This window comes from Chiloscyllium punctatum, chromosome 33 (assembly GCF_047496795.1).
Source record: "Chiloscyllium punctatum isolate Juve2018m chromosome 33, sChiPun1.3, whole genome shotgun sequence".
Classification (NCBI taxonomy): Eukaryota; Metazoa; Chordata; class Chondrichthyes; order Orectolobiformes; family Hemiscylliidae; genus Chiloscyllium; species Chiloscyllium punctatum.
Genome location: NC_092771.1, coordinates 35,258,598 through 35,330,686, shown reverse-complemented (window position 1 = coordinate 35,330,686; position 72,089 = coordinate 35,258,598).

Here is a 72,089-nt window from a genome sequence, read left to right as displayed (position 1 = left end):
TACCTGAATCTTCATTGCATTCGTAACAAAGTAGATGAATTAACAGCACAAACTATCACGAATGATTATGAAGTAAATCCAAGGATTTACAACTGCCAATCTGCCAATCCTAATCCTCCTGCTACCGCGTCTCTCTGATTCCTACCACTTCATAATCATTCGTGATAGTTTGTGCTGTTAATTCATCTACTTTGTTACGAATGCGATGAAGATTCAGGTAAATCCAAGGATTTACAACTCATTGAAAAGAGAGTGAGGTGGGTAGAGGCAACGGGGCTGCCTTGTTAGTTAAAAACAAAATCAAATATTTGGCACTGAATGACATATGATGAAATGAAGTGGAGTCTATTTGAGTATAGTTGAGGAAAAACAAAGTAAAAAAAAAACATAATTTGAATTATCTACAGATTTCCCAGCAGTGGTCAGGACCAGGGACACAAGATGTACCAGGAAATAGACAGGGCATGTCAGAAAGACAAAGTCATGGTAATCTTGGGGGACGTCAATATGCAAATTGACTGGGTGAATAACGTTGCCAGTGGATTCAAAGAAAGGGAATGCTTACTGGACTGCTTTTTGGAACAGCTTGTGAAGGAGCCCACAAGCAAGCAGGCTATGCTGGACTTAGTGTGCTATGCAATGAGACTTTATAAAAGATCTTAAAGTTAGAGAACACTGAGGAGACAACGATCATAACATGGTGGAGTTGAGTCTGCAGTTTGAAAGAGAGAAGGCAAAATCAGATGTAATGGTGCTATGGTTAAATAAAGGTAATTATAGGGGAATGAGAGAGGAACTCACGAAAATTGACTCTAATCAGAGCCTAGTGGAGAAGATAGTCAAGCAACAAGAGCAGGAGTTCTGGATGTGCTTGAGGGCAATGTACAAAGGTTCTTCCCAAAGAAAAAAAAGATTATCCCAGGGAGTGGAGAGGGCAATTAGACAGCCATGGCTGAAAAATGGAAGTTAGGAATCGTATCAATGTAAAAGAGACAGCTATAAATTAGACTGTTGCATTGGGAATTCAAAAGATTGTGAAGTCTGCAAAACAAACAGAGGATGGCAAAGAGAGAAGTAAGAAAGGAGATGGACAAATATGAAGCTAAGCGAGCAAGTATTATTAGAAATGATTGTCAAAATTTCTTTCAATACAAAAGAAACAAACGATAGGCAAAAGTTGAAATTGGGCTGCTCCAATGTGAAGCGGGAAGGCTAGTGATAGGAGATAAGGAAATATCTAATTAACATAATGAATTCTTTGTGTCAGTCTTCACAGTGGAAGACAGGAGCAATATACCAATAAGTAACATGTGTCAGCGGGCAAAGTTGAGTATGATAGCCATTAGAAAAGAGAAAGTGCTAGAAAAGCTAAATGGTTTAAAAATTGATACATCTTCTGACAGCGATAGGCTACATTTTGCAGTTCTGAGGGAGGTGGCTGATGAAATAGCACTGGCGTTGTTTGTGATCTTTAAAAAAACCCACCGGAGTCAGGGAAAATCACTTTTTTAAGCACGTTGTTAAGGAAAGGATCAAGTGAAAAGCTAGATGTGTTTAGACCGATGAGCCTAAACTTGGTTGTGGGTAAAATTCGAGAATCCATCGTAAACGATGAGATTTCTACATTCTTGTTAGGGCAGGTGCGAATTAAAACAATCATCGTGAATTTAGTAAGAGCAGGTTCTACCTTGCAAACCTGTTGGAATTCTTTAAAGAAGTAACAAGGAGGTTAGACGAGGGAAACACAGTGGATGTTATCTAGTTTGACTTATAAAAGTCCTTTGATAAGGTGACCTCACGGGAGGCTGTTGAGTAAGATGACAGTCCATGGTGTTTGAGGTGAGCTACTGGAATGGATTGAGGATTGGCTGTCTGACAGAAGGCAGAGAGTGGGGTAAAAGGTTCGTTTTCAGAATGGCACCTAGAGATAAGTGGTGACCCGCAGACTTCAGCTTTGGGGCCGCAGCTGTTCACCTTATATATTAATGATCTAGATGAAGGGACTGGTGGCATCTTGGCGACGTTCGTTGATGATGCGAAGTCGGGAGGACAGGCAGCTGGTTCTGAGGAGTTGGGGAGGCTGCAGAAGCATTGAAAGAGTGTAGGAGAGTGGTCCAGAAAATGTCTGATAAAATTCAACGTGAGCAAATGTGGGATCTTGCACTTCCGAAGAAAAGAATACAGACATGAACTATTTTCTAACCGGTGAGAAAATACATAAAGTCAAAGTACAAGGGGATCCGGGAGTGCTAGACCAGAATTCACTCATGGTTGACTTGCAGGTTGAGTCCGTGGTTACGAAAGCAAATGTAATGTGATTTATCTCAAGAGTGTTGGAATATAAAAGCAGTGATGTGCTACTGAGACTTTTTGAAAATCTCTAGTAATATCGCATTTCGAATACCGTGCCCAATTTTTGTCTCACACCTCAGGAAGGGCATGATCCCTGGAACAATAGGTCTAACACACAATAAACAGCTGAGATTCCTGGGATTTTGTTCATTAGAGTTTACAAGGTTGAGCGGAGTTCTAATATAAGCTTACAAGATTTACATTGCTTAGAAGTGTGGAAGCTGAAAATTTGTTTCCATTTTTCGGGGAGACTAGGACCCATGGGCATAAGCTTCGAATTCGAATGAAATTTCGAACGAAAATGTGAAGATATTTCTTCAGCCAGAGAGTGGTGGGCCTGTTGAATTCATTGCCATGGAGGGCAGTGGAAGGCGGAACTCTAAATATCTTCAAAGCAGAGATTGGTAAATTCTTAATCTCGCAAGGAATTAAGGGCTATGGAGAGAGTGCAGGTAAGTGGAGATGAATTGCTCATCAGCCATGATTTAATGGTGCAATGACTGATGGGCCAAATGGCCTTATATCCACTACTATGTCTAATGGCCTGATGGTCTTATGATGTAATCCCCGAGGTCTCTCAACCTCTCTTCATTTATAGTCTGTCCCTCCACTGCGCTCCATGGCAATGAATTCCACATTTCCGCCCCTCTCTTGCTGAAGAAATGTCTCCACATTTTTGTTCGAAATTGACCCCCTCTAATTCCAAGCTTGTGGTCACGGGTCCTAGTCTCCCCGACAAATCGAAGACCTTCAATCCCGGCAACATCCCGGTAAATCTCCTATGCATCCTCTCCAAAGCATATATATTCTTCCTATTATGAGGCGACCAGAACTGGACACAGTATTTCAAGTGTTGTCTCGCCAGAGTTATATAGAGCTGCAGGGAAAACCTCCAGGGGCTCTTAAGCTCAATCCCGCTATCAAGCAAAGCCAAAACAGAATATGCCATCTCAATAACCCCATCAACTTGGGTGGCAATTTTGAGAGATTTATGTACGTGGACCCCCAGATCCCACTGTTCCTCCACACTGCCAAAAATCCAGTCTTGTACCCTGCATTCAGCATTCAAATTCTATCTTCATAAATGAATCACTTGCATTTATACACCCTTCGACTTCTTCATCCTAGTAATTTATAAAAACTGCAAAAGGCAAACGCCCATGAACAGAACCCTATGGGGCACCACTACTCACGAACCTCCATGCGGAATACTTTCCATCCACTACCACTCACAGTTATCTTCTGGCCAGCCAATCCTGTAGCCAAACAGCAAAACATTCCCTGTATCCCATACTTCCTAACGTTCTGATTGAGGCGACCGGAGGTAACCTTATCAAATACCTTACTGAAATCCATATACACCACATCCACTCTTCACCTTCGTCAACTTGCCTCATCACATCTCAAAGCAGTCAACCTTAGAGAGGTGCTTGAAAAGCATAGCTGGACAGGCAGCTTCTGAGGAGGAGGAAAATGGACATTTCGGGCACGAGGTCTTCATCAGGGTGGCCCAAAACGTCGATTTTCCTCTTCCTCGGATGCTGCTTGACCTGCTGTGCTTTTCTAGCATCACTCTAAACTTTACTCTCCAGCATCTGCAGTCCTCACTTCCACCTACTTTCTCAAAACACACAATAAAGCTGGTGAGGCATGGCCTGCCACTCACAAAGCATGCTGGTTTTCTTTTATCAAACAATGTTTCATCAAATACACAGAAATCCTATATCTCAGAATTTATTCCAGTGTGTGCTTAAAACAAACGTAAGACTGACTTGTCTGTAATTCCCCAGGATTTCCTTATTCCCTTTCGTGAATGCAGGAACGTCATTTGCCACCCTCCAATCAGTTGTTCCTGCTCCCATTAAGATTCAAGACGCAAACGTCATCGCCAGATGTGCAGACATCTCATTTCTGCCTTTCTATGGTATCGTTTGATATATCTGGTCTGTCTCTGGGATTGATGTATCGTGATGCTTCCCAGAATTTTCAACACATAAATTTTCTTCATATCAATCTGTTCAAATCTACTAATCTGGTCCAAGGTATTCTCACAATCAACACGGTCCCTTTATCTCTTGGAGCAAAAAAATCCATTTAGGGTTTCCCCTACCTCTTTAGATTCCAGGCAGAAGTTCTCTCCACTGTCCTTGATCGGCTCTACACTCTCTGTCAGATCATTCCTTTATTCGTTGCCTTTTCCTTGCCCCACTAGCACGTGGCATCCGTAGCAATCCTGAGATTACAAATCTGCTCATCATGCTAATTAGCTTCCAAACCTATCTCCCTGAAATCATTTTTTTGGATCGTCATCGTTTTTGCTGATTTTGTCACTAGCGCCAATGTACGCGAAAACGTCTGGTTGCTCAACCACAAAATCTCCTAGACTCGATCAGAGACATCCAGGACCTTGCCATTTGGGATGCCACGTAACTTCCGTGAGTCCCGCTCGCAACCACAGAATCATCTGTCCGTTCCTCTAACAATTGAAATGGAAAGTTCTTCGTCTTGACAAATCCTAATGTTGAATTTATTTAGGAATACACAATATTGCCCATTACTGTTCCCATTAGAGCTGATGTGTGCTTGTATTGCACTGGAATCCGTTCCTTCTTAAAGTTCCAAAATCAAACATTTTCCCAATATCCTCTTTAAAGTGTGGTTCTGAGGAAATCGATTTTGGTTGAGAATGTATTTTCGAGGCAGCTGCATATCAAATAACAACGTTTCCTGAATAGATTATTGAAAATGACACAGCCTGTTTCCCTTCCTGAACAAGTTTATCCCCTCAAGTTCTGAAATGTTTTAATCCTTACAACAGAATAATTACAGAAAATATTGTGGTCACTCAGTCCAGCTTGGAGTGAGCTGTATTGCAACTGTTATGGTATTGTAATCTACCTGTGTTCCTTTACATTTTGTTATCTGTGACTATTTTTAATTCTGAATATCCGGTCCACATATAAACCATCGTATCAACATGCGCACCCGGCATTTAAGCAGTGTATATATCAACGTATTTCCCTACATTACATTTAAAACTATCCTTTCCTGTTCATTGGCGATCGACATTCCATCTTCCAGGTGTCATCTGTTTCTTTGATCTGCATTATATTTCATTCTGTCTTTCAGAGCGATTGCCACGTACTGGCGACTTGGGAATATCATTGAAATCTCCTCCAGTCTCTGCAGACACTGACCCTATTCCTTTCTGTCTTCTAGCCAATACCAAAGTCATTCTGTGTCTCACTCAATAACCAATCAGTTTTTAAAAACGTGGTCATTGTACATATTACGTTTGGCTTTAAACTGAAATTACTCAATGCTACTGCTTTAAAGCCAAATAATAGCAATTAGATGTTTATGAATTCATGACAAATCAATCACTGAAATGCATTGTGTGTTGAAAATAAAAAAAAACTTATGAGAACAATGAGAGGAATTTCCGGAAAAGAAAATCCATACTTCCTCTGTGTGGTTAGGACAACTCTGCGCAGTGACAGTCTTTTGGTTGGCAGTGTTTGAGTGGAAGAGAGATCAACAGTGTAACTATACCTGCATTGTGTGCGTTCTATTGCGGGGGTGTGGGGGCAGGGTGGTTTTGGATGACAATAAAAGTTGGTTACAGCATTGTCCATGAACAATACAGGAGAATCATCTAGCATGCGAAAAGAAACCATCCAGAATTTTCCCTCACTTCAGACTTGAATGGAGCAATTGGTGATGGCAGACAAAACCAACAGCCAGTGATTTCAACATTCAATCCAGTTCAGTGTTTATTGTGATCTGAGAGTGCTGTATTGAAAATGAATAACTGGATGTGTTATCCCAATATTGCAGCAATTGCATCCTCTTCGCCTCGAACAGGGATCACAACCTGCAGAGACAGAGAGTAGAGAGATCAGGATCAGAACAATAGATTGAAATGTTCCAGTCATGGATCAGAATCTGAGAACATTAGACTGGCATGTTCGAACAATCGATCAGAATCTGAGAACAATAGACAGGAATGTTGCGACAATAGACAGGACTTTATAAGAGGGTCTTTTGTATCTTGCCTCGTTTTGGGAATCGCTTTCATTTCGGATACATTGTGTACTTTTCATTATTCAGGCGGGTTACTATCCCATTCTTGCTATTGTTTGTGTACCTGGTTAGTCTGAATAATTCTATCCATGATTATTGCCATAAAACTTATTAAACTTCATACAATTTTCGTTTTTTTTTACATTTGGCAAAGAATGAAACTAACGTCTTCACTTTCAATCACAAACTCCAGGCCTTGTCCACGAATTTCAGAACCCTTCTTCACATTTTGAACTAAACTGTTCATAACATCGCGGGATTCTATCTTTGCCGTGAACTGATTTAAGTTTCATTACCCTCTCCATTACCACAACCAGTTCAATGAAATCCCCAGCCTCCACCTCTGGGTCAGTGTTGTTGCTGAATGAACCACTGTCTATGCCTTGGCAAAATTCCAAATACTTTTCCAAATCTCCACCGGCCACTGTTTCTGTTAAAGATATTTCAACCACAAACGTTTTCTTAATCCTAAAGTACTTTCACCACAGTAACATTATGTCAATCGAGTGTTGTCTTGGAACAGGTCATTCTGATGTTGTTATTACAGAAAAGTCACTTTTACAAATCATACCACAGCTGATTGCAGAACTTAAATTCAAATAATAAGAATTACAATATATGCAAATTGAATTCATCTCAACCATAAATCCATCAGCATTTAGTCTAAAAACCAATCTGTTTCTTTGACATCTTTTGGTAAAAAATGATCCAACATTACTATGAGGTCTTGATTAAAAGTGCCTTCAGACCCATACAACTGTGTTTGACTCTCTACTGCCTTGTGGATTGACATCGCAGCCAAAGTGATGGTCAACAAATGATGCTCTTTTCAGCGATGCCGACATCCCATGAAATAACAAAATTAAAGGTTGAATCAAACAAAGCAAAATGCTGGAGATCTGAAACTGAAAGAAAAAAAGGAAGTGCTGGGGAAACCAAGATGTTTTGGCAACTTCTGTTGAGAGAGAAATAGCATTTTGTCTCCTTTGAACACAGATCTGGATTGAAAACAGCTGGGAAATGGTGTGAATTTTGCTAGTGACAGGGAGGTCTGTTTGAAGAGAAGGAGTGAGTTGAACAGGTGGGAAAAGAGAATGAGAACGAAGGGGAAGCAAACAAATGGATTGTTAATGATCAGCTGGGACGGAAATGAAATGAAATGATTATATTTTTCACCTTTTCCCTTATTTATTAATATCATACCAATGCATGTATGCATCCAAGACTCTGTTTCAAGTGAATAAGGTACCCTCGGTCTCTCTTCCCAGAGTGCGGACGTCTTTTATTATTCATTAATGACATATACATATCGCTGGCTGGGCCAGCATTTATTTCCATTTCCTAGTAGTTCTTGACAAGGTGTTGGTGAGCTGCCTTCTTGAACCATGCAACTTATGTGATGTAAATCACGACTGCAGAAGTCCATTCAGTTTCTTTGATAGGACTCAGCAACTGATGTAACTGTGTGGCTTGGCCTTTTGAAAGGACAATTGAGAATCACCCAGATTTCTATAGATCTGTAGTCATAGGTTGATCAGACACAGTGGAGAGAGAAGATTTCCTTCCCTGAAGGACATGAGGAAGACAGGTGTGTTTTCTGAAAATTGACAATGGTTTCATCGTTCAATTCGATTTTTTTAAAAAATCCAGATGTTTTATTGAATTCAAATTTCTCTGTCAGATGTGACGGGATTCTAATACAGGGTCCACTACTTGCGTCTCTTGATTCATAGACTCGAATTAGTACCTAGGGCATATTGCCTCCCCAGCATCCCCAATCATCACCACCGGCATTAGTGATATTGCTATTATCGTGATTGTAGGACAGAAAATTATGCAATTACACTGTCAACTAGTTTTGTGGAAAGCGGAACTTTTAATATTGCAAGAAACTCGGACTGTGCAAAGATGTAACCGTTTATCATTCAAGAAAAGCAGCTGAAGGAAGGGAGACATTTTCAACACTGGTTGCGCGTGCCATGTATACATGGTTTTGACTTCATCCTGTAATTAGAAGCCAGTGGAGGTCTTGGTGATGGCTTTCTCGGGGTTGATTTGACAGTTGCTGTATTCATTCAGGGAGACCTAAGGTCCTGGTGACCCCACTCTACACGGAGTATGAGCATTGCATTAACAGTGTATCTGGACCTGCAACGTTGTTAACAAATTGAGCACAGGCTGCATAGAAGAGAAAACCTTTAAGAAGAGAAGAGCAGAACACTGCATTATCTTCTCTGGGATTTCCATCAATATGTTCTAATGTTGTACCTTTTCCAGAGGAAAAGTGTGAAGCCACTTTAATTGAACAATGGAGCTCTCACAGAGCTGTGTCAGCTCCTTCAGCATAATCTGCAGTCTCACAGCAGGGAGAGGATTGTGCTGGCAAGGGCCATGAAGTGAACTGTTTTGATTCTGGATTTTCACGGACAGGAGTGTCCGGCACACCTATCATGTTTCAGGCTGTCCTATCTGATGTATTCAGAAAGAAACAGAGACAATCTCTGGCTGGTGTAGTGTATACGTTGGTTCTGTCTCCACAGAGGAAGGAACAGAAAATCTTCCCTAAATATTAGGGAACACGGTGATCGATAAAAATGTGGAAGTGTAGGTAATTATAATTATTAAACATGAACTATTTGAGAATTTCATTGTATTGAAAGTTGTTAAGTTAATGCACCAGATGAGTGTTGAAATCAGAGGGCGAAGGAAATAGGGTGGTAGAACTGGGCTATCTGTATCGTTCTTTCGGCAATTAGTACGGACATTTTGGTTAGAGGGTCTCCACTTGTACATGGTTCTATAAGCCACATCCCTGAATTTTGATGGTGGGCAATATTCTACAAAGCTGTTTGAATAAAGGAAAGGATCCTACAGACTATGGAGTGGTTATTGTGACCACACATATCAAAAACAGGGCGGAGAGGGAAAGCAGAAAACTAAACTGGATTCAGTTGTCAGGAAACTATTAGTGTTTTTGAAAGGAGCGTCATAACTAGACAATTGGCGAATAATATGGATTTGTAGAGTCGGCCCAGATTCGGGAATGAGAAATTATATTTTATACACGTGCTGGAATTTTTAAAGAATGGTGGTTGTGATTTTTTTATCAAATGGGATCCAGTAGGAGGGATGTATTTAAATTTTCAGAAGACTTTTGACATTGTTGCACACAGCTGCGTGAAGAAAGATAATGTCCTTGTGTAAGGGGTGAATATGCGACATGGATTGGGATTTGGCTAATGGGGAGAAGACAGAGAGAAGTGTCCTTCCCTATACTGAAGCTCGTTGTTCATCGGGTATCACGCGTCAATGCTTGGAGTCCAGCTGTTCTCCAGGCAGAAATTGATTTAGATCAGGCAAACATATGTCATCTTTCTGATTTCATATTTTTTAGATGTTGAGATGGTGGAAAGTGCTGTTGCTAAAGGGACGTGGGTGCCCTTGGTAATGCCACACAGCAATAATTCATACTGGGCAGCAAATAATCAGCACACTTAATGGTATGTTTCGCTTTATTGAAAACGTGTTAAAATATATGAGTAAATATATCATCCTGGAATTTTAGAGTGCTTTTGAGGCAGTATTTGGAGCACTTTGCACAGATTTCCTCTTCTTTATAAAGAATAACTCCATGCCACAGAAACAATGCAAAGGAGAATCACCAGACTAATCCTTGGAATGCTAGTACCATGAGGCGGGTGTGAAGGAAATTATTGCTTCATCTGTGGCACTGTGAGAGTATAAGAGGAGATTGTAATGAAACATGAGGGTTATGGACCAACGTTCATTATATTCAAAAATCATAGCGTGATAAATTGCATATTTTCTCCGTATGAAATGTGATTGCCGATAGTTCACGTACCTTTGAGGGGCTGAATGAACACTGGACTGAGGAGCAGGAGTGTATCATTAGGCACTTCGCCCCTGCTCCACTGGACACTAAGATCATAGCTGATCTGGTTGTAATCTGCGCTGTACTCTCCCATCTGTAGTTCATTATCCTTGACTCACATCGCTGTCAAATATCTAATGAACATATCTTTGAATAAATGCAAAGACGCAACACAACTAAATCCTGCGGAAGAAAGTAGCTACTCAAATGGCCCTTTGAGAATTTTGATCAGCGTTGGAGGAACACTGTGCCTTTCACTAGTCCAACTCATAACAAAGTTTAAATGCAACCAGGAGGCTGATATGGTCAGATTGAAAGGCCTCAGATTGGGTTAGATTCAGTGTTAGGCACAGGTCTGGCAAATATCCTAATTTGCAAAAATAACTAATTTGTTAACAAAGCAAAATTAATGAGGCAATGTGGGAAAGACTGGTGATAAAAAGATTGTTCAATAAAAATATGCGCATCCGTATTTATCTTTCCATAAATGCTGAGACCTATACACAGACATACACTTAACCACACTCCCATGTCTGAACACAAACAGAAAAGAAAAAAATCTCTGTAGGTATATTAAATTGAAGAGCTTTGTCCAAATAATTATTAAAGTTGTGACAAAACAAAAATGAGATTCTGCTGAATGTTATTCTGCCTCTGACGTTATTCTGCCCAGACAAGGATGGCTGGCAATGGGATTTCCTCCTGGTATTTGGCTGAGTTCCCTTTGCTTATGGCACGGAAAAATTACAATGATTCCGAATGACAAATCCTTCAAGATTGTCTATTATGACTGTCCTGCTTTCAGCTCTCTTATGCTGTTGTGTGGAGGATCAACGAAAGAGAGGGAGCAATAGGTTGTTGCTTCTCAGACAGTTTGCATTTTCTCCACCTCTGAGCTGAAATATACAGTAATATATTCTGAGAACAAAACCGGGCTATATGTGGTCTATTTGTCCAGTCTTTGTAATGTATGACTCTCTCCCTGTAGGAGCGTTTTATCATTTTGAGCTACCTTTATATCATTTTTGTACAGTACGTATCTTTATAACATCAGTGTTAAAACGAATACATTATTTTTTGAAAATTGAATCTTCCGTTTTAGTCTCCTATACAAGTGGAAACATCCATCAGGTACACAACGGATATGCTCTAATATTTTATACAGTAGAATACGGCCATCCCTTATTCTCAGACATGAAAAATTATTTCTTTGCAGAGACTCATAGAATCATTACCGGCATGCTTACAGTGAACAACTATTTTCTGAGGCTGGGGGAGTCTGACACTAGTGATAAACTGGAAAGATTTAAAGGGGAGATGATGGGTAACTTTTTTATATACCCAACGTGTGCTGCGTGTATAGAATGAGCAGCCAGAGGATGTGGAGGAGCCTGGTATAATTGCAACAGTTAAGAGGCATCTGGATAGGCATATGAATAGGAAAGGTTCAGGCGGATATGAGCAAAATGCTGATAAATAAGGGCGATATCACGGGTCTAAATGGGATGCCTGTTCAACATGGACGAGTTGGATTGAACAGTACGTTTCCATACTGTGTGATTCTGTGACTATATAATACCTTTATTACAGAAACAAGTGAAGTGAAACATATTTGAAAAGCTTCTGAAACAATTGAATTTTCTTTCAGTTTAGCGAATCATAAATACACCCAATGCATCAGATATGATCGGAGCAATGCCATGTACAGATGCAGTAAAACATCCTGATAAATATCCCTACAACGTTTGCATGAAACAATATCATTGCAATCAGCTTCCAGATCACTTGCTGCATCTGCGGATTAATTGTATGTGATTCGTGTGGCAGAACACACATTACCCTCTGTTACACGCATTTCTGTGATCCCTCTTGATTTATGTAGTTCACTGCAGTTTTATCCTCCCATAATCCACATTATGTCACTTCTACTAAAGGTATGCACACTGACATCCCCGTCTGTCTCACGATGCAGAAATTCTTCATCGAATTCAATAACTATTTTGTGTGAATGAGCTAACTGTGCTCCAACCTAAGCAGTGCCCTTATCCGAATCATTTTTATAGAATTTCAAAGTTGATGGTCTCACAGTGATGCCTGAAGCACTTCACCAATTTATAATATTCCAACCTGAAAATAGACATTTCTCCTTGCTGTCTATTTCCTGTTAGCGAACCCTGATACTGTGTAGCAGCATTGAAATATTGAGTGCCCTCGTCCTGTGCTGTTTATTTACACAAAGAGCTGAAAAGCTCGTTCTATTTCTGCAGAATTCCATAGAGGGACAGATGTTCTCCTCAAATTTCATTGTAACAATTCTGACTGGCTGAATGGGATCTTCCTCTACCTCTGTAAATGTTTCGTGGTTAGCGGGTGGAAAAGAACAGATGTGATAGGAGCAGGAGCAACCTCTCTAGCTTGCTAACCATTCAGAATAAGTATTGTTGATATGATTATGGCTGAACACACTTTTGCTGTCTGTTTCCAATAACCTTGGATTCTCTTGTTCTATGGAACTCGAGCTTGAATGTTTTCTGTGTCCCAGTCTTTCACTACAGTTTAGGAATGGGAACAGCACAGATCGCACGACACGAAAGAGAAAAGAACATGCAATCACAGTCGAAATGGGGAGACCCTTATTCTCTAAAATGTGTTACCCTCAAACAAATCACCACTCTTTTGAGACAAAAGGCCACAACAAATAGGAACACATATGGACCACTCAGCCTCTCAAACGCGTCCTCATTTCCATTAATCTTCGAAAATAAATTACTTATCTAATTCAGCCTCAACTGAACGTAGCGGAAGACAACTCCAGATGGCATACGTTTGCAAGAACCTAAGATATTGGAACAGAATTAGAACATTCAGCCCATCTAATCTGCAGTGCTGTTTGGCCACGGCTGAATTGTTTCTGAACTCTATTCTCCTACCTTCTTCAACTGACCAGTGATCTCCTATTAATGAAAAACATACCTACCTCTGACTTAAATGCACCATTGAGCCTTTCTATATGTGTGGGTATGAGCATATGTTTGTGTTCACGTGTAAGTGTCCATAACTATTTGCATAACTTTGAATGCATGTGTTGCGTGTATCAGTGTACTTATCTATATTAATGTGTATCTCTGTCTGCAACTTTGTGCAATGAGGGCTCTGTTTTTCTTCGCATAAATTCACTGAAATTGAATTTGTCAAATCATTTCTATCTTCCCCTCTTTCTCTCTCTTTTCTGTGAAAAGAGGTATACAATGCCACTCTGTTCTGGCCTCCCCATATTGTTTCATGAAAAGACATCAAATACCGTGACACGTTACATGGCTGTTTGGTTCTTCAAATAATGTCTTTGGAAGCAAAGCACGGTTTCATCTGAAAAGTATCAATATTGTTCCTGAGGTATTACTACCATCATCGTGTCTGTTTTTGGAGATTTCAATTCTTTCTCAAATTTGAAAGAGTGGATTATAAACATTACAATTAAAAGTAGGTGGAAAAATTTCATCGCACCTTCTTGCAAAATGGTTCAGTCGGAATTGCCCAGATACACCTGCACTATACTGTTTAGACTCATACATGGAACAAAGGAAGATGGTTGTTGTTGGTGAGAAGTATCAATCTCGGATACAGGACTCCTCTGCAGTAGTCCCTCAGAGTAGTGTCCTCCGCCCACCAATCTTTCGCTGCTTCATCAATGTCCTTCCTCCTTCATATGCTCAGAAGTGGGGATGTTCACCGATGATTGCACAGTGTTCAGCACCATTGGCGACTCCTCAGATACCGAAGCAGTTCGTGCAAAAATTCAACAATATCTGGACAATATCCAGGCTTGGGATGACAAGTGGCAAGTTATATTCGCGTCACACAAATACCAGACAATGACCATCACCAATGAGAGACACTCCAACCATGGGCCCTTAACATTGAACGGAATTACCATCACTGAATCCCTCACTGTCAAAATCATTAGGGTTGCCATTTACCAGAAATTCAACTGGACTCACCACATAAACACAATGGTTACAAGAGCATGTCAGAGACGAGACATACTGCGGCGAATAACTCTCCTCCTGACACACCAAACTCTATCCACCATCTGCAAGGAACAAGCCAGGAATGTGTGCAATACTCCGTACTTTCCTGAGTGGGTACAGCTCCAGCAACACTTAAGAAGGTTGACACCATCCAGGACAAAACCAACCAGTTGACTATTGCCATATCTCCAAATATTAAAACCCTCCACCACCGGCGCTCAGTATTGTTTCCTATTTACATGGAGCAAAGCAGAAATTCACCAACGATCCTTATACTGCAACTTCCAAACCCATGACCACTTCCATGTAGGCGGATAAGCGAAAAGTCACTTGGGAACACAACGTCTGAAATATTCCCTCCAAGCCACTCACCAACCTGACCGCCATTTCCTCTCAGTTGTTTGGTCAAAATCCTGGAAATCAACCCCACACCTGGATTTTGGATCAACCCCCAGCATGTTGACAGCAGCGATTCAAGATGGCAGCTTAACTCCACCTTCTCAAGAGCAAATATATATGGGCTATCAATACTGGCCAGCCATCAACGCCCGAGTCCCACAAATTAATAAAAAAAAGTTGACGAGCCAGCACTGGTCACTGTGTATCTCCACTGGTGATAGAATGTCAAATAGATTAAGACTGATTTATCCCGAGTGTCTGCTGAATGTTTGATAACCAATTATCTCACCCCACCCCATCCCTGTGTAGCACATTCGAAGGACTGAATAAGATCGAGCAGCATCAATCGGCAATTCAGGCCCTTGACATTGCTCCACCATTTAATCCAATCATGGCTGATGTTATCCCGCCCTCAGTTCCCATTTCGAGGCCACTCTCCATCACCCTTCATTTACTCAATATCCCAGCATCCACTGCATTATGGGGCAGCGAATTACACAGAAGCAAAACACTTTGAGAGAAGTGAGCTCTCTTCACCGCTGCGTTAAATCTAACCCGGCTTACACTAAATTTTTGTTGGATGAAGATTGTTGCATATTGGCTCACATATTTATTCCACACTTATGACGTCAAGCACCTTTAGCGTCTTGCATGCCTCGATGAGATCTCCTGCCTATTTTAACCTCTAGAGATTATCAGCCTGAACTACTCAATCTCTTTTCATAAGACATACTCCTCCTGTTTGGAATAAATCTCGTGAAACTCTTCTGAACTGCCTCCATTGGAACTAAAGCCTTCCTGAAGTCAGAGCATCAAACTATACACAGCACTCCAGTTTCAGTCACACTAATGCCTTGCAAAGTTACAGAAACACTTCACAACTTTTATACTGTATTCTTTTGCAAATAAATGCGGACATTTCCCTTAGCTTTCTCATCAACTGATGCACTTGTTTATATCTTCTACGATATGCACAAGGATACGCTGATCCCTCTGCACATTAGTACTCTGAAGATTATCCACATTTCCATAAGAAGTTGGAATTCTATTTCTCTGACCAAAATGTATGACCCCATACTTATTCATGTGAAATTTTATCTGCCAAATGTTGATTTATTCTCCTAATCTATCCATATCCGTGTCTACATTTCATATAACTTCACTGTAACCTGTTTTTCCTTTCCTTCTGAAAAATTGGTGAATGTATTTTCTCTCCATTCATACAAGCAATGCAACAGATTTTAAGTGTCTGCGGCCTGAACTCCACGGCATTTCAATTTTTGCTAACCAGAATATGACACGTCTATTGCATTTATCTGCATTTTGTTTGTTCAGCAATCACCCATCCATGCTATGAAATTACTCAAAGCACCATGTGCTCTTATTTTCATGGTTATTTTTTTCTGAGTCAAACCTCACTTAATGCCTTGTGAATGTCCTGATATATTAAATGTCCAGGATCTCCATCATCCATCTTGCTCGTCACATCTTAAAGGACTCGAAATATTTCAAACTTAAATCATCCTTCACAAAGCCACGCTGACTCTGATGGTTTGTGGTTTGACTCTGCAAATCACCTGTTACTAATTCCTTGATAATGGATAATAACAATTTGCCTTCAATCCCATCTTAATCCACGAGTGAAACTGATTAGTGTAAGTTCTTCCAATTCTCTTAAGTCTCCGTTCCCTTCTAATTCCTGTGTAACAGGTACAAGACTTTGGCAGACCTAAAACGATTGCTGTGTAAGAGGCATGAATGCCTGAATGGACTCATTCTGTTTCTGGTTTACACACTCGATGGCTTCAACATCTTCCTGTTGTTCCTACACTATACTGTCAATGGCTTCAATTAGCTTTTCCTGTTTCTGTGCAGCAGAATGAGTAAAATCTGTCCTCCTTCTGATGAAGGTAAAATACTTGAAGGCGTATGGAATCGTCGTCTTGCTTTGTAACAGTTTGAAGAGCTGAGGGGCCTTTTCCTGTCCCTCCATGACAGGCCGGACATACTGAACGGTCTCATTCTGCATCCATGAAATGGGATGGATGAGTGATTGGTTTTCTGCAGTTCCTACAAAACAGGTCCATGGATGAATTACCTCCTCCTTCCCAATAGAAAAAAAAACTTTCAGATTGTCTTGTTTCCTTCTGCAATTCCAACGCACCAAGTGCAATGGATTGAATTGTTATACCAGTGTACCAATCGCCAGTCACTCTTTGTCCTAGAATAATTTCGGATTTACAGGCGAGAGGAGGCTGCATGACCTACTCTGGGTCCAGTCCGAAATGGTGGAGAGGCTGACTGAGCTTGTCATGGAGCAGGCAGACAACTCAAAAAAATTCAAACAATTCGACCAGATCCTAACTTTGTTATTTGATCGAAGCATGTATGCAGCGGCTATTCCAGGAGAGAATTACCTGGTCAGAATACTCAATGAAAAACAAAACCAGAATTCATTAACAAGATGACTGAATGAAAAATAATGAACAATAAGCAGAAGACTGAATAACTTCTCCGATCAGAAAACCTGACAGGCTCTGACAAATGAACGATTTTCTTTCACAATGCTTGCAAAAATCCACATAAACACCCCTTGGCCCAAAAGCTAACATTAAACAAAGTCTTCCAGGCTTGAAGTCAGAAGGAGAGAGAATGCAGCCTGAGCTTGTCCCAACAGCCTTTCTTCACATACACCTTTGCTGAACCAACAGCCGAACTCGAGAAAAACTGAGCTGCTGGAGATGGCCACCACCGCTTGATTACACAAGTCTTTTATTTAAACTTGAAAGCTTTTTGTTGAGGCAGTATCTGCTAGTTGTAAACAAACGGACCTCAAAATCAATCCAAGTTCAGCCTGGTTGAAGCCTTGGTTCGTTTACAACCGCTCTGAAACAAACTTAATAATGACACTGCAGGTGACTGAGGTGTAAGTGGGGGAGCACTTTGGGGCCAGGAACCATAATTCTAGAGTTTTACACTAGTGATGGAAAATGATGGACCAGGTCTGAAAGTTGAAGTTCGAATTTAGAGAAATGACAATTTTGATGGTATTCAGCAAGACCTTTCAAAAGCTGATTGGGTGCAGATGTTCGCAGATAAAGGGACAACTGGAAAATGGGAAGCCTACAGAAATGAGATAACGAGAGTCCAGAGAAAGTATCTTGCTGTCAGTGTGAAAGTGAAGTGTAGGGAATGCTGGATTACTAAAGATTTTGAGGGTTTGCTTAATAACAAGAAGGAAGCATATGTTAGGTATTGACTGGATTGATCGAGTGTATCCTTAGAAGAGTATAATGACAGTAGGGGTATACTTCATTAGATTACTTCCTTAGAGTGTGGAAACAGGCCATTCGGCCCAAAATGTCCACACCAACCCGCCGAAGCGCAACCCACCCAGACCATTCCCCGACATATACCCTTTCACCTAACACTTCGGGCAATTTAGCATGGCCAATTCACCTAACCTGCACATTTCTTGGGCTGTGGGATGAAACCGGAACATCCAGAGGAAACCAAGCAGTCACGGGGAGAATGAGCAAACTCTTCACGGTCAGTCATCTGAGGCGGGAATTGAAACCGGGTCTCTGGCACTATGATGAAGCAGGACTAACCACTGTGCCACCGTGCCACCATTAAGAGAGAGATCAGGAGGGCAAAAAGAGGACATAAGATATCTTTGACAAATAGAGATAAGGAGAATCCAAAGGGATTTCAGAAATACACGATGGACAAAAGGGTAACTAGGGAGAAAATAGATCACGTCAATGACCAACAATGCAGCCTTTGTGTGGAGTTGGAGGAGATGGGGCAGATGCTAAACGAGTATTTTGTATCAGCATTTACTGTGGTAAAGGGCATGTAAGATAGATAATGTAGGGAAATAGATGGTGACATCTTGAAAAATGTCCATATTACAGAGGAGGAATTGCTGGATGTCTTGAAACGTATAAAGGTTGAAAAATGCCCAGCTGTACCCTCGTGCTCTGTTCGAAGCTCGGGAACAATTGACCAATGAGTCTGATGTCGCTGGTGGACAAGTTTAGATTAGATTACTTACATTGTGGAAACAGGCCCTTCAGTTCCACACCCACCCTCCAACGACCAACCCACCCAGAGCCATTCCCCTACACCGAACACGATGGGCAACTTAGCATGGCCAATTCATCTCACCTGCACATCTTTGGACTGTGGGAGGAACCGGAGCAAACACGGGCAGAATGCACAAACTCCACACAGACAATTGCCTGAGGCGGGGTTTGTACCCTTGTGTCTGGCGCTGTGAGGCAGCAGTGCTAACCACTGAGCCACTGAGCCACCCAAAGTTTTTGGAGGGAATACTGAGCAACTGGATGTACATGTATTTGTAAAGGATTGGGGGAAATTAACATGTCCTTATTCGTGGGAAATCGTGCCTCACAGACTTGATTGAGGCATTTCATTAAGACGTTCGACAAGGTTATCCATGGGAGACTGATGAGCAAGGTGAGATCTCATGGAATACAGAGAGAATTGCCATTTGGATACAGAACTGGCTCAAAGATAGAACACCGAGAGTGGCGGTGGAGGCTTATTTCTCAGACTGTCGGTCAGTGGAGTACCACAAAGATCGAAGATGGGTCCACGACTTTTCATTATTTATATAGCTGATTTGGATGTGAGCATAAGAGGTATAGATAGTAAGTTTGCAGATGACACCAACATTGGAGGTGGTGTCGACTGCGAAGAAGCTTACCGCAGATTACAACGGGATCTTAATCAGATGGGCCAATGGGCTGAGAAGTGGCAGATGGAGTTTCATTTAGATAAATGTGAGGTTCTGTATTTTGGGACAGCAGATCTTAGCATGACTTAAACACTTAATGAAAAGGTCCTAAGATATGTTGCTGAATAAAGAGACCTTGGAGTGCAGGTTCACATCTGCTTGAAAGTAGAGTGGCAGGAAGATAGGACAGTGAACAAGGCGTTTGGCATGCTTTCTTTATTGGTAGGTGTATTGAGTACAGGAGTTGGGAGGTCATGCTGTGGCTGTACAGGGCATTGGTTCGGCCACGGTTGGAATATGGCGTGCAATTCTGGTCTCCTTCCTATTGGATAGGTGCTGTGAAACTTGGAAGGGTTCAGAAAAGATTTTCAAGGATGTTGCCAGGGTTGGAGAATTTGAGCTAAAAGGACAGGTTGAATAGGCTACGGTTGTTTTCCTCAGAGCATCGGAGGCCGAGGGGGCGATCTTATAGGGGTTTATAAAATAATGAGTGGCATCGGATGGGATCAAAAGACGAAGTCTTTTCCCTGAGGAGGAGGAGTCCAGAAGTAGAAGGCGTAGGTTTCGGGTGAGAAAGGAAAGATATAAAAGAGACGGAAGGGGCAACCTTTTCACTCAGAGAATGTTACGTTTATGGAATGAGCTGCAAGAGAAACTGGTTGATGCTGGTATAATTGCAACATTTAAAAGTATCTCGATGGGCATATGAATAAGAAGAGTTTGGAGGGATATTGGCCAGGTGTTTGCAGGTCGGACTAAATTGGGTCGCGATATTTGGTTGGCATGGATGAGTTGGACCTAAGGTTCTGTTTCTGTGCCATACTTCTCTATGATTGCATAACCTTTGTGGGCGGCACGGTGGCACAGTGGTTAGCACTGCTGCCTCACAGCGCGAGTTCCTGCCTCACTCGACTGATTGTATGGAGTTTGCACATTCTCCCCGTGTCTGCGTGGGTTTCCGCCGGGTGCTCCAGTTTCCTCCCACAGTCCAAAAATGTGCAGGTTAGGTGAATTGGCCACGCTAAATTGCCCGTAGTGTAAGATGTAGGGGAATGTATATGGGTGGGTGCGCTTCGGCGAGTCAGTGTGGATTTGTTGGGCCGAACGGCCAGTTTCCACACTGTAAGTAATCGAAGTAATTTAATCTTGCTCATGATGAGCAGTATCGTTACACCTCCCCCGTTAAAAATGAACCATCAACATTCAAAGATAGCTTCATTTTTGAAACCCTTTAAAATTATTTATTTCTCGAAACACACATAAACATTACACTGACTATAGACATGCAAACATGCACAACTACATTCCGTTGCAGTCTGAGGTCCCCCCACCAACAAATGTCTCTGTTTCTGATTTGAGTCTCGACAATGCGTCAGCAATCATGTTTACTCGTCCTGTCACCTGCACAATTTTTTTCCTATTGAATGCCTGCAACACAAGCTCCATCTAAACACTCAGACATTTTTGTCCTTAACTTTCTCCACAACATTAAATGGATTATGTCTCAAATGCATTATTGGTAACATAAACGCTGAAATGTTGTAATGCTAACAACAATCTCAAAGTCTTCTTCTCAACTGTCAATTATTTCTTTTGATGCACGTTCAACTTCCTGGAGTTATACCTAAACTGTCCGCAACTCCCCTGAATAGTTTCATGTGCAGTTTGACGCTTGTTTTGATTGTCTCTGTGGGTAATCTATATCTCGTGAAATATATGAGTAATTCCTCTTCAATCCTTTTACCTGTGATATTGTGTAATGTGACAGTCTAGTCGATACATCTATAATTGTTAACAAATACTGAAACACACTTTTTGCTCGAGGCAGGTGTCTCACACAATGAATTAAGACTCTTGAAAATGCTTCCTCAAATGCTACAATAGGTAGTAAAGGTGCAGGTTTCATTACCACCTGTGGATTTCCAATTTCCTGAAATGTAATGCAGTTCTGGTACAATTCAACGAGATCCTTGTGCAGTCCATTCCAGGAAATATGCCTTTGTATTTTTGATTGTGTTCTGCTCACTTTTAGATGGCCCCGAAGTGACTGTTTATGCGCGACTCCTCACAATTATTTTCTATACCCCATTGGCAATACGATTTGATGGAATTCGGACCATTTCTCGTCTTCTTGAATTGATTGTATCTATTAACCTCTCAGGCATCAGTTTTAATGCAATGACATTCAGGGATACGTTTGGATTCCTTCTCTGTGTATGCTTTTTGATACAACTGCTTAAATTTACATCTTTCTGCTACAACTCAATTAATTTATCATAGCTAAAATGTCTGCATTGTCACCGATTTGCTTCTGCTTAATCTCAACTATTTGATCAAACATGGTGTCTGTTAATCCCACTTCAACTTTCTTATTGATACGTGTTGATTTGTCGTGTTTCCACGACTTTCTGAGCTCGTTACAATGCAGTCAAGAAAACTCCCAGGATGTGTGTCCTGCAATTGTTTAGTTGCCTGAGTTTCCTCTGGATTTTCCACCACAGTAGTAGCACCACTACTGGTTAATCAGCTGTACCATTAGCAAGGACAAATGCTATTTCTGAAGCGAAGGGTTATTCCAGTACTCCTACCACGAATTCTCCACGCTTTTCTGGACACACTAACCTCTCAGATAGCTTCTTGGTCTTGCACTATGTTTAAGTCTCTTTGAACCTGTCAAAATGTCATTTTGATTCTTTAAAACTCAATGTGCATTTGACCAGGATCCCTAATTCGGTTCCTAAAACGGTGCATGTAGGCTTTTGGCACAAGCTTAGAAGCACTTTACATAGATTCGTTCAACTCCAGATACATCCCCGATACCTCGCCTGATAGCGATGCGAAAACCTGACTTGCTCTCCGTCCATGTTTTTTTTGGATCAACGAAACTCATATGGTTACTGGCCATCACATTTGTTTAACCACTTTTGACAAATGAAATGAAAAATGATTCCAAATCTTTTTCCTCAAATTTAGGCAATCCTTGAATATATTTAAACAGTGCAGATGTAATTTAGTTCGCTAAGATGGAAAGTCATTTTCATTCGTTTCATCACCATGGCAAGGTCACATCATCACTTAGCCTCTGGTGAAGAGCTGATGGTATACCCTGCCTTTGTATTTATAGTTCTTGGTTTCTTAATAGTCCATTCGATGCACTACCCACTATCACTAGTTTCCATGTATATAAGGAAGGACACCTTTTTGATGAGCGCAAAACATATCCCAGGACAAGAGAAACAAAGGCACGCATGACAATTCCGAGAGGCCTGGCATTCTAAACGTGACTCCATCAATGATCACGTGGATTTCTACCCCATCTATCTTCCCCTGAAAAAAGAGCCGAAAATGATATCACGAACTTTAAGAAATTAACATCTGTAAACAGATAGGTGGGACATACCAACAGCGCTTCACTGGAGACTCACTGATGATGTTACTTAGTCATAGTTACGAAACGTCTGAAAAAAACCTTGGAGTTCAGCGAGATAACTTCCATATTATACACTTGAGCAGCAAATCCACTCAAAAAACACTAATATTTAAGCAGTTTCTCAACAGACTTTTGACTATCTGTACCACAGCAGCAACATTTTGATAGCCAGCTGTAAGGTTCCCCCTCCATCTCACCTAGGATAAAGAAGTCTCAGCTGTCTGTGAGAATGCACATAAATACTGAAAGTACATTGTCCTTCTCTACCCTACCCGCATAAAGGGAGATCTGTTGAAATTATCATAATGATGTGGAAGAAGAACAGGTAATATGTCGCGAGATGATCTCAACATCAAGATAAACCGCATTAAACGTCTTGTCTGAATCTGCTACTAATCTCCCGAGAGCAAAAGTTTGCATGGTGGCTCAGTAGATAGCCTTGGTTCCTCACAGTTCCAGTGATCCATGACAGATTCCATGCTCGGGTGACGACCTGTGTGTAAGGAAATCAAAACGGAACATGAATGTAAACAAACAAGAAACATAAAGACTGATAAAAGCTACTGTTAATATTTGAAAGTGAAAATGAAAGGGAATTAAAATGCGGAACAATGAGTACGTGGACAGGTTAATTTATTGTCGATAACAGAAAGACTAAAGAGAAATTATATTGATACTTTATGTCTGTCTTCATGCAAGAAGATTCACAAAATTATCAAGAGATGCCAAGTAACCATGGGACTTGTGTAACTAAAGACTAAAAATATTCACGCCAGTGAAGAGGTAGTATTTGGAAATATATCTGAATTGAGCATTGATAAATCCGACGGATCAGATGCACTTCATACCAGAATATCGGAGGAATCTGCAATAGAAATGCAGATTGCATTGTGACTCACTGTAAATGTTTCTCTTTTTCCTTTGGAAATCTATAAACAGATTAACAAATTTAAAAAGGGAAGAAAAGAGAGAAGTGAAAATGCAAGATGATGCATTTTGGAAGATTCAATTCAAGAGTGAGCTATAAAGAAAATAGAAAATCCTTGAGGGGAAATGATGTAATAGAGATCTGGGCATTCAGATCCACTGTTCCCTGAATGTGGCAACGCAGGTCAATACACTGGTCAAGATGGTTTACAGCAGGCTTTACGTCATCAGGTGGGGTATTGAATGCAAGAGTTGGTAGATCATCTTAAAAATGTTTAGGACTTTCGTTCCGACAACATTTTGAACACTGTGTCCAGTTCTGGTCGTCCAATTGCCAAAAAGACGTGGATGATTTGGAGAGGGCGCAGAGGAGGTTCACCAACGCATTGCATTTTGTGCAGTGCATCAAATATGAAGAGAGTGCAAGTAGATTAAAATTATTTTCTTAAGGAAGATGGAGGTTGAGGGTGACCTGACTGAGGTCAACAAATCATGAGTGGTATAGACAGGGTGGCTAGAAATAAGTTTTTCCTTCTCAGAATGGGCGGCTATGGGTCAGCAATTCAAACTAATATGGGACTAGTTTAAGGGAGATATGCGTGGAACGTTCTTTTTACAGATGGTTGTGGAGGCCTGAAAAGCGTTGCCAGCGGAGGTAGGAGAAATCAGCATGACAGCGTCATTTAAGATACATCAAGACATATACATGTATATGCAAGGAGCAGAGGGGTGCAGATACTTAGAAAACAGGCACAGATTTTGACAGAGAATCTGTATCGGCTCAGGTTAGGAGGGACTAAGATATTGTTCCTGTGTTGTAATTTTCTTTGTTGTTTGTTCGTGAAGAGAGTTTTATAATCGATATTTCACAGTGGGGAAGTTGTTGGAACTGATCACAAATAATTTAATATTGGTCACATCGAAGCTAACACCAAAATTCGAAAGGATAACTCAATAAGGGAAAGGACAGTCATAATTTACGAACTGTTTTACTTGAAGGCATCTCTTGCACGCATTGTCAATGGAGAACGACTGGATGCTGCATGTCGGAAATTCAGGAGGATTTTCGGAAGAACTTACACAGTAAGTGACAACAAATAGGTGAAGCAAAGGCAGCATACACAAATAATAAGATAAATCTTACATATGCCTTGATTTGAAAAGAATCAGACTATGGATGATGAAGTGTCATGCAGACTCGAAATACTCGCTTCCTGTCTCTCCATGGATATTTTTGACTGGTTGTGAAGTCCTGCATTTGCTGTTTTCAGTACAGATTCGAGAATCAGCAATTATGTGCTCCCACTAAAAGTTAATTCATTCTGCACCGCTTGCACAGAGTGCTGGTGAGACAGTACATGTCGGATTATCTACATTTTTTGAAGAATAAACGGAACAATTTTACTTAATGGTCCTCCTCCAGATTAATCCCTTAGGTGGCAATATTTTGTGATGAGGAAACATGGCTTATGTTCTCCTGACTTTCAGGTAATGTGAAATAATCACAATGATATCCAGAAAATGCATTCAGAGTGAACAGAAGAGCACATGACCAAGCAGGCAAGGTGGAGAGAATCACAATATATTCTCCAAGAATATCAAGCACAACTGAATAACAAAGAAACAATTACCGCCATTTCAAATCAAGGTGGAAATCTGTCCATTAAACTGGTGATCATTACATATGGTTGCATGAGTCCTTTGTGTCTGCTTTACTGTCAGACTGAGAATGCACGTACTGAATTCGAGAAGATGGAGTTAATGTGGTTCTACTTGAAAGGAAGGGTGGTGAAGATATATCAGAGAACAATCGACAAGAAAATATCAGATCAGTATTAAGTAAACTATTGGAGAAAATAGGGAAGGAAAAATGGATCTCCGATTAGAGGCGATGTTTGATCAGGGATATTCAGCGTGACGTGGTCAGAGGGAATTCATACCTAATGAATTTTTCGAAATTTTTCGAGGAAGATGTTTATGTGGTCTTTCAGTAAGGTTTTTAACAAAGCTCCACACAGAGTGATAGTATCATGGAGTCCTACAGCACGGAGACAGTCTGTTTGGCCCAAACTGGTCCACGCCGAACAAAATATACATACACACTTCGCCCATTTACCTGCACTTGACCTAGATGCTATTAAACCTTTTCTATTTATGTATTTGTCAACATGCCCGTTAAATGTTGTTAATGTCCCCGCCTTAACCAATTCCACTGGCAGATCATTCTATATGCGTACTGCTCTCTGTGTAAAAATGTTACTCCTCAGGTTCCCTTAAATTATTTCCTCGCTAACACTTAACTAATGTCCTCTCGTCCTTGATTCCCGAACTCTGAGAAAAAGACAGCGTGCATTTAGCCTATCCATAACTCTCATGATCTTGCACAGGTGTTTACTTTTCCCCCTCAGTCTCCTACGTATGAAAGAAAAGAGTCGTCGCTTGACCATACTCTTCCTATAACTCATGAACTTAAGGCTTAGCCACATCCTTGTAAATATCTTCTGCATTCTTTCCAGTTTAATAACATCTGATAGTAGTGCGACAAAAACTGAACACAATGCTGCATGTGCAGCCTCACCAACGCTCTGTACAACTGCAACACAATTTCCCAAGTTCTATACTCAATGCACTGATTGGTGAAAGTCTGTGTGCTAGATTTTTTCTTCTCAACACTGTTTTCCTACGACATAGGAACCTGATAAACAATCGCATATGCGGTGGTTTCGAGTGTAATTTGACATGTACATTCAAAGTTGTTTTAGTGGCAGGAGACAGACGGAGATGAGTGTCAGCTGTGTAGCATAATAATCAGTGCTGTATCCGTTATTGTTTGTGATATTAAAATATGATGCAGATGTGAATCTGGAAGGGGGTGTGGGAAGGCTGTCAAAAGTAAGCCTATGCTTCACACAAAGATTGGCTGTATTGTTGGCACTGAGGAGGAAGGTCCTATGTTCCAGGAAGATATAGTTCGAATAGTCATATGGGCAGATCAATGGCATACATAATGTAAACCTGATAAATAGGAGTGGATGCACATTGGAAGGAGGAACTAGACACAGGAATACTCAATGAATGGGAAATCACTAGGAAGCTTAGAGGGTGATTCTCCACAGGTTCCTCAATATAACTGACAGGGTAATACACAAGTGGAGAAGGCATAGGCGACGTAGACATGGCCTTTGTTCATCGTCCATAGATTAAAAGAGATTTACAGGGCTTTGATTCGGCCAAGATGAATATTGCGTGCAATTATGGGAGCCACATTAGAGGAAGGATGTGTTTACTACATTGGCGCATATCAGCAATGAAGAGAGGTTGGGTAAGCTCAGGTTGTTATCTTTAGAGCAGAGAAGGTTCTGGGGGGCATGATTCAGAAGTATAAGACGACAAAGGACATGTGCAGGTTGGATGGACAGCAGTTGTTTCTTTTCAGTAAAGCATCATAAACAACGGAACAAAAGTGAAAAGTTTGAGTTTTCGAGAGGATTTGAGGATTGTTTTTCTCCCAAAGGGCGTTGGGGTTGGAAAGCACTTTTGACAGGGGAGTTGTCGTTGGTAACCCCTCAAACGGGAAAAATAGTACTTCGAAGTATCATTATTTTCTTGGCTCATGGTCCCATGCCGGAAAGTGAGACTAATGTAGGACGTGCTGTGTTTCATACCGAATGGAGTTTCTGCTTCTACTATTGTACAATTGTTGAAGGCCCGTCTTTGAGCTGGTTAAGGCAGGAATTGTTGTGTTTCTTAGATTGTATTAACAATGCTTAAACGATTGAACTGTAATACTTCCTAAAAATATATTAGTGTGAAAGGTAATGGAAAACAAGTGTAACTTCCTCATTATCTGAAAGCAGAGAATGGAGAATGAAGAACAGGGAAATTGCGAAACTATAACACAACTCCATCAGTTCTATCTTCACAAAAGAAACAAAACCAAAAAAAGCACATTTCTCTGCAATGCCCTTAAACCTAAGTCTGGTGAGGAAAGGGAGTTAAAGTAAAATTAGTAAATGCATTGTTTTTGAGAGATTATTGTGAATGAAAGCAATGGGTATGGAAAACATCAGCACAGACTTATGAAATGACAATCACATTTGAGAAACTAACATGCAGATAGGTTATCGAGAAGCGATGGATGCAATATGTTTAGTTTTTTGATAACATCCCAAGTCGGGTGTGCAGAATTAATTCTTGTTGTTTCTTTCTGTGCATCCTTTAACAGGGGACGGCTGAGAGGAAGTTGTGAGCAGGAAAAGATCCCGTCTATTCTTTTCTACTGGAAGGCTTGGTGAATTATCATAGCAGTCAGTCATTCGGACCGAGCTATTCCCAAAACATCTCAAACATTTGCTTGAGGGAATCAACTGCAATATTTCTAAGTCTGCTGATGGCACTAAATGATGTCAGATTGTGATTGGTTAACTGCATGTAATAATAATTAATGAAACGAATGGACAAATACGAAGCAGATGAGGAGCAATGTGACGATGTGCACGTTGTTGGAAAAATAGAATGGCAGCCTACCATTTGAAAAGGGATTGCTTATAAAATATTGATCTATGCAAGTACTTGCGCTACTTTTTGTTGTTTCCTTCTGCACAGACCTCTGAGGTCCATGCAGGGCAGTGGCATCTGAACTCAGCAGTCAATGCTGGAAATAGCATTGGCACGCTGACTAGTGTACATAGACCAATCAACTGGATAGCTATAACATTGAAAAGTATCTGGTGTTTCTTGAGACCTATCACTGAAAGCAATATTGCAGGAGCAGAAAGCAGTTAGGATGATACATGGTGTGTTGAACTTCGTTTCAAGGGGATTTGAGTGCAGGAATAACGGGTCTTTCTGCAGCTGTACATGGCCTTGGTGAGACCTCATCTCCAACATTGTGCAGTACTGTGTGCAGTTTTGGTCTACTGACTTTTTCAAGGACAAACCTGATATTGAGGGAGTGCAGCGAAGGATGACCGGACTGATCACTGGGATGACAGGCTAGTTGTGAGAACAGAGTTTGGGTCGACTGGGACTGTTTTCCTTGGGGTTTAGAAAATGAGTAGAGATGAGTGAAGAATTCAACACTCTGACAGGGCGAGACTCATTGGAAGCATGGCTGATTATTACCCTGGCTGAGACGACTGAAATAAAGGGCCACATTATTACGTACGGACAAACCTCTCAATTGAGAAAAGAATAAATGTCTGCAATCAGACACTGCTGACCCTGGGGAATTATCTCTCACATAAAGCTGTGGAGGCAAAGGTACTGAATGTGAGCAAGTGTTTTTGGACTCGAAGATTATGGGGACAGCGCATTTACATGCTCTGGACAAAGAGGAGAAGCCATCATTATGTTGAATGGGGGCGCAAAATTCGAAGGACAGAAAGGACTACTGCAATTAATGTTATATATTTTATGTTTTTAATCACATTATGACATGTACGTTGTGTGGGAAATATGCATTGAGGAGATATTCGTTCAGGAAATCGAATAGGGGGCTGTCAAAATGTTGAATTGCCTATTCCTTTCCTGATGTTTCTGTACAGGTTGTTGGAAAATTCTGTAAATCTCGCAAGCTCTCAAATGTTAGGAAAAAGGCATTGGCAGAGTCGACAGTAGTGTGTTTTAAAGTGCCTTTTTTCCGATATCGAGGCTGGTGCGAGTCTTCTGTCTGGTTTGAACCATCAAAACCTCCTAGCAGTTTGGTAAAACTGAGTGTATTGCATGGCCGTTGCAGAATCCATTTACCACATGTCTGTGAGTCTGGAGTCACTTTAAGGCCAGATCAGGTGTCAGAAAATTTTCCAATTACACACAGAGGCCACACCCGGAACGTTTGAGATTGAGAAACCATGATTTCTTTTTCACAATACCGTTTGGAAGAGAAATTGACTTAATTTATAGAAAACTAACACTTTGCACACTGAAGTCCAATATTATACTCACGAATATAAGGAACAGTCAGTTTTATAACGTTCCAGCAATGCACAGTTTCCTTTACAGCAAGAGAAAGCAATTGGTTGGCCGGCAGTATTAATCAGTTCACAATTGTAAATGGAGGTTTAGATAATCTGCACAAACTGGTGCTAATGGCGAGCATCCTGGCTTCGACAGGTCCGGAGGGCAGTATTCATATTTTTCAGGTATCTTGGTGCCACCGAGTCTGCGTCAGGTTTATGGGGATTTTACTACCATACCATAGTGGATGCTGTAGATGCCTGCTTTTCAGAGAAACTAATTTCTGAAATTTGCAATACATTGCTTCAGCGTAAGCGAACAAAGGGGACTTCAAGAATCGGATTATCCAAAGGCAAAAGAAAGCATGATCTGATTCGCAAGATTCCAAAGAATGCAAACACAGCGATAAAGAAGATTTTTATGAAGGATGATTTCTAATAAACAAAATAGAAGAAATAATGAGATTGCAACTCAACAACTTTGAAAAATCAACGAGAAAGAAACTTATTCCAATCTCATTAAGAATGTGTTCAGCCATAAAACAGAAACTTAATTTATCTTGCAGAAATTCGATGTGTTTTGAAAGCATTTACAATAGTAATTGGTTTTGTTAAAGATTTTTATTAACAATCACTAAGACAGATTTCAACTAATTTTGAAAAATTAAAGAGATGCCAAGCATATCTTGTCTAATTAGCTAAACAAAAAAAAGTCCTGAAGAATGGTTGCTACCGAAACATTAACATCTCCACGTCTGCTGCATGACTTGTTGTGTACTTCCAGCCTCCTGCCTGTCACTTTGAATTCCAGCGTCTGCATTTTATTAATATTTTTGTTAATATTATTATTATTATCATGATTATTATTAGGAGTTTCAACAAAAGAATCAATTGTATTTGACGGTCGGAAGGGTTAATGAATTTCGATAAGAGATAGCCAGTAGAAAATAAAATAAAATTCAAGCAGTCTTTTGAGATAAAATTAAGAGGAATGAGCAAAACGACTACAGCCAGTATCACTGGAGTGCGACATAGGAAGATGCCAAGGCCTCGAGATTCCAAAATCGTTCACATCCGAAATAACTGAGAAGCTAGGTTTGTCCGTGGACGTGCCCGTGAAGAATGAAGTGTTTTACGAGATTGTTGTGTAGAAGGAATGGGACGGGTATCGTAACCACTTTTTGTACGATCGTTATGATACAAAATATAGAAAAAAACTGTAAAATTGATCTCTCAATTGTATCATTGACCTCTGTTTTGATCTGAGCTAAAAACTACGAAAACGATCGTATTGTTATGTTAAAGCCAGATTCGAGGAATATCCTTTCGCCCTCTCCCTGTTAGCAAGGTGCAGGAGCTCTTTACCGGGGTGGGAGGGGTCTATCTAAAAACTGGCAGCCTTTCCACGGCGGTGAACAATCTAAATAAAATCTGTGGATGGAAAGTTCGCTTACATGATGGTCTGCGCTGTGCACACCACCTCCTGCAGTTTCTTATTGGGCAGAGCAGTTTCTGTACCAGGTTGTTATGCACTCGCAGAATATGCTTTCTCCGGTGCATCTGAAGAGGCTGGTGATTGTGCGTATGGATGTGCCGAATTTTGTTAGCAACCTGAGGAAGAACAGTGTTTGTTGTGCCTTCTTGGGTGAGGTTGTCGATTACCATACTTTAAAGTTCAGTTACGTTGATGCACTGGGGAGTGTTCTACTTTCCTTCAGTGGTCACTGAACAGTTCTTCACTTTGCTGCCGTTGAGAGAGATTGTTCTCCTTCCACAACATTACCAAACCCTCTATCTTCCTTCTGTGTTTTGACTCATCATTGTTTGATATCCGTCCTAATATGGTGTCATCAACGAACTTGTAGATGACATTCCTTTGTAATTTGACAACATTGCAATGGTTGCACATTGGGAACAATATGGGGTCGAGGACACATTCTTCACGAGCTCAAGTGTTAAATGTTATTGTGGAGAAGGATTGTGTCCATTTTCGCTGATTGCGCTTTTTGGGTCAGAATGCTGAGGAACCATTGCATGAGCTATGACTGTCTTTTTAATGCATTAGGCTCATCCTTTCTTCACACCTTGTTGGCTTTTTGCCTAGACTGCCTAGATCCCAACAACCCTTGAATATTCACTTCTTAGTGATAGTCATTCGACAGCTGTATCTCTGTAATGACAGTTTCATTATATCTGTTTACTGTCATTCCATCTGCCTTATCGTGAATGCAGGGAGTCATTCCTCAGTAGTGAGGGGTTTAACGGATTGGTAGAGGTTACAAGATAGGGAGGCTGACAGGGGCTCGAGGACGTTAGAGTGAAACAGAAGATCATCGGGTCAATAATGTCAGTGGGACAAAGGGGTTTGGGGATTGGAGGAATTTACAGAGATAGAGGGTGCTGGATGAGCTTCTGGAGACAGGGATACGGATGGATGGAGGGAGAGACAGGCGGACTGAGAAGCATAGACAGGGGGTGTTTCTGCAGGACAGTATTGTGTGTACGAACAGAGATATGGAAGGTTGTAGTTACTGAAGACGTTTAAAGATATAAGAAGGCTTCTTTGTTCTGGAGGATACATAGATAGGAAGGCAATGGAGAATGTCAGGTTAGTGGGATGGAGACAGTTACACAAATGGGGACGCCTCCCAAACTGAAAGAAGTTCCTGCAGTCAGGAGAGTTAGGGGGATGAGGGTGAAATTTAAATTGATTAACGTCAAAAATTAGAGAAGGATAAGGAGATTACACATAGATGTGGAGACCGATGAACTGCATGGAAAGTGAGTCTTATAGTCTTATCGGAACAGGTGCAAAGATCGGGAATTCGTGAGGGACTTCAAGGGATTAACTTACAAGGGAAGATTAAAGGGGCTCCAAGATTGAAGTTGGTATCAGGATTGGAAGAGGTAACACAGAATGGGAGGGTTTTAGGAGCTGTGGGTGTTTATGGAGATAGTGGAGGGGTTGCAGCCGGTTACAAAGACATGAAAGTTTTTAGGACATTACTAAGATACACAGGCTTTAGTTAATGCAAGAATGGGAAGCTGAATGGAACTGGAGGACCGAAGAAAGTTACGGACAGTAGTGGTGGCTGCAGATATTAACAGATTATACAGAGACTTGCAGATTAGAGACAGACCAAAGAGCAAAGAAAATTTACAGCCAAGGGACAGTCCCTTCGGCCCTCCAAACCTGAGCCGATCTAAGTCTACTGTCTAAACCTGTGGCCCAATTACTAAACATCTGTTCGTTCTGCTCTCCATCTACTCATGCATCTGTCCAGACGCATCTTAAATTAATCTACGGTGCCTGCCTCTACCACCTCTACTGGCAACGCGTTCCAGACGTCCACCACCCTCTGTTTGATGTGCTTACCGTGTGTATCTCCCTTAAACGTTTCACCTCTCACCTTGAAAGTGTGACTTCTCATTATTGAATCCTTCATCCTGGGAAAAATCTGAGTCCTATCCACCCTTTCGATACCCTTCATGATTTCGTAAACGCAATCATGTCCCCCCTCAATGTCCTTTTTTTTTCTAATCAAAACAAACCTAACCTACTTAATCTCTATTCATAGCTATCACATCCTCGTAAACCTTCTCTGCACCCTCTCCAAAGCATCCACATCCTTTTGTTAATGTGGCGACCAGAACTGTATATAGTATTCTAAATGTGGCAGAACCAATGCCTTATACAATTTTAATATAAATTGTCAGGTCTTACACTCAATACTCAGTCTGCTGAAGGCAAGCATGCTATACGTCTTCTTGACCACTCTGTCCACATGTGATGCAAACTTCAAGGTACAATCGACCTGAACTCCCAGGTCTCTCTGCCCATCAACATATCCCAAGGCTTCAGATTCTGATAGATATTGTAGGAACTGGCATAGCCTTGGCAAATGGGGAGAGTGCAGTTGTAGAAGGTGGTGAAGGGTCTGGAAGCAAGAAAAAGATGTAGGGAGGGTTGTGGATGCAATTGGTGATTGGAGAATAGGAGGGATGCAGGGCTGCAGGGGATCTTACAGACATGGAGATTTCTAAGAGCAGGGGAATGTAACAGAAATAGAAGGATTGCAGTGCTTGAACAGGGTTCAGCAATCAGGAGGTTTGAAGGTTCAGGATAATGTTACAAAGACAGGGACAGTTGTAGGGATGGGAGGACCATACAAAGATAGTGAGGGATTTTGACACTGTTGGATAGTATGCTGCAGAGGTGGGGGGTGTTTCACAACGGAAGGGAGTTAGAGGGATCAGGAGAGTTTCAGGTTATTGTCTCAGCTCTGAAAGGAAGATTTGTCCAGAGATAAGAAGAGTTGTGGAGGCTGGAGCAGGTGACATAGATAGGGAGGGTTTTAAGAATAAGGAAGACTTCTCAGAGAAACGGGGGGATGTAGGGACGGGACATGGTGTGAGTCACAGTGAGAATTACGGCTGCTCATGAATGTAACGGAAATAAATAGTGCAGTCATATGGGGAGGACATTGAAGGCATAAATATTTGTTGTTACTGAAGGGGATAGCATCCATAGGCAGGGTAGTCCGGACCAGCAGAATTTACAGAGATTGAGTGTGTGCTCGAGAGGAAGAATTTATCGTTGTCATCAGGATAACAGAGACTAAATTACATGGTAGGGACTGTAGAACTGGATGGAATCCAGAGACATTGAGGACGTTAAGAGGTGGAGGAGGTTTCTAACGTCAGGAGTTTTTTTGAGAGATTACGCCGACAGATTCTCAGTTTGGAGCCTGACATAGCTACAAAGACAGGGAGGTATTTCAGAGCTGGAAGGGATTACACAGATCGGAACAGCCCAATGGAGTGAAAAATGTTTGACAGACAATGAAGAGTTGTAGGAGGTGGAGAGGTTGACCAGGATAGGGACAAATGGAGATGTGAACGGCAAATACATTGACATGGAGGGTGGCATTGGTAGGAGGAGCTTACAGGGATAGACAGGACTGTCTGGGTTTACTGGGATGAGGCAATATGGTATTGACTGGAGAAGTTTAGGGATTGGGGTGTTAGGGATTAGAGAACCTGCTAGAGACAGAAAGCATTGTGTGGAATAGAGGAAATTCCAAACAGAGGAAGGATTATCGAGACTGGAGAATACTGCAAAGATCACTAATACAGCATGAACCAGGATTGACGCATGGGACCCCCTGTGCTGTCTCAGTGAGGCCCAGGACAGCAGGGGTGAGAACAGACCTTCATAAGATGGCGGAATGAAGCCTATAATGTAGCTGTTCCTTGCCCAGCAGTATTTCTACATCATGTCCTCAGGGTCTGAATTAAAGTCCACTAACTCATCCCTGTGCTGTTCACTGTAAATTACCTTTCCGGCTGCAGGATTTACTGAATACTCCAGATCCCCTTCTCCATCTCGATCTGGCTGACCAACCGTCCTTTGTGTGGTTATGGATGAGACAGGAGTTAGGAATTCGACTGAGTCAGGAACATCCTAATTACCGGCAGGAGACAGAGAAATAAACAGAATGGGAAATTGAACTGATGCAGTGCAGATCACTCATGTGGAGAAGCACTGAGTCCAGCAGAGATCTCCAAAATCCCAGTCATCATTCCTGGCCTGTGTTGTTATGTCCCTCTGGAGAGAAGATTATGTTGGATTTGGAGTAGCTGTAAGAGCGAGAAGCGCTAATAAAGGCAGCAATTAGAACTATACAGTGGAGAGAAACAGAGTGATATCACAGAGTGTTGGAAGATATCAGGATCACACAATGGTGTCAGAAGAATTGGTGCTGATTCAGTGAGCACTGTTACCAGTACACAGGAAGGAGTGAGTTAGTGTAATGGGTGGTAAAGTGCTGGGACCAGTGCCCTGACCAATCATATGACCAGCTTGATGCAGAGTGCTCTAAACTGACACAGAAGAGAAGGGACAATGCTCAGCAGAAAGGAAATTCCCAAGTCCATAGAGAACGATTGAAATATTGAAACATGGGGCTGTGGCTGAGGATAAACAGAAACCAACAAACGTGACTGACTTTAACTGAAATTGTACATCAGCAAGTAGATTTGCGACAGGAATTTATTGTAAAAAAATTAAATTATTGTTTCTTAATTTGAATGCACAAAGGATGTGCAATAAGGGATATGAATGTGTGACTTGTGATTTCTATCTAATCATCATCACGGAGACATGGTAACAGTGTGAAAACGGGTGGGTCATTAATGAGAACAGCTACACTATATTGTGGAAAGTCAGGTAGATTGGGAGGCGGGATAGGGAACTCTCATTATTCGGGATAACATTGGGACTGCCAAGAAAATATGTGACCTCCGGTTATGATGGAGAATGAATCCAAATTCTGGGTAATACGGATCAAAATACAGAACTGAAAGGACAGTGTAAAGCCCCCTTTACAACATCACATTGTTCGACACTGCACTAATGGGGAATTATTGGAATTTGTAACGTGAGTGCTATGATAATTTTGAGGGGACTCAATGTTCCTATCTAATCATGTAATCATTGGCAGGGGGTCACAGACGAGACTCACTCTCGCCCACTCTGCGTGGGAGTCCGTATGTAGCTGTAATGACTGATGTGGCCTTCCACAGACCCTGTTGCACTTGGGGCAGAAGATGGCCGTGGGGAGGGGTGGATGAGGCGTTGGTGTGGCAGCGCGCTCCTTGTGCTGTTTTCTCCTGGATTACTCTTTTCCCCTGCAGCAAGGCTCGAAGTACTCGATACCTTCCCAATGCTCCTCCCCCATTTTGGAAGGTCTGGGTCCACTAATTCCCAGGAGTAACCAGATTTGATTAAACGATGCTTGGAAGAATATAGAAAGCTGAACAATACTTATGAAATAATGAGGTATTTGTTAAAGGTATCACCAGGGGTCTTTTAGCAGGAGGAGTGCAGTCGGAAGAGGAAACATTGTCAGGGTTTAATGAGGTGATAGGAACAAAGAGGGCCGATGGTGCTGGAGGTGGTGAGTGTGTAACAGTGTGTGGCAAGGGCCTGAAGAATGTTACAATGCCAGTAAGAATTGCCGCAGCTGGAGGTGTTTGCAGAGGTAGGGAGTGCCATATGCATTTTTATTTATTTCATTCATGGGATGAGGGTGTCACTGATAGTACAAGCATTCTTTGCTCCACTGCTAATTACCCCAGAGAGTAGCTCAGAATCAGCCATATTGCTGTGGGTCTGGAGTCACATGTGAGCCAAACCGCACAAGTATGTCAGATGTCCTTCCCTAAAGGACATAAGTGAATCAGTTGAGTTTTTCACATAATCAAATATGCATTTTTAGTGGCCTCACTAATGTCCTGTACAGACTGAACATGAAATCCCAACTCCTACTCTCAATGCTCTGCCCAATGAGGGCAAGCATCCCAAACGCCTGCTTCACCAGCCTGTCTACCTGTGACGCCACTTTCAAAGAACTTTGTAACTGCATCCCTGGGTCTCCGATTGGCAACACTACCCAGGGTTCCAACATGAACTGTACATATTCATTCTGATCTACTTTACCAGAATGCAACATCGTGCATTTCTCCAAATGCTATTCCTAAATTCACTGGTCCAGCAGTACTGTTTATCCCATTGTACTCTTAGATAACCCTCCTCACTGTCCACTGTATCACAAATTTCAGTGTCACTCACAAACTTGCTAATCATGACTCCTGTATTATCATTCAAACTGTTTATATTAATGAAGCACAACAGTGACCCAGCACCGAACCCAATGGCACACGGTTGGTCACAGGCCTGCAGTTTGAGCAGCAGCGATGAATACGCTCTGTCTCCTACCGTCAATCCCATTTTGTATCTAGTAGGTGAGTGCTCCCTGGTTATGTGTGATCTAAACTTGTTAAACAGTCTGCCATGCACAAACTTGTCAACGGTTTTGCTTAAGCCCATGGAGATATCATCTACTGCTCTGCCTTGATCTATTATTTGCCTACCTCCATAAACACTCATCCATCATTTTCCACGCACAAAGCCATGCTGATTATCGGTAATCATTTGTTGCCTTTACAAAGGCATGATGATCCTTTTTCTCAGAATCCCCTCCAACAACTTTCCCAGCGCAGCCATCAGACTCACTGGTCTGTAGTGGCTGTCAAAGACACAAATACCTCTGCGAGGGCCCTGTCATTTCATCCCTGAATTCTCACAAGGCGCTGGGATAAGTCTGATCTTTTATCAATCTTTTTACATTTTCATGCATCCAACACCTCCTGTTCTCCAGTGTCAACTCTGTTCAAGACATCACTATGCATTTTCCCAAGTTCCCGAGCTTCCATGTCTTCCTCCATAGTAAATCCTAATGTAAACTTTTTGTTTTTGGATATCCCCGATTAAAAGTGATTCCACATAGAGAGCCTCATTTACCGTTCAGGGGCACTATTCTCTCCCTCGTTATATTTTGCCCCCTGTTGAGACTTGTCAACATGCTTCTGAAATTTCAAATATCCCCCGACCACCAAAAGCCTCCTCCACCCTTATCTATTCTGTACTTTATGCTCACACCAAAATATACAATCCAACAGTTTTAAAAATATTCTACTTCTATAAAACCATGCGTCTCTAATTTTTTCTAAGTGTCCAGCTATCTTTTATTGTCATATCCTTTATAATACACTCCAGCAAGTTCCCGACTTACTGTCAGGCTAACACTGTTTGGTTTCAGACTGACTGCACAAAGAGTTTAGGGAAGCTTTGCGTATCAAACTGAAAATAAGATAGTTTCCAGAGTCAGCAGGTAATAGAGAAGGCAAATCAAATGCTGCCATTTATGACAAAAGAAATTGGTTCTAAATATAGGGAGAACTTTCAGAAACGATGCAACGTATCAGTCAGACCGCACCTAGAATATTATGAACAGAATGAGTGCACGAAAGAAATGTATTCTTGCATTGGAGGCAGGCTAAAGACGGTTCATTGTTCTGGTCCTGGAGATAATGGGATTTTCTAAAGGGAGGAGGTGGAGTGGATTGATTTTGAACCATTGGCATTTCAAAAAATGGGACAGAAATCGAACGAAACATCCAGGTTTCTGAAGTGCTCTGCCAGGGTGCATGCTGGGAAGTTAGGAAATCGAACAGTACAGCAAAGCAATAGGTTCTTCAGCCCACCATGGCTGCCGGTTGTGGATGGAGTGTTTTGGTGAGCTGACGGAGATACAGAGGGTTGGAGTGACTGAGGAAGGTTTCAGAGATAGGGAGGGATCGAGCGACTGAAGGAGGTTACGGTGATATGGAGGGACGGAGTGACTGGGGGGTGTCACAGAGATAGGGCGCGATGGAGTGACTGGGGAAGTTACAGAGATAAGGAGGGATGGAGCGATTGGAGGAGTTGACAGTGATAGTGAGGAATGGATTGAGTGGGGAAGGTGATAGCAATAGGGTATGCTGCATTGATTGAAGGAGGTGACAGTGATAGGACGTTTTGGAATGATTGGTGCAATGATCGGGGATGTTGGAGTGACTTGAGGAAGTGACAACGACAAGGGAGGGTTTGAGTGTCTGGAGAATGTTACAGAGATCGGGAGTGCTGTGCAGTTCACTCAAGGGAGGGCTCTTCAGAGGGAAGAAAATGAAGATGTGAGGGGCACGGTTTTTACACAGATTGTGGTAGGAGACTGAAGCATGCCATCAGGATTGATTGTGGCGACGACGCGATAGGGGCTTCGAAGTGGCTTTGAGATAAGCACATGACCATGTAAGGAATGGAGAGAAATAGAACAGGCGCATGCAGAAGGGATTAGTTAAGTTTGGATGCATGTTCAACGCAACACCGTGGGCCCGTTCTTGTGATGTAATTTTCATGTTCTTCATAACTCTTTAAAAATATACATCAAGGAGGGATCTGGACTGAGAAAAGACTCGGCCTCTCAGGGATGAAAGAGAGAGAAAGGGATTGTGGGGGAGTTGGAGTGATAAACACAGGGAAAGGAATACAATGTTTAAGAGGAAGCATGAAGAATAAAAGTAAGCAGGACCATAAAAGATTCTTAATGATGTTTGTGAGCTCGGTCACGCATACAAGTGGAATAAACTAACTACGCATAGCTTGGGGTAATGCAGTGATGAAAACCTCATTTCAACATGACTGGAAGGAATAACAATAAACTATCACAGCGTGTTAAATCCTCATTATTAGATTTAGTGCAGGTGAGTGAGTCAAATCAAACATGATATTATGATCGAACAAAGTCACTAAATTAATTTGGACATAAAGGGAATATGAATTATGTGATATGCCTGGGAGCAAAAATTTCAAACAACATTGTGAGTGGTAAAGCACCAACACACACACACACACACACACACACACACACACACACATTCCCCTGAATTGACAGCAGAAATTATTTAATATAATCCAGTTTACATTCTAAAAACAATCCACAGAGAAGCCATAAACATGTTGCATTTACTGGAAAGGATTCCACAGATCGCCCAACTTTGAGATATGTGAGGAGATCAGCACCATGGTACATCTGGATTGTGAGAATAATTTCAAATTCCTCGACCGGCTGGAGACTCATCAACACAGGCATTCTGGTAGTGACTGTTCATTTGCTCCATGTGTGTGAAGGGATTGACTCTGTCATCCAGATTCATGTAACACCAGTTGGTTGACATTGACGAGACCTTTCCCCTGACTGTGGGAAAAAAAAATGGTGTAAAGGTCTTAAGTTAAATGGTCTTAATTTAAAATCAACCTGTTCTCATGGGGAGAAGTCATTCAGCTGTTCCATTTCTGGGAAGGTATTCTCTTGGGGGTCGAGCTTAACGTCACACAAACGTCTTCATCAGTGCGAGAGAAGCTTTGTCTGCTCTGCTTGGAAGGGATAAACTTCACAGTTCAACCTAATGTCAACCGTTGAGTTGACACTGGAGAAAGACCAAACATCTGTTTTGTATGTGAGAAGGGATTTATTAAATCAGCAAAGCTTCAATTGCACGAGCGCGTCCATACAGGAAAGAGACTGGATGCCTGCACTGAGTGTCGGAGGGGCTTCACTTAGTCATCTGTACATCGTGAGCACCAGCACATTCACACATTGAACCTACTCCTCGTGTGTGAGGGGGTTCACTTGGTTCTCCAATCTCAGCAGCTATGGTTTTGTTCACATCAATGAGAGAACATTTCAATGCTCTGACTGTGGGAATGAGTCGCAATGATTTGAGGAAACACCAACAAGCACATTGCAGGGAGAGGCCGTTCACCAGCACTGTGTGCAGAAATGTATTGAAATAATTTCCTCCCACTCACAGCAGATGAATAGTCTTACCTTTGTGTGAACTCGCTGGTGTCTCTGCAGACTGAATGACTGACTGAATCCTTTCCCCCACTGACAGCAGGTGAACAGCCTCTCTGCAGTGAGTTCGCAGTTGTATAGTTAGATCAGATGATGGCCTGACCCCAGTCCCACTGAGAGAAAACTTGAATTGTTTCTCAACAGTCTGAATATATTGATGATGCATCAATTCGTAAGAACGTTTAAAGAATTTCCCGCACTCTGGGCAATTAAATGGTCTCTTCTGAGTGTGAAACCATTGGTCTATCAGCAGGTTAGACAACTAAGCAATTCCTTTCCCACACTCAGAGCAGGTGAATAGTTTTTCAGGGCAGATGAGTAATTGTGTCCTTTCCAGAGTCATCACATTTCGACTTTTCCTCCCCACCGTCCCCCCATTTTTGTCTTGAAAAGCCAGATGATTGGCTGAAGCCCCACTCACAGACAGACAAAGGGAATGGTTTCGCTCACCAGTGAATGTTGCTTTCTTCTTTCATTTTCAAAGGTTGATGAGTATCAGTCTGCATCAAACAGAGCAACTCCATTAGATTCCGATGTGCTGCATCGCTTCAGAGCCCCAATTGCAAATCATCACAATTAATACTCCTGCAATTAAAACAGGAATAGCTCAGTAAAAGAGAACTTTAAAAAAAACACCGAAGCAGAAATTTTCATTCTGAGTCAAATTTGAATATTCCAGGTAAGATTAGCATTTATTGCCCGTTCCTAAATTTACTGGACATGGTGACGATTAGCTGCCTTCCTGAACCAAAGTTGTCCATGTACTGTTGGTACACTCAAAATATAAAAAAGAGAAATCCAGAATTTTGTCCCAGTGCCACTGGTGGAATGGCAAAATATTTCCAGGTCATGATGGTAACTGCTTTGTAAGTTTTTCCTATCAACCTGTTGCCCTTTTCTTTTAGATGGAAGTGGTTGTGAGTTTGAAAGGTACTGTTGAAGGAGTTCTGGGGAATTTATGCAGCGCATCCTGTGGATAATACAGACTGCATGTCTATATGTTTGGAGGTGGAGGAATTCTATCTTTGTCGATGTTGTCTCAGTCATGTTTCTGATCAATTCAGCTGCTCTGTTCTGGATGGTGTTGACCTTTTCAGTATTGTTGGATCTGCACTCAGGAGTCCTCAAGAAGGTCATGCCTGAAATGTCTCCCGCAGCTCGTATGCTGCCTTATCTGCTGTGCTTCTTCTGTACCATGATTTCTCGACACTGCACTGAACCAGGCAAGCAGGGAGTATCCCATCATATTTCTTACTTGTGTCTTGTAAAAAAAAAATGATAGGTGGGAAAAGAAAACAAAGAAAGAGAAGAACAGTTGGACAAAGGAATGGATGACGATCTGCCTGGGAGGGTGTAGAGCTGTTAATGGAGACTATTATTGACTAATTATGGGTAGTTTGTATTGGCAATCTATGTAATAGACAGGCTTCAGGAAATTACGAAGTTGTAGAAATCCCGGATTCTGATCTGCATTTGTGGTCACAATGTTTATAGGCTGGTGCAGTTAGTTTCTCACAGAGACTGGGCCGTTTACAGCACTGAAAGAGGCCTTTTGGCCCACCTCAGCAATGTCAGCCTTCAAACACCTATTCACTCTCATCCCAATTTGCAGAACTTAGTCTGTAGCTTTATGGAGTATGGTGCTTCAAGAGATCATCGAAATACGTTTTCTCAATTCCAACCTGCTCCAGCGAAATGTCATCACCATACACAAATTCCACTACCCTCCCTTGTTCGCCATCCGCAGGGTCCATTCCCTCCAGGGCACACTGATGCATTCTACCTTCCCTCCAAACACCTCCACCCTATAGTCCCATGGAATCTTGCCCCACAATCGCAGAAGATGTGCCCCATGCATATATATATATAGCAGATGAGAACGAGGAGCAGGAGTAGGCCATTCGGCTCCTCGATCTTGCTTCACCATTCAATAAGATCATACCTGATCTTTCCATGGACTCCGATCCACTTACCCGACCCCTTACTATATCTCTTCCTTCCTTTACTGTTCAGAAAAATCGATCTAAGCTTTAAAAACTTTCCTGAAATAGTGTCAACTATTTCACTGAGCAAATAAAATCCAGAGATTAACAATACTCTGCGTGAAAATGTTCCTTCTCAATTCAGTGCTGAATATGCTCCCTGTAAGCTTGAGGCTATATCCTCTTGCCCTAGTTTCACCCGCTATTAGAAACATCCATTCTACTTCTATCTCATCTTTTTCCTTCAAAATGTTATTTGTTTCGATAAGCTCTCCCCGCATTTTTTCTGAATTCCAATTAATATAACCGCAATCTACTTAGTCTTTCCTCATAAGCCAACGTCCTGAACTCCAGAAGCAACCTAGTGAACCTCCTCTTCATCCAGGGCAACCATCCCTCTCTGCCTAACCACACGCTGCAACTTTTTACCATACAAGTAATAATCCTTTTTACTGTTGCTCCGAGCAAAATGCATGAAATCACATTTATTAGCCTTGTATTCCATCTGCCAGACATGTGCACTCTCTCTCAATGTATTTGTATTCATCGACAATGTTTCACAGTCCTCTGCACACTTTGTTGGGCCATTCATCTTAGTGTCATCTGTAAACGTTGATACACTACAGGTAGTCCCCAGCTACAATTTATCTGAACAATTGCAGTCCCAATACCGATCGCTGAGGCACACCATGGGTCACTGATTGTCAGCCGGAATAGCACTTATTAATCCCCACACTTGCTGCCTGTTAACAATTCAACTAATCTTGATCCATCTAATATTTTATCCTGAACACCATGCATACTTACGTTGTGCATCAGTCACTTGTGTGACACATTGTTGAAGGCTTTTTGGAAATCGAGGTACGCCACATCCACTGGGTCCCTATTGTCGACCATGGTCGTAATGTCGTCATTGAATAATGTAAAAGCATTACTTGCCCTTCATGAACCCATATTGCATCAATCCAATTTCTACCGAGATTCCATGTGATACCTTCCTTGATAATAGACTCAAGCATCTTCCCCACTACAGAGGTTATGCCCACTTGTCTATAATTCCCCATGTTTTGTTTACCTTCTTTTTTAAACAGTTGTGCCACATTGACAGTTTTACAATCTGCTGAAAATGCACCAGAGACCAGCAAATTTGGAAAATTACCGACAATGCACCAGTTATTTCCCCCGCCATCTCTTTTAGCACACTCGAATGGATTCCATCAGGGCCAGGAGACATGTCTACCCTTAGTTCCATTAACTTCCCCAACGCTAGCCTTATCATAATAATGTTTGTTTCCAGGTCCTCACCGACCTTCGTCTCTTTGACAATTACTGGCATGTTATTAATGTCCTCCACAATGAAGAACGATAAAAAAATACCTGTTTCGCGCTTCGGTAAATCCATCACACCCCATAACTAAATGTCCCATCTTATCCTCTGAAGGGCCAAGGTTTACTTTAGCCACTGTTTTTCGTTTTATATTTTTATAGAAACATCTGCTATCTGTCTTCATGTACTTTGCTAGTTTTATTTTCTCCTGTTCTTTCTTACAGTTCTTTAAGTCTCTTTTTGTACCTTTCTCTTGACCTTTAAAGCTTTCCCAATCTTCCAGTTGCATGCAGTTTTTGACCATGTTGTATGTCTTTTCTTTCAATGTGACAGCCTCCCTGATTTCCTGAGACACCCAGGGCAGATTACCACTTTTCTTACAGTCCTTCCTTTTCGCTGAAATATACTTTTGCTGAGAACTTCGACAAATTTATTTGAAAGTCCTCTGCTGCTCATCACCTGTCCCCCATAATTTGTTTTTTTTTGTTTCCAGTCTACTTTAGCCAGGCCCTCCACATTCTATTGTCAGCCTCCCTGTACATGCACAGGACCCTGGTATTATTTTTTGTCTTCACATTCTCCATCTGTATTCTACATTTAACCATACTATGATCACTTCTTCCAAGAGGATCCCTAACTATGAGTTCATTAATTATTCCTATTTCACTACAGTGGACCAGGTCTCAGATAGCGTGCTCCCTCGTCTCTCCATTACATTCTGTTTAAGGAAAGTATCACGGATACACTTAACAAATTCCTCCTCAATGCTACCCTGGCCGAGCTAGTTCGACTTATCGACATTTCGATTGAAATTCCAAATGAAAATAGCCGGCCCATTTTGGACAAGCATTACTTATTTCTTTGTTTATTGCTGGCCCAAGTGTGATATTATTTAGTGGCCTTTAGAAGACATCTATCAGTGAATTTTTACTCTTAGGATTCATAATTTCCACCCAAACGAATTCAAACTCATTCTGCATGGAAATCACCATTCTGCAACACTGCTCCTACGTCGTCCTTGAATATCAAAGTGATACCACGTTCCTTGCTCTCCTGTCTGTCCTTCTGAATAGTCTCATATCCCTGGATATCTACCTCCCAGTTGTGACCATCCTGTAATCACGTCTCCGTAATGGCGACTAAATCATATTAATTTGTGATTATTTGTGCCGTTAACTCTCCAACCTTGTTATGAATGGTACCTGCATTTTGGTGAATTGGCTTTTTGATAGCTTTCTTACACTTATGATTTCCAACGTCTCAAATAATGTCACCAGAGCTTTCCCTGCTTTTTGCTTCTTGTTTCTCCTCACCTGTCTATTTAAGTCCTCCCTTCTCCGTATCCAAGGACCCAAACACACCTTGCAGGTGAAGCAACACTTTCCCTCTCCTTCGCACAATCCAGTCTACTTCGTTCACTGCTAGCTCGATGTTCTCCAATGCTTTGGAAACGAAATGTGGACGAGACGACCCCTTTACAGAACAGTTCTGTTCCGTTTTCAAGACAGACCCTGAGCTTTCACTTCTCTGACCCTTTAACACCCCACCCTGTTCTTTTGCCAACATCTCTGTCTCGTACTTATTGCAGTGTTCCAGTGAAGTTCAGCACATGTTTGAATATCAACACCTCATTTTCCATTTAGGGATTCGACAGCTCCCCGTACTCCATATCAAATCAATAATTTTAGGCCCTGATATCCTCTATCTGCTAGCCCCCTACCTCACACACCAGGCCTTGTTATCACATCGCCAGCCATTGCACACTCCCCGGAGTTAGTGACTGACAGTCTGCAATAAAACCTATTCACCCTCTAGCCAGATCGTTGTCCGTTGCTTTGCCATTTTTTTTTTCTGTCTGTATACTTATATACCCACATATCGTTTACTTCTTATGCCCAACCGCACCAACCTATTTTCTGCACCGAGGCCAACATTTTCTAGGTACCATCAGTTCTGAGGAAGGTTCACTGAACCCGAAATGTTAACTCTCATTTCACTTCTCAGATGGTGCCAGACCTGCTAAGGTTTTCCATCACCTTCTGCATTTGATCTGGTTAGAGTCTGATACTGTGAATGATCGAGGAAGAAAGGCAGTGCCCACGGCCTGGTGAATGCATGAGATTGTGCCTACACAATGATCCGCTGCACAGAAGACAGAACTCCGTTCGTGTTGAAAAGTTCTCTTGTCGTTGGATCTCATTGAAATGTGAGCCATAGGCATCAACTTCTTAGCTCAATAAGTACATCAGTCATGTGTATGCGAATTGTGCCGCAGTTCGAACCTGGAAAGGATGAACTGCTGAGAGAGAAAAAAACATCCTTCATATCGAATCTGAAATCTGTCTCCGCAGGACGTGAAATGAATTGACTGAGTTTCAGGCATGCAACACTTTCTCACTGTAACAATGTGCCAGTGGTTATCAGAGCTAAATGGTTTATCGGCACAAAAGCTGAAAACAGTGTTTTCCAGTTAAAAAACCTGAATCAGCTCCCTCCAGTGTGAAAGTACAGTTATATCAGCCGATGGAATAACTGAGTGAATTACTTTGAACATTCTCCTGGGGTACAATCCTTTCGTGGTATGATATAAGTACAGAATGCAGGAAGAGGAATTGAGAGGTTCTTGAGTCGTTTCACATAGGGACTGAAACGGTATTGGACGCACTGACCAGCTTAAAATATGCAAATCCCCAGCTCAGGATGGAGTTGTGTCTCACGTTGCTCTGTGGGACAGGGGATGAAATTGCAGCTGTTCTGACCAATTTGGTTGCTCTACAGCAGATTGATTCGGCCACATCTGGAATTCTGCTTTCAGTCCTGGTCTCCCTGCTAAAGGAGTAATATTGTGAAACTTCAAAAGATTCAGAAAAGATGTTCAAAGGCGTTGTCAGGGTCCAGGGTTTGAGCTACAGGGAGAGGCTGAATAGGCTGGGGCTGTTTCCTTTGGAGCATCGGATGCTGAGAGATGACCTTAGTAGTTAATCGAATCGTGAGGGGCATGGATAGGGTGAACTGCCAAGGTCCTATTACCAGATTAAGTGATTTCAAAACTAGATGGCACAGGCTTAAGGTGTGAGGGAAAAGATTTAAAAGAGATCTAAGGGGCAATGTTTTCAAACTGAACGTGGTATGTGTATGGAATGAGCTGCCAGAGAAAATGTGGGTGCTGGTACAATTGCAACGCTTAAAGGGCATAATTGGGTTTGTGATTAGGAAAGGTTCTGAAGGATATGAGACAAGTGGTGGCAAATGGAATGAGATTAATTCAGGATATGTAGTCGGTATAGGCATGTTGGACCGGAGGGTCTATTTCTGTGCTGTACATCTCTATGATGCTAATAAATTAAAATTAAGATAGGTTACTCTTGTATGCAAAGTTAGCAGAAGTTCAGATAATTCTCCTTGGAACTGACAATGTTAGGCAGTGATTTTGAACATAGAAAATAGAACATAGACCAATACAGAGCAGAACAGGCCCTTCGACCCTCGGTGTTATGTTGACCTGTGAGCTATTCTCAGCTCGTCCCTCCACACTATCCCAAAATCATCTGTGTGCTTGTCTAAGGATTGTTTACATCCCCCTAATGTGGCTGAGTTGACGATATTATCAGGTATGGCATTTCACGTCTTTACCACTCTCTTCATAAAGAACCTGCCTCTGAGATCTGTCTTAAATCTATTACCCCTCAATTTGTAATTACTCCCTCTCGTACAAGCTGACTTTATCGTCCTAGGCAAAAGTCTTCACTGTCTACCCTATCTAATCGTCTGATTATCTTGTGTGTCTCTATCAAATCCCCCCTTAGCTTTCTTCTTTCTAATGAGAACACAGTTAAGTCTCTCAGCCTTTCCTCATAAGACCTTCCCTCCAGACCAGGAAATATCCAGGTAAATCTCCTCTGCACCTTTTCCAATACTTCCACATCCTTCCTGTAATGGGGCGACCAGAACTGTGCACAACATTCCAAGAGTGGCCGCACCAGCATTTTGCATATTTGAAGCAGGATATTGCGGTTCCAGAAGACAATGCCGCTACAAATGAAGCTAATATACCGTATGCCTTCTTATCAGCACTATCCACCTGGGTAGCAACGTTCAGGGATCAATGCACATCGAATGGATCAATGGACTCTAAGATCTCTCCGCACATCCACACTATTAAGAATCTTGCCATTGACCCAGTACTCTGCCTTCCTGTTATTCTTCCCAAAGTGCATAACCTCACATTTATCTGCATTGAACTCCATTTGCCACCTATCAGCCCAATCCTGCAGTTTATCCAAATTCCCTTGCAAACTGTAACATTCTTCTAAACTGTCCAGTTCTCCACCGATTTTAGTGTCGTCTGCAAATTTACTAATCCATCCAACTATGCCTGTGTCGAAGTCATTTATAAAAATGACAAACAGCAGGGGTCCCAAAACAGATCCTTTTGGCAGACCACTAGTAACTGGACTCTAGAATGAATATTTTACATCAAACACCACTCACTACCTTCTTTCAGAAAGCCACTTTCTAATCCAAACTGCTAAATCACCCTCAATTCCATGCCTCTGCACTTTCTCCAACAGCCTACCATGTGGAACATTATCAAAGGCTTTACTGAAGTCCATGTATACCGCGTCTACAGACCTATCCTCATGGACATGCTTGGTCATCTTCTCAAAAAACTCAATGAGGTTTGTGAGAGACGACCTGCCCCTTGGCGAAACCACGTTGACTATCTGAAATCAAATTGTTGCTTGCGAGATGATTAAAAATCTTGTATCTTATAATCCTTTCCAAAACCTTTCCGGCAACAGATGTAAGGCTCACTGGTCTATAATTACCAGGGTCCTCTCTGCAGACCTTCTTCAACAAGGGCACAACATTTGCATTCCTCCAGTCTTCAGATACTAAACCTGTAGACAATGAATACTTAAATAACAAAGCTCTGCTATCTACTCCCTAGCTTCCCAGATAATCATCGGATGAATCACATGCTGTCCAGGGGACTTGTCTACTTTCACGCATTCTAGAGTTGATAACACATGTGCATAACTAATCTCAATCCTTTCTCGTCTAATATCTCGTACATCATTCTTCTCCTCTGCAATATTCTCCTTTTCTTGAGTGAAAACCGATGAGAAATGTTCGCTTAGCACCTCTACGATCTCCACAGTGTCCACACTCAACTTCCCATTTCTGTCTTTGATTGGCCCTATTCCTTCCCTAATCATCCTTTTATTCCTCACATGCCTTTAGAAAGCTTTAGAGTTCTTCTTTATTGTATTTGCTGAAGTCTGCTCGTGTCCTCTCTTTGCTCTTCTTAACTCTCTTTTTAAATCCATCCAAAACTGATCTGCAACTCTCTATAGCCTCATCTGTACCATTTTGCCTCATCAACACATAAGCCTCCTTCTTCTTCTTAACAAGAGATGCCTATCACGGACACGAAATACTTGTTCCTTAAACCAGCTCCACATTTCGATTGTCTGCATCCCCCACATTTTGCTCCTCCATTCTATGCATCCTAATTTTGCCTAATCGCATTATAACTGCCCTTGCCCCATCAATAACTCTTGACCTGTGGCATGTACCTAAGCTTTTCCATCGCTAAACTAAACGTAACTGAATTATGGTCACTCTCTCCAAAGTGCTCACTTACAACTAAATCAAACACTGGCCTGGTTCATTATCAAGCACTTGATCTCTTGTGGAATCCCCTCTTGTCGGCCCTTCGACATACTGTGTCAGGAAACCATTCTGTACAGATTAGACAAAACATGATCCATCCGACGGACTAGAGATATTACCTTTCCAGTTAGTGTTGGGGAAGTTAAAGTCCCCCATAATGGCAACCCTGTTCCTTTCACTCGTACACAGAATAATTTTGCTCATCCTCTCTTCCACCTCCCTGGAACTCTGCGGAGAGGCCTATAAAAAACTCCAAGAATTGTGACCTCTCCTCTCCTGTTTCTAACATCAGCCCAAACTTCCTCAGTAGACGAGTCCTCATCAATAATTCTCTCAGCCACCGTCACACTATATTTGACTAACAAGGCCACGCCTCCCCCTCTTTCAACACCTTGCCTATCTTTAATGAAACACCTAAACCCTGGAACATGCAACATCCATTCCTCAGCCTGCTCTATCCATGTCTCCGAAATGGCCACAGCATTGAAGTCTCAGATACCTATCCATTGTGCAAGCTCACCTACCTTATTTCGGATACTGCTGGCATTGACGTAGACACACTTCAAACTAGTTTGCTGCCTGCCAGCACATTCCTGTGACCCTGAAATCCTGTCGCGTCCATCCTAGTCTCTTCCTCCTCTGCACTACAACTACACCTACGGTTCCCATCATCCCTGCTGACCTAGTTTAAACCCACCCGAATTGCACCAGCTAATTTCTCACCCAGCATATTCTATCCCCTCTGGTTCAAGTGAAAACGTCCTGTTTGTACAAATCCCTCCTGCCCCTGAATGAGCCCCAATTATCCTAAAACCTGAAACCCTCCCTCCTGCACCTTCCTTGCAGCAAGGTTTTCCACTGATATCTCTCCCTATTCATTGCCTCGCTATCACGTGGCACGGGTAACAAACCACAGACAACAACTCTGTTTATTCTAGCTCACATCCCCCACCCTAGCTCCCTGAACCCCTCCTTTACATCCCTATCCCACTTTCTACCTATGTCATTGGTAATTACATGGACAACGACTTGAGGCTGGTCACCCTCTCTCTTCAGGACCCCAAAGATACGATTCGAGATATCACGGACCCTGGCACCTGGGAGGCAACACACCAAACGTGAGTCTCTTTCGTTCCCAACAAACCTTCTATCTGACCCTTTAACTATTGAGTCACCAGTGACGAACGCTCTCCTACCTTCCCTCCTTCACTTCTGTGCAACAGGGACTGGCTGTGTGCCAGAGACCTGGGCCCCACTGCTTGCCCCTGGTAATTCATCCTCCTCAATGCTATCTAAAAAGATATACATGTTGTTTTCAGGAGAACGACCACAGGGGATCCCTCCATTGGCTTTTTTTTATTCCTTCCGAACACTCACCCAGCTTTCAGCTTGCTCAGGATTAACTATTTCACTGTAATTCCTTTCTATCACAGCTTCTGCCTCCCGAATGATCCGACAATCATTCACCTTCCGCTCCAGTTCCCTAACGTGGTTTTGGAGGAGTGAGCGTTGGGTGCACGTCCTGTGGATGTACGTGGATGAGATACTAATGGCGTCCCATACCTCAAACATCATGCAGGAAGAAGATGGCTCACTCTGCACTGCCATCCCTGCTCGACCAGGAGCAGATTTGTTTCCAGGATATTTAATTTACAGAGAGACTAACTATTTACTTTGTCACAATTTTAGTAGCCATTTTCAGGTAATTGGCAAATAATGCAGAGTTAAAGTAAGATTATTTTACTGAGTATGTTCTGAGTATCTGGAATAGTTTGATCGATAGCTAGATGCAGATTCAGCAGTTATTGACAAAACAGATTTGTAATGTAACTTTTTAAGGAAGGATTTGGAGGCCTATGGGCAAATGGGAGGGACGTTGGGACAGATTTGTAGCTTCTCCAGAGGTCAAAGAGTACAGCACCAATAGGCTGAATTGCACTCAGCCCCTGTGCTCTGTGATACTGCCCCATTGACTGTGAGTGTTAAAGCTCATCCCAGAGCAGAGCCATAGAGACACAGAGATGTACAGCACGGAAAATGACGTTCGGTCAAACTCGTCCATGCCGACCAGATATCCTCACCTAATCTTATCCCGTTTTCCAGCACTTGGCCCATATCCCTCTCAACCCTTCCTATTCATATACCCATCTCTATGCCTTGCAAATGATGTAATTGTTACAGCCTCCACCACCCTCCGTGTGAAAACTGTTACCCCTTGGGTCCTTTTTAAATCTTTCAGTTCGCATTTTAAATATATGCTCTAGTTCTGGACTCACCCCCATAGAGAAAAGACCTTGTCTACTTATCCTATCCATGACCATCATGATTTTATAAATCTCTATGAGGTCACACTTCAGCCTCCCACACTCCTGGGGGGAGAACACCATTCATGTCACAATGGGTCACGACTGATTGACGGCATCGTCAGACCAATGGGAGAGTTGGCGTGATCCTCCAGCCAATGGGGAGGGGGTAGGTCCAGCAGGTTAACACGTGACCTTGTGCTGTGCAGGCACAGTGTTGCTGTGAGGGGGCCTCAGGAAGTGGGAGAGACAGCAGAGGCGGGTAGAGAAATTGAGTTACTGTGGACTGCTAGGGCATATGGACAAGTTGTGGAGGCTGCTTGAACTGAATTAGCACAGTAAATTAAAACCAAAAGATGCTGGAAATCATAAACAACCGGACACTAGGACGTGGGAGAGTTCAGGACCCAAAATTGTTGAATTTGATATTGAGGCCAGAGGGCTGCAGGGTCCGCAAGTAGAAGATAATGCGTTGTTCTTCCAGTTTGCTTTAATGTGTGGCTCTGGAAAAGCAAAGCCGGTCAGACAGCATCCAAGGAGCAGGAGAATCGACTTATTGGGCCTAAGTCATTCATCAGTAATGTGGTTCGTGAGGAAGAGGGCTGAGAGATAAATTGGGAGAGATGTTTGGGGTTGGGGAAATGTAGCTAGTAAGGCAATAGGTGGATGCAGGTGGGTGGTAATGATGAGACTATGAGTGGGTAATTGGGAAGGAAGATGGGCAGGTTCGATAGTTCAAGAGGATGGTGCCGAATTAGAGGATTGGATCTGAGATAAGGTTTGGTGAGGGGCGATGAGGAAACGTTGATACTGTGTGGTTGAAGCGTTCCAAGACAATAGATGCTGTGTTCTTCCTCCAGGCGTCAGATGGCCCGGATTTGGCGGTCGATGAGGTCCAGGCCTTGTATGTCGTTGGCGGAGTGGGAGGGAGAGTTGAAGTTGTCGAGACCAGGGCGGTCGAGTTGGTTAATGTGTCCCAGTAATGCTCCCTGAAACATTCCGCATGTCGTCGTCTGGTATCCCCCATGTAAAGGAGACCACTTCGAGAGCTAAAGGCCGCAATGGGTGAGGTGGTTGGATGTGCAGGAAAATTTCTGCCGGATATGGAAGGATCCTTTAAGAACATGTATGAAGGTGAGGGGAAAGGTGTGGGTACAGGTTTTACACCACTTGTGGTGGCAAGCGAAGGTGCCGGGAATGGAGAGTGGGATGGTGGGGACCATGGATCGAGTGAGGGATTTGCAGAGGGAGTGGTCTCTGCGGAATAATGAAAGGTGTGGGGAGGGATATATATCTCTCTGGTGGTGGGGTATGATTGCAGGTGGTTGAAATGGCAAAGAATGATGCGTTGCATCTGGGTGGAATGTGAGGACCAGAGGGGCTCTATCCTTGCTGGAGTTGGAGGCGTGGGGTTCAAGGGGAGAAGTGTGGTCAGTGGAGTAGATACACTGGAGGGCATCGTTAACACACGGGTGGGGAAATTGCAGTCCTTGAAATGGGAGGCCATTTGGTATGTTCTGGAGTGTTCTGCCAGCTTGCATCAAGCTTCAGTGGAACGCTGCAGTAAGCCTGAGACAGAGATGTTCGCCAGAGAACAGGCTCGTGTGCTAAAGTGGCAGGCAACTGGAAGCTCGGTGTATTGTTTGCAGGCAGAACGTGGACCATCAGCTGCCATTTACACCACCTCCACTCAGATGCTACCAGGTGTCTGTCCTCTCCCAGACCGATCATTACCCATTCCATTGTCTTTGCAAATATTCCTATCTCTCTTTGTGCTCTGCCCCACCTATAATTTACTTTTAAAACCCTATATCCTGCAGTCGAAAGAAATACAGGTTAAGGGAAATGGCCCAGCTAAATTTCCCGTTGTACACAGAGATGTGTAGGCGAGGCTCATTAGACAGGGGAAATATAGGGTAAATGGTCGGGGAATGGATCTGTGTGGGATACCCTTCGGAGGGTTGGTGTGGACTTGTTGGGTTTAACGGCTTGTTTCCACACTGCAGGGATTCTAATTTTCCCAACTCCCAGCAGTTCTGAGGAAGGGTCACTGGACACAGAATGTTAACTCTGATTTCTGTTCCCAGATGTTACCAGACCTGCTGAGCTTTCCGAGTACATTCTGCTTGTTGTTACTGATTGACACCATCCGTATACCTTTCGGGTCTGATTGAGGGAGATGGAGGATTCCGCCATTGACTTCGCAATGGGGTCCAGCTGATCGACGGCAACTTCCGACCAATGGAAAGAGGGGGCAGGAAAGGGTGGACCAAATGGAACAGCTGGTCCTCCAGCGAATGGGAGTGAATGAGGGACGTGGCCAGTGTGATGAAACGTCACCAGTAACGCCGCCTGTGCAGTGCCACGTTACTGGGCCATGTTTGAATGTGGAAGGCGGAAAAGGAAACGGCGGAGTGACAGTGGAAACAGGGTGAAAATAAGTCAGTTTAGACTGAGAGGTATTGATTACCGTCTGAGCCAACTCTTGGTCCCACATTTGCAGCAAATGGGAAAACGGCTTGCGCCTCAGGTGGTGATCAGTCCTTGGTTATGGCCGCCATATTTATTGGGGGTACGGTACAGCGAGGCCCATGCGCATGTCCACTCCCTGGATGGGGGCGTGGCGTTTTGAAGATAAGCATTTGCAAACAAAACACATGCCAAGATTAATATTCGTGTTTATAATTCATCCTGAACTGACTGTGACTTTTCTTGTGTGAATTCATATTATCGGGTATTAATTTAGAATAATTGAGACTAGGATCTCAAAAGCAAGTTTATACAGCCAGCGTAGTCATTACGATCTGAATATCATTGGCATTGAACTGTGGAACGAGGTTTGTCGTTTATGTTTGTGGGAAAGTATCTGCCACAAGCAAATAGCAGAAAGATGTTCAAATTCGTGGTTGAAGCACCGTTGGGATATTTGCTCTGTTCTGGGTCCTGCAGCTGAGGAAGAAGATGTTGGCCTGAGAGGGAGCACAAACTTATCCAAATTAGACCTCGACTTTTTGTAAGAACTGTCAGATTTAGTCCCAATTACCCACTTCATGACGTTAACTTGTAAACTCCTTATTTTCAATTGCCTGCAAACTTCCCATTAAAATTCATTATGGACTCAAATTCCAGCACCTCTTTAGGCGGAAATGTTACAGATGCTGACAACTATCTGTTCATCCAGAAATTACTGAAGTCCATGTTGACTCTGGGTTTACAAAGCGCTGAACTGGAAGATGGGTTGTGGTTCCTGAGCTCCCATTGAGATTCATTGGAACGGGACAGGACACTGAGGGCAGTGTAGGTGTGAGCAGACAATGGAAATGACAAAGGTGCACTGTGAGTGCTGCTTGACTCAATAAGAGTGTTTTGAAGTTGGGTGAACACAGAGTGAAGTCAGAGAGGGAAAAGGTGAAGCTGAAACTCAGTTTTATTTCAGGCTATTCAGAAATTCACATGGTCCCAATGGGAACAAACAATTTGTAAGTGATACCTGCAGAGTATCTTAACGGTTTTTAAAGTATAATATATCAGCTTAAGTAAAGATGGAGGTATTTGTTCATAATGGAAATGTTTGAAGTGAAGGAAGGTTGCTAGTTCATTTCAATTCGTTTAATGGGAGTATCTAGCTGAATCTAGAAAGACGTTGTGACAGGACCTCAGACCCGGGGTGAGCTCCTCTTGCACAATATGGGAAATTAGGGTTGCTTCCAGTGTGCCTGACAGCTATGTGTGCAGTACGTATGCCCAACTGCAGCTACTGGGAAACTGCTTTTCAGAGCTGGTGTTTTGACCAGTCTCACTGTGAAGCATCTGCAATACTGAGAAGGTTATGGACAGCACGTTTCATGAATTATTTACAGTGCACGTGAGGGTTAAATCTGCAGACAGTGCAGGAAAGAAGTGCAGGAGGCCCCTGTGTTTACCTGCGTTCACCACTCCTTTGGCACCTCATTCCATGCACCCACCAAACTTAGTGAAAAGTTTGCCCCTCAGGTCCCTATTAAATCTTTCCCCTCTCACCTTAAATCCAATGCGCTCTAGTTTTGAACTTCGTGACACTGGGACGAAGACCTGAGCTATTCATCCTATGTGTGCTCCTTTATAAGGTAACCTCTCAGGCAAAAAGCCACAGCCTATTCAGCCTATACCTTAAACTCCACAAACCTAACGATAACCTTGTACATATTTTCTGAAACCCTTCACGTTTAGCATAATAGGGTCACAGAGATGTAAAGGATGAAACCAAACCCTTCGATCCTCCTCGTCCATGCCAACCAGCTCATTTTATTAATGCACTACCCGGTGTGTGAAACAAGTTGTCCCGACAGTCTCCTTTAAGACTTTCCCCTCTTACGTTAAACCTGTGCCCTTTACTTTTCCATACACCAAATCTGAGAAAAAAAGAAACCGTGACTAGTAACACTATTATTGCTCTTCATATTTTTGAAAATTATATAATGCAACCCACAGTGTCCAGTGCTCCAGGGAAAATAGCGTCAGCGTATTCAGCCTCTCCATATGGTTCAAATGTCCCAAAATGGGTAACAGAGTTGTAAACCTCTTCTGAATTGCTTAAATTTTCCCAACATCTTTCCGATGGCAGGGAGAGGGCTTTTGCCCGAAACGTCTTTTATCCTTCTCCTCGGACGCTGCCTGACCTGCTGTGTTTTTCCTGCACTACTCTAATCTGGACTCCGGTTTCTAGCAACTGAATACTCACTTTTGCCAGCAGAAGTGAAAGCAGTTCGGGCATTCCAATAAACTGTACAACTGAAAACGTGATCTCCCAACTACTTTTCTCAATGCACTGTCCAAAAACAGCAACTATACCAAACAGTACCTTTACTGACCTGTCTACCTTCGAACCCACTTTCAAGAAACTATTAACCCACACACCACAATCCATTTGTTTGTCAACACTTCCCAGAAACTTGCTATTGAGGTTGAGTCCTATCCTGGTATATATTTCTTAAATCAGGGAGAATTGAATTGAAAGCAGTATTCTAAAATTGGCCTCACCAATGCCTTACACAGCCAAAACGTGACCTCCTATCTTCGCTACTCAGTGACAGAATCCTTACAGTGTGGAAACATACCATTCGGCCAATGGGACCAGACAAACCATCCAAACAGCATTCCACCCTAACTCTGTAACCTACCATTTCCCACAGCTAATCCACCTAACTGGCACGTCTTTGGATTGTGGGAGGAAACCAGAGCACCCAGAGTAAGCCCAGGAAGACACACAGAGCGAGAACGTGCAAACACCACACAGAGTGGAATCGAACCCGAGTCCCTTTACTGATCAGTGCAGGAACTTTCCAGGAGGTATGCACGTGTTCCGAACCATTCAGAGGCATTAAAAGAGATGGGAAGAAAACAGGAACAGGGTGGAGTTGTAGATCTACAAATTAACTCTCGACCACTTCATTCCATCTTGTGTGACCCCTCTCAGTCACCCTTCTCTGTCACCCCCTCTGTCCTAACGGCCCCCCGTCCCCGAAACCCCGTCTGTCCCGTCTGCCTCATCTGCCTCATGTGCCCACTCTCTCTCGCTCTCTCTGTCCGCCCTGTCTGTCTCCCCTCTCTGTCCCCCCTGTCTGTCCCCCTCTCTGGCTACCCCTCTCTGTCCCCCCTCTGACCACCCATCCTTTCCCACCGTCCCTTCCCCAACTCTTCTCCCGTCCATTCCCGCATCCCTTCCCCCGACCCTTCACTCCGTCCCTTCTCCCGTCCCTTCAATCCCCGTGCCTTACCCCTGTCGCTTCATCCTCCCCCGTCCCTTCCCCATCCATTCTCCCCCATAACTTCTCCCACAGGACTTCCTCCCCATGTCTTGCACCCCGTCCATTCAAACCCCGTCCCTTAAACCTCCGTCCCTTCCCCCGTCCCTCTCTCTGTTCCATCCCGTCCCCCGTTCCGCATCCTCTCTCTCCCGCCTCCACCACCTCTGTCTTTCCCTCTCCACCCCTCCGTTCTGTAGTACCTCACCTCAGGGAAAACACCTTGTCTTATTTACACTATCCCTACCACTCCTGATTTAAAAGAAAATCCTCTGTATGGTCACCACTCAGCCTCTGACACTCGAGGAAAAAAAAACAGTCTGTTCAGCCTCTCCTCTTTCCTCAAATCCTGCAACGCTGGCAATATTCATGTAGATATTATCAGAATCTTTTCAAGTTTCACAACATCTTTCCGAAAGGAAGTAGTCCAGATTTGCATGCAATATTTCTATAGTGGCCTAACCAATGTCCTGTACAGGCGCAACATGATCTCCCAACGCCTGTTCTCAACACCCTGACCAATAAAGGAAACCATAACAATCGACACCTTCACTATCCTTTCTACCTGCGACTCCATTTTCAAGGAGCTATGAAACTTCACTCCAAGGTCCCTTGTTTCAGCAAAACTCCCTTGGACCTTGCCATTAAGTATATAAGTCCTGCGAAGATTTGCTGTCCCAAAATGAAGCACCTCACATTTATCTAAATTAACCTCAATCTGCACATCCTCAGCCCATTTGTCCATCTGATCAAAATCCCGTTGTACTCTGAGGTAATCTTTTTCACTGGCCACATGATTTCCCATGCAGAAATCCACGTTGACTACGCCGATCACGAGCAACCCAGTGGCTCCGTGGTTAGCACTACTGATTCAAAGTACCAGGGCCTTCTGTTCGATTCTAGCCTCGGGCAACTATCGGTGTGGAGTTTATATGCTTTCCCCTTGTCTGTGTGAGCTTCTAAGAGGTGCTTTAGTTTCCTCCCACAGTCCAAATCTGTGTAGGCTACGTGGATTGGTCATTCTGAATTGTCCATAACGTTCAGGAGTTTCTCGGTTAGGTGGTTAGTCAGGGGTAAATAGGAGGGAACGGGCCTTGGAAGGTTGGCATGGACTTGTTAGGCCAACGGGCCTGTTTACACATTTCAGGAATTCTATTTTTTAAAAAAATGATATCGGTGACTGCAGAGATTTTATTTTTAGTTTGCACACATTGCTGTGATGAGGAACAATAAGGAAGAGGGAGGGCAATAGGCCGTTCCTACTCAGGCAGATTACATTTTCTCCCTCTCTGTGTTGTATCACACAATGATGTCATCCTTTCCCAAACTGGATCATGTGAGGTCTCCCTGTACATTGTCCAAACTATGTTTCCATCACATTTCCTGTTCCATGTTGGTGCATCATTGTTGCTGTCATGCAGAGAGCCACACACCTAGCAGAAAAAGGTCGAGGTCGATTGGAAGGTATGTTTATATGTGTCTGTATCATTAAAAAAATAAAGTATTTAACGTATTCAGAATACCTGTGCAAAAATGAATGCAATTTTTAACAGATACAGAAATTGCTGGAAAGGATCAGCAGGTTCTGTCAGCATACCGATGCCTTTTACATGTTGTAATTGTACCAGCGGCCATCATTTCCACTGGCAGCTCATTCCCTATTTTCACCACCCTCTGCGTGAAAATGTGCCCCTTGGACCTCATCAAAATCATTACCCTCTCACCTTCAACCAATGCCCTCTAGTTTTGGACGACCCAAACCTGGGGAAAACCCTGTCTATTCACCCTACCCATGGTCATTCTTTTTTTATAAACCTCTGCTGATCCGAAATGCGACTCCAATCAACACAAATATCTTTGCTTTCAGTCATCCTGGGACGATATTCCAAAAATTTAATACTGACATGTCTTCCTTCTCCGTCAAGTCACAATTCTAAATCCGTGTTAATCAGTTTGTTCTGATGTATCATGAGACACTTCTGTGTTATTTACACCTGGACCATTGTGCCTGGAGGTAGGGACAGTAACACCATTCGGCAATACCTACAAAGCTGTAACTTTATCTCCTTTGTGTTTGGTCATCAGCCTGTTATGACATGCTGTGACATACTGCTGCAACAGACAGGAGTTGATTCCAGACCTTGTATTCCAGAGCTAGGAACACTACCATACAAGTTCAGGAATTGGAATCAAATACAGAGCTCTGGCTCAGAGGCAGGGACACTACTGACGACACTACCATACCATGATTTTGGTTCATATTTTAAGTGCCCGCTTTCAGCTCGGTGTGGATTTATTATAATCAGGTGACCATTACATGAAACACTTTGTATTGTTCAACAAATAAAAGATATTTGTCTCAACTGTAGGATGCTGAGTGCACGTGCTGTGCTGTCGAAATTGACTATGAACGTCTTTAATCGCTATTATCTGTAGTCTGCAGTATTAGGAAAAGATATCCTGGAGACACACGCTGCACTATGAAGAATCTCGAATAGATATTCATTGCTGAACACCAGAGATGGAGACACACCATAATTTCTGGCCCCTAAACACCGATCAGTATCACCCAACTCTCACGTGTGACTGCCCTCTTCCTAAAACCATACCAGACTGCTGATTACTGTCCAGCCTCTCCTTCCCAATGACGGTTTCTTCAATATGTCCCTCCATCCCCTAACCAAACAAGGCAACCCAAGCTCCGAGTCTTTGTGAAAATTAAAGCCGGAGTGTGCAGGCGTCCTGGAGAGGGAGAGGGAATTTTAAAATATAACGAGGAAGGTGAGGAGGTGGTAATATCACTCACTGGGCTGAGTGGCAGATGGTGTTTAGTTTAGATTAATGCGAGGTATTGGATTTGGTAAGTCAAACAAGAGCAGGACCTATACAATTAAAAGTATGGTCTTTAGGAGTTTTGTAGAACAACGACCGAGGCAGTCAGGTATAATTCTTAAAAATGTGCATATCATATACATAGTGTGGTTAAGAAGGTGTGGCAGATGGTGTTTAGTTTAGATTAATGCAAGGTATTGGATTTGGTAAGTCAAACAAGAGCAGGACCTATACAATTAAAAGTATGGTCTTTAGGAGTTTTGTAGAACAACGACCGAGGCAGTCAGGTATAATTCTTAAAAATGTGCATATCATATACATAGTGTGGTTAAGAAGGTGTTTAACACAAATGTCTTCATTGGCCAGACGTTTGAGAATCATAATTGGGACGTCATGTTGAGGTTATACAGGACATTGGTGAGACCTCTTCTGGAATAGTGTCCAATCTGGTCATCCTGCCCGCTCATTCCATAGGCACACCACCCTCTGTGTGAAAACGCTGCCCCTTAGGTCGCTTTTAAACTTTTCTCCTCTCACCTTAAACCCATGTCCTCTAGTTTTGGACTCCCCTACCCTTTGGAAATACCTTAACTATTCACTTTGATATTATTCACCTTGATAATTTTAAGCTGGACTGGGTTCAGAAGAGATTAACCTGAATGTTGCTGCGAATGGGGGGGGGGGGGTTGAGCTATAAGGAGAGGCTGGATAGGCTGGACCTTGTTTCACGAGAGAGAATGAGATTAAGGGCAACTGTACAGTGGTTTAAAGATCATGAGCAATAAAGATAAGCTGAAGGGCTGATGTCTTTTCCCTAGAGTGGGAGATTCAAACCTAGGGGATATGTTAAGGTGCGTGGAGAAAGATTTACAAAAATCATGAGAGGTAATTATTTTAGATTTAAGCTGGCTTGTGTGTGGAATGAACTTGCAGAGGAAGTGGTGAAAGCAGGGACAGTAACAACGTTTAAAGGACATTTAGATCAGTACAACTTCATCAAATTATACTCTGATGAATTTCGATATGAGGAACCCATCCGGATTTCTCTTGCACTGTGGTTTGTCAATATTTCATTCACTCCGTCTCGGGAGTGTTCGGATATTTGTTGCTCCATTGGCAGCATGTCATTATTCGACTCTGTCCTTGGGAATATAATAGTATTTCATTTGCTCACACTAGTAAGTGTGGCAGGATTTCAGTTGCTTCATGGGGACTGTGACGCCATGACGATCTCAGTGTTTGTAGATGGCATCAAACCTGGAAGAACTATAAAGTCTATGGAGGACAGTATTGAACTCTCACAGGTCGATCACACGTTGGCTTAGTGTTCAAGTATTTGGCACACAGAGAGCCTGGCAGAGAAGTGTAAGGTGATGCAGATTGATCGGAAAGACAATGAAAGACAGTTTAAAACAGTCTTTATCGTTGCAAAGAGGGTGCAGGAGCGGAGTCTTCTGGATGTATGTGAGCATAGATTATTGAACATGCCAGGACAAGGAGGGGGAGCGCGGTAAATATCACAGTCTAGTTTTAGTATCTGAGCTGTTTACGGGGGGAGGATTCGGAGGCAGCCTCAGTGCTCCCTTCCTGCGAGGTGGTGGAGATGATGGGTTGTGAGCCCACCCTCCTGCCCACCGACACCGTGGGGCGTCTGTACCAGCTCAACACAAAGGGGAGATAGCTTCAAGGTCATGGGCTCTAAGTTGTGTAGGGGGAAACGGAACTGCCAGTGGGTTTAAAGAGAGAATTGCCCTTCACTGAATATTGCTCCTGATTGGGTTGGTGGGACGTGGATGTTTCAGAATCTCCACACGAAGCGTCCCAGCCCTCTCCGGCTTGTCCCAGTGTCCTCCCCACATGGAGGGGGCAGGGAGGGGTGAGGGAACGGATATTGGGCACTCCACCACCCGGCTTGGCCCTTTCTGTCCTATTCCAGGCTGTTGCTCCTGGAATGGGAGAAAGAGAGGGGGGAGTGAGGGTGGGAGTGGGTGTCCCTGCTGTTAGTGCTTGTGCAGATGGGGTGTGGGGAATGATGAGGTGTCCAGAATAAGTAAGTCCGCAGTGTTGTATCTGTGCAATGTTATTCGTCTGGGGCGTGGTGTAAAGTGGAGGGAAGAGAGAGAGAGAGAGAAAGAGAGACAGAGAGAGAGAGAGAGAAGCTGCTGCACGCAACAGTTAGAGTGGTGAAGCTTGTGCCTTGTTCGGGCTAGGTGCTGTGACACATATACAATGAGTGTGAAGAAGCAGAGAGAATACGGTGACTCTTAACCTGACAGAGTGGGGAAGGTTACTGGTGCTTGACCAATATTGCTCGGCATTTTTCAAAGTGTAGATACTGCACTGAGTTGGGTGGTGAGCTCAGACCATGATCAGTGGGTCTGGTGGTGTGAACCACTCTAGGAAGAGAATGCTCCCCGTCTGTACTAGCCCATTCACCAGGCCCTCCGTGCCCCTGTTGATAAAATGTGGTGTAATTTCCCCTTATCTGCCTTGCTCGAGAAAGCTGTGCAGAGCAGCTCTGATCTGAGAAAGCGCAAATATGTTCCCATCGGCCATTTAAAGATGGCACTAGTGCCATGGGTCACGAAATATCCAGGGGTATCCGGGTGATGGTGAGTCATGATGAGTGGGAGAATAGGGCTGGCATTCAATGATAGGGGCACAATGGGGAGGTGTCGGTAGTTGGGGAGGTGAGTTCGATAAGATAGCACCAAGAAATTAACTCGGCCTCATGCAGACGATCCTGCCGTCACCTTCAATGAAAATGACACTGAGACAAATTATTGTTAAATTCAGCCCAGTGAGTTATAGACTCTGTCGAAGCCACTTTCAGTTATATAGTTGCAGAACAAATGCTCACCTGACCTCACAGCAATATCCCATTCATTCATCTTTCCTGGGAAGACTGGCTCATGTTAAAGGATGCTATTAAAGTGTCGACATTTAACCATTCTGAACACATCCGTCGCTGACACTGACTGTCAGTCTCCCCATCTCTGCCTATACCCCAAATCCTCCCATTATATTTAAACTGATTGCCCTGCATTCACTCTCTGGCACGGATGTTTTTTTTTATCCACAGTACCCCCTTGTCATGGCACAATGGAGATATGGAACTGTAACTGGATAAGAGCTGCACATCCTGTCACTACCAGCATGGGCTGCAAGATTCTCTACACTGGGCAGTGATCTAACATAGTATTACTGAGCAATGCACTGGGGTGGTGCACACAGCATTACATGCTTGGACGGTAACTGCTCCTAGGTAAAAGATCAATGCACTGGGGTGGTGTACACAGCTCTACATGCTGGGAGGGTAACTGCTCCTGGTTTACAGATCAATGCAGTGGGGGTGTACACAGTTCAACATTCTGGGACCGTAACTGTTCCAGTTTTACAGGTTAATTCAAGGGTGATCACCGCACAGATCGCTGTGCTGGTCAGACTATCTGGCTGAGGTTTCTAGATACTGCAATGATATGATCTGTGCAGCTTCCCATGCTGGATGGATATTTGTTTCAGGTTCACACGTTCGTGTTCTGCTGCGGTCTGCATAGCTCCCCGTGCTGAACAGATATCTAGTCCTCGTTTATCGATCAATGCACTGTTGTGATCTGCACAGCTCCCGTTGCTGGACAGATACCCCGTCCAGGTTTATACATCAATGCACTGCTGTGGTCTGCACAGCTCCCGGGGCTGGACAGATATCTAATCTAAGTGTACAGATCAATGAACTGCTGTAGTCTGTATAGCTCCCGGTGCTGACAAATATCTAGTCGGGTTTACATATCAATGCACGGCTGTGGTGTGAACAGCTCCCCGTGCTGGACAGATATCCAGTCCGGTTTATAGATCAATGATCTGCTGTGGTGTGCACTGCTTCACATGCTGAAAACTTGCTGGAGGAGCACGGCAAGTCCGGCAGCATCAGGAGGTGTAGAATTTGATATTTCAGATGTAACCCTTCTTCAGGACTCTTGCAGAAGGGATACACCCGCACTTCTCCACCTCCTGATTCTGCCTGGCTTGCTGTGTTCTCCCAGCTTCCTGCCTGTCTACATTCGATTCCCGCATCTGCAGCTTTTCTGTCTCTATCCCAGCTTCTGAAACCGGGCAGTTCTCTAGTCTGCGTTTGAAGACAAGTGCTCTGAAATTATCTGTGCAATGTTCCACTCTGGACAGATTGCCAGATTGTATTGACCAGTGCAATGGATGAATCTGCACAGTGTTCCACTCTGGTCAGATTGCTGGGTTGTACTGAGCAGTACACTAGCCTAGTCTACGCAGTGTTCCATGGTGAACATACATCTCCTCTGCGTTTATGGTGTTTGGGCTAGTTCTGTGAGGTGGATTTAGAATGTGGTATCTCTAACCCTTTCAGCTGATCTGGCAAAGCCTTGAGTTCTCATTCTTGTGATTGGACCCTCCGTCTCTCACACCATTAATGTTACAGTGTGCCCATGCACATGACATCATGTTGTTGGAGTGGGTGGGTGGGAAAGGAGATGGGCAGGTCAAGGAGTTCCCCGGAACATTCTGATGCCAACATTCTACAACTGACATTCCCCAGAACATTCTGTCCACAACATTCTATTACTGATATTCCCTGAAAGATTCTGTTCCCCAACGTTCTACAACTGACATTACCCGGAAAGCTCTCTCCCCAGAATTCTATAACTGACTTTCTCTAGAGCATTCTGTCCCCAACAATCTATCACTGACATTTCCCGGAACAAGGTAAAAACAATGACTGCAGATGCTAGAAACCAGATTCTGGATTAGTGGTGCTTGAAAAGCAAAGCAGTTCAGGCAGCATCCGAGGAGCGGTAAAATCGACGTTTCGGGCAAAAGCCCTTCATCAGGAATACAGGCAGAGATCATGAAGGATGGACACATCCGTTTGTGGGCACATGTTTCCAGAAGCTGAAAAGTAAATATTGGAGTGAGAAAATGGCGGCTGTGGTTGTGGGAGCAGTGATTGCGCTGAGCTTTTCAAAGAACACTTTCTGGTATTTTATTTGCTGGTTTTGTGATGTATTAGTCGCTGTTCTATCCTCCAGTTTCTGGGTCACAATCGAGTTCCTCCACCACATTCTAACCCCGTGTATCCCATTTCTCCTTATTCTGCTGCTCAATGCTCTCACCATCAGACACGTTTTAATTATCAGCAGAGCCCGCAGGAGACTCCGCGCTCACACCAATGGGGACGCTCAGTCTGACACAGAAATGATAAACCGAAAGAATTCATCATTTTACTGTTTTTGATCTCGGTCATCGTCAATGGTGTTTTCGACATGGACACAGCTGTAGTCCAATGTGGGTACCCTTGCGATATTAGATTACTTCCGGCAGGAACTGGGCTTGAGACTGCAGTTCCTCAGTTGCTGCACAAACACGGCGATTTATGCCGTGACCAGACTTATTTCAGACAGCAGCTGAAGAATGTGCTGAAATATCCTTTTACCTAAATCCATCAATCAATCAAATTCACTCAATCATAAATTCATCCGGGATTTTCTCATTCCAGTTCAGTGTTTCAGCGATGGAGCAGCCTGTCGCTATGGTAACAGACTGCGGGTACGCTGGTTTGTCCAACCTTATCCCACAAGGGGGTTACAGAGACATATTTCAATGTTTCTCACGACTCAGGGGCCAGTGAGAAAAGGCAGCATCCCACTGACTGTATGCATCACTTCAATACTTAAACAATAAAAATGTTCACTAAAAAGGTCCGAGCAGCAGGGGAAACGATGTAGTTTTGTGTCTTTGTGTTGAGGAAGCTAAGCTGAACAGAAACAAACTCAGCCCCAAGCCCTGGTCCTCAGGGAAGGCGAGGGGACCGTTGCGCGAGCTCAAAAGTTTGGCATAACTCACTCTGTGCTTGATTTCGGACCTGGCCTCCCAATTTCCTCTCCCCCACTCTTTCTCCTCATTTCTCTCCATCTCTCTCTGCACTTTCTCTTTCTCACCACATCTCACATTCAATCTCCGTCTTAACCCTCTCTCTCTATGTCTCTCTCTCACACCCCACACCCGCCGGATTCTTTATCTAGCTCCACTCTTCTGTCTCTCCCTCACCTTCACTCTCCTGCTGTCTTTGCCTCACTTCCGCCATTCCACCTATCCCCAATTTTCTCCCTCCTCCTACCTTCCACATCTCTTTATCCTCTCTCACTCCCCTGCCGATCCACTCTGGCGACACCCCACCACGTCGTGTCTGGGTCACATTGAGAGGGAAGGACCTGGGAGCCAGAATGTGTCTGATACAGAGGAAGGGAGGGTGAGGAGGGGCAGAGATTCAGTCAGCCAGAAAAGCTAGGAGGTGGGGAAAGAAATGCAGTTAAAGGGAGAGGTAGGGAAGGAGAGTTGGATAGAGAGAGGAGGGATAGAGATTGAGGAAAGGGGAAGAGAGATTGAAGGAGTGGGTAGAGAGGGGGGCAAGGGAGAGATACGGTGGGAGACAGAGAGAGATTGGGCTGCGAGAGAGGAAGAGTGTACGAGAGAGAAAGAGAGATCGATTGGGTGAAAGTGGGGGAGAGAGAGAAAGAGAAGGGGTGAGACAGAGGGGAGGCCAGACAGAGAGAATGGGGCGAGGAGACAGAGAAAGGGGGCTAGAGAGTAGGTGGGAAGAGAAGAGAGAGTGAGAGGAGGGTGAAAGAGAAAGGGGGTTAAAGAGAAGTTGTCGGGAGAGAGAGAGAAAGCAGGAGGGCGAAAGAGAAAGGGGGGATCGAGAGAAGGGGGCAGAGAAGAGAGAGAGTGTGTGAGACCAAGAGACAGGGAGGCGACAGTGGGTGAGAGAGAGACAGCAAGAGCGACAGAGAGAGGTAGGAAAGGCGTGAGAGAGAGGGCAGAGAGAGAGAGGGCGAGAGCAAGGGGATATGAGAGAGATGTGGAGAGAGCGAGAGACAGAGGGAGAGGGAGTCACTCTGAAACAGGGAGAGAGTGGGGGCGAAAGAGGGCCCGACAGAGAGCAAGAGCGAGGGAGAGAGAGGGAGCAAGAGAGATGGAGGCGAGAGAGGGCGAAAGAGAGGCAGAGTGCGAGCGAAAGAGAAAGGGAGAAAAGGCGTGAGAGACAAAGTGAGGGGAAGAGATACTAGGCAGGACCAAGGGGGTAATGAGAGAGAGACGGAGAGAGCGAGAGACGCAGGTAGCGGGAGACAGAGACAGAGAGAGGGGGAGAGGGAGAGAGAGAGAGTGCCCAACAGAGATAGAGAGATGGGCGGGAGAGAGAGCCAACGAGATAGAGAGTGGGGAAGAGAGAGAGGGGCAAGACAGAATGAGATGGGTCGAAAGAAATGAGAGGCGACAGAGAGAGAGAGACAGAGAGGGGCTAGAGAGAGAGAGAAAAAAAACTGGGCCAAAGAGAGAGGGGGGCGTGAGCCGGTGGTTCGAGATAGAGAGAGAGAGAGATGGCGACAGCGACAGAGAGGGCGAGAGCAAAAGTGGGCAAGAAAGGGCGAGAGAGACACACACAAAGCTAGATTCCGATAGAGAGATTGGGAGAAAAGTGGCGTTAGAGAGAGATTGAGGGAGCAGAGAGCGTGGGCGAGAGTTTTAGTGAGGGCACGAGTGAGAGGGAGGGGGCAAGAGAGAAAGGCGGAGGGACAGGGCAGAGAAAGAACGGGAGACGGGGCGAGAATGAGGGAGACAGAGTTGAGACAGAATGAGAGAGGTTTGGAGAGAGAAAGAGAGGGTGAGAGAGAAAGCGGGTCCTGAGATAGAGCCAGCGAGAGAGAGGGGGAAGAGAGAGAGGAGGGCAAGATAGTGTGAGACGGGTCGACAGAGAGCAGAGGCGAGAGAGAGAGAGAGACAGAGGGGCAAGAGAGAGAGAGAGAGAGGGAGATGGAGAGAAAATGGGCAAGACAGAGAGCTGGGGGTGAGACGGTGGTTCAGGACAGACAGAGAGAGATGGAGAGAACGAGAGAGAGGGCGAGAGCGAAAGAGAGGGTTGAGACATAGGGAGAGTGCGAGAGAGGAGGTCGAGAGAGTGGGTAGACAGGTAGTGAGAGACAGGGTGAGACAGAGAGAGAGAAAAAGGGTGTGCGAGAGAAAGAGAGAAAAGGTGACTGAGAGAGGGAAAGCGGATGACAGCGAGAGAGGGTGAGAGAACGAGAGAGAGGGGCTGGCAGCACGGGGTTGAGAGGGAAATGCGAGAGAGAGAAAAGGGGAGAGAGACAGAGAAATAGAGGGAGCGAGCGGCAGGAAGAGGAATTGGGGCAAGCAAGCAAGATAGAGTGTGTGTGTGAGAAAGAGGGGTGAGATGCTAAAAGAGAGTAGCGTCGAATCGTGCGAGAGCGAGGGGGCGAGAGAGAAAAGGGATGAGAGAGAGAAGGGAAGGGAGAGAGAGGGGCGAAAGAGAGAGAGGTTGTGCGACATTTGGGGGCAGAGAAGAGAGACAGTGAGATAGAGTCACAGAGAGAGCATGGGAGAGAGGTGATGAGAGAGAGTGAGAGGGAGTGAGCGAGTGAGGAAGTGAAGGCGAGAGTGAGAGAGAGAGGGAGAGAGGATGAGCGAGAGACAGACAAAGAGAGAAAGAAAAATGTAGTGATAGAGGTGAGATAGAGAGAACAGCCAAGAGAGAGAGAGGTAGAAAGGGTGCGAGAACGTGAGAGAGGGTGCAAGAATGAGAGAGAGGGAGAAAGAGAGAAAGTGAGAGAGATGAGACAGAGAGATGAGTCTCGGGGGCGAGATGAGTTTTTGGACAAGAGAGGGCGAGATGATTCGATCGGTAGAGAGGGCGAGATATATCGAGAGGGCGAGATGGTCTGTAGTTACCCGGAATATCCCTACTACGCTTCTTGTACAGGGGGACATCATGAGCAAACGTCCAGTCCTCCGGCACCTCACCTCTGTTTAAGGATGCCAACATGATGCCACATACATAGAGTGGGGTCAGTCTGCTCTTCTCTGGTTGAGTTACATAGACAATATTGGATCTGTCTGCATTCCCGAGGTGATAAAAGTTGACATATTGGCGTCAGTCCGCTCCTTCCTAGGTGATGTACTCTCAAAGTGTGGGATCAGTCTTCACTTCCCTGGCCGAGTTACGTTGACGGAGTATGGTCAGTCAGCTCATCCCTGGCGGAATTACATCGAGAGTGCGATCTGTCTGCTCTTCCCTGAATGGGTTAAATTGACAGAATGGTGGAAGTCTGCTCTTCACTGCGTCAGTTACATTGACAGAGTGCCGTCAGTCTGGTCTTTCCTGCGTGAGTAACATTGCCAGAGTGGAGTCTGTCCGCTCCTTCCTTGGTGTGATACATCAACAGAGTGGGGTAAGTCTGCTTGTGCCTTTGTGAGTTACATTGACAGAAATAACGTCATTCTGCTCTTTCCTGGTCGAGTATCATTGACAGAGTGAGGTCAGTCTGCACTAAACTGCGTGAGTTAGTTTGTCAGATTGGGATCAGTCTGCTCTTCTCTGGATGAGTTACATTGAGTGAGTAGGCTCAGCCTCCTCTTCCCTGGGGAGTTACATTGACATCGAGGTGTCAGTTTGCTCCTCCCCGGGCAAGTTACTTTGACAGAGTAGGGGCAGTCTGCTCTTCCCTGGGTGAGTTATAGTGGCAGAATGGGGTCACTCTGCACATCTCTGGGTGAGTAACATTTACAGAGTTGTGTCAGTCTGCTCTTTCCTGGGTGAGTTACATTGATAGGGGTTGTCAGTCTGCTCTTCCCTGTGAGTTGCCCTGACAGAGTCGAGTCAGTCTGCTCATTCCTGGGTGAGTAACACTGACATAGTAGAGTCAGTCTGCTCTTCCCGAGGGAAGTTACATTGTCATTTGGCTTCAAACTGCTCTTCTCTGGGCGAGTTACATTGGCAGGTTTGTGTAAGTCTGCTCTTTCCTGGTCGAGTTACATTGACAGAAGAGGGTCAGCCTGCCCTTCCCTCGGCGTTTTACATTGGTAGAGTGGAGTTATTACGCTCTTCTCTGGGCGAGTTACGTGAACCAAGTTCCGTCATGTTCTCTTCTCTGTGTGAGTTTCATTGTCAGAGTGGGGTCAGCCTGCTTTTCCCTCGGAGAGTTAGATTGACAGTGTGCAGTCAGAATGCTCTGCCCTAGTTGAGTGTGGACATTCTGCTCTTACATGTGTGAGTTACATTTGTGAAGTGAGGTCTTTCTGCTCTTCCCTTTGTCAGTTACATTGGCAGAGTGTGGTCTGGATTTTGCCCGTCCTGGATAAGTTATAGATCGGGTTCTTTATGCTCTTCCCTGAGTGAGTTACGTTGATATAGTGAAGTCAGTCTCTTCTTCCCTCAGCAATTTATATTGAAAGAGATAAGTCATTCTGCTCTTCGTGGAGGAGTGATATTGACAGAGTGGTGTCAGTCTGCTCATTCCTGGGTGAGTGACATTGAACGGGTGTGTCAGACTGTATTTCCCTGCGTAAGTTACATAGAAATCGTGGGGTATGTCTGCTCGTCCCTGCGTAAGTTACATTGAAAGAGTGGGATCAGTGTGCCCTTCCCTTGTTTCATTTGAAGAATGGGGATAGTCCACTGTTCCCTGGGCGAATTACGGAGACATAGTGAGGTCAGTCGGCTCTTCCCTCGGCAAATTACATTTATAGAGTTGAGTCAATCTGCTCTTCCTTGAGGAGTGATATTTATATCGTTGGGTCAGTCTGCGTTTCCCTGGGCGAGGTATATTGACAGAGTCGGGTCAGCCGTCGCTCCTCTGCGCGAGTTACATTTACTGCGTGGTGTCAGTCTGCACTAACCTGGGTAAGTTACATTGACAGCATGGTGTCAGTCTGTTCTTTCCTGGGTGAGTGATATTGACAGAGTATATCACACTGTATTTCCCTGCATGAGTTACCTAGACAGAGTGGTGTCATTCTGCCCTTTCCTGTTCGAGTTACACTGACAGAGTGCAGTGAGTCTGCTCTTCCCTGCGTCAGGAAAATTGAAAGAGTGGATCTGTCTGCTCTTTCCTGGTCGAGTTTCATATGCAGAGTGGGGATAGTATGCTCTTCCCTGGGTGAATTACATTGTCAGAGAGGGGTCAGTCTGCTCTTTCCTGGGTGAGTGACATCGACAGTGTGGGGTCAGTCT